This window comes from Papaver somniferum, chromosome 5 (assembly GCF_003573695.1).
Source record: "Papaver somniferum cultivar HN1 chromosome 5, ASM357369v1, whole genome shotgun sequence".
NCBI classification, from domain to species: Eukaryota; Viridiplantae; Streptophyta; class Magnoliopsida; order Ranunculales; family Papaveraceae; genus Papaver; species Papaver somniferum.
This window is the reverse complement of record NC_039362.1, coordinates 39,111,166-39,172,319: the sequence shown is the minus strand read 5'-3', so window position 1 is coordinate 39,172,319 and position 61,154 is coordinate 39,111,166. Positions and strand designations below refer to the sequence as shown.

Here is a 61,154-nt window from a genome sequence, read left to right as displayed (position 1 = left end):
ATTTTTAACTCAACCTAGAAACATGTTGTTTGATTAGGACACAAGGTGGATCCTAAGCCTTGGCTTAACCACAAATCCCTTTGCAGTCACTTAATTTCAGTTCTATTTTGTTCCCTGCTAAATTTACTGTTTTTCTTGCCTGTTTTCCTTGCAATTTGTAGCTGTTGTGCACTGAAGTCAGTGCACAATCTCACCCCTGCCCTTGGCTTACAGCCTTGGTTCCTTGCTGTTGTTATTTTATATCATCTGCCATCTAATCCTTGCTGTGCTGCCATCTTGTGTTAACTGTTTTAGTTCTTTGTATCTGCCTTCATCCATCACTGCTCACTGCCATAGTGCTTTGCACCCATTGATAGCTTAGGAAAACTTCTTTTAAGCACTCCTACTCCCTGTGGACTGATCCCTTTCTTATCCCTATATTATAAACTTGGCCTTGTATACTTGCAAGAGTTTTTGTGTGTTTTCCATTTCCACACCACAGTTTGCTAAGTGAAATATTGGGTGTGGTTGTTATACCCCCACTTTTTCAGTTACTGCTTCCTACAAGAAATATTTCTCTGTGTCTGAGCAAATCATTCTGTCAGACTTGGGAAGAATGTTCCAGCGAAACAATGAGCATCCAAATGTCAAGAGATTCAAAATTCAGGCGCTGGATTGTCACGATCCAAATGTAACTGAATAACAATTGGTGGAGTTATGCATTAACGGAATGGTACCCATCCACCGTGCTTTACCGGAGAACCTATGCTTCCAAACATTCTCTGAACTTCATGAAGCTGCAATTTCCTTCTGCGTTTTTGATAACTTCAGCCACTAGAGAGATTTGCTCAATTCTATCTTGAGTAATTTCTTCTCTATCCCTTGTGTTAACAATCAACCCTGTATTGCTTTGAACGACTAAATCTTCAGTATTAACCGGAGATGTACAATGAAGAAAAGAGATTACCTTTGAGCTACACTTAGCACTTGAATCTCCAAAATTCTTGTAGTGAGAGCAAGCATCAGGTTTCCAAGAATACTCAGCCTTCACTATAAAATTTTCATTATCCACTTGAATATGCAAATTAGAAGGGAACCCACAATCAGCTGCAACTTCAACCAAAACCCTGACATATGACATCCTAGTTTTCAATGCTGTTGGAGTATCGGTCATGATTGGAGTACCAACAATACTAGCAATCTTAGATAATCCTAATTCATTCCAAAGATAAAGAGGAACCTTCCTGAGGTTCATCCATACCGGAACTGAGGTAATATCATCGATGTTTTGCTCTAGATATGAAAACAGAACCCAATTCTAGCACCTTAATCCTGTCTTTTTCTTGAGCAAATCTGAACAAAAAAGCTTGTTCTCCATGAATAGTCATGGAGAAATCACCTTTCAAATCACTGAGATATTAAGCTTTCTTTAACAAAAGGGAATTGAAGTTTCTTTCCCACAAAAAAACCTACTACATAAGATTCACAATCAGAAAAGTGAGGTTTGATTTCACCTGAATTGAAAACAACAGTAGAAACTCCATCAATTTCCTTAGCTTCGTCAAAAGAAAGCTTGGTTAATGAAATTGCTTGAAGATTGTTGTTACCAAAACAACCAGAATAGCTTAAAACTGTATGAGATTGATTCAAATTCGAAATTGATTTTGGATCCGAGGTTGAATAGGTTTTGGGTTTCTAATACCCCCAATGTTAGGGTTCTAGACCTTTTAACACTGGAGAAAGCTGTGAAGATAGTCTTCACAGGAGAAGTAGTTGTGATTATAGTCTTCACAGAACAAATAGTTGTGAAGATAGTCTTCACAGGATTGTATTCTAACGAAAAAGAGGAAAAAAACCGGATAAACCCTTTGAATTGGGGTGAGCAGCCTCTGCTTTGTAGAACAAGCTAGGATCGAGCTATATATAGATGAATAAACTTGGTAAGCAAGCAACTCACTAAAGAAACCTTATAAACTAGGAAACTGAATGTTAAGTACGTATGGAAAACAAATAATAAGGTAATAAACTAACTCTAATAAAAGAAGTAGGAGTTGGCACTGCAACATCCCACCCTGCCTGAAACAAGGCTTGTCCTCAAGCCTCTAACTCTGGAAAACGCGCAATGAGATCATAAGCATCTTCCCAAGTTGCATCATCTTTGGAGTGGACCTTCCATTTGATCAACCACTTTGTAGCAGCTCGGTTTCCTTTCTTATACATTTGCCTGTCTAAAATTTCTTCTGGCTCCCATTTGTCATAATCGATAATGGCAGGTAATGTAGCTTCAACAGGAATTATAGGACCAATCTTCAGTTTTAACTGAGATACATGGAATACATGATGTATTCTAATAGTGATAGGAAAGTCCAATTTATATGCCACAGATCCAATCTTCTCAAGAACCTTAAAAGGTCCATAAAAATGGGGTGATAGCTTCGAAAAAGATTGATTAGCAATTGTTACCTGCCTGTAAGGCTGAAGACGGAGATAAATAAAATCATCAACTGAAAATTATCCTTCAGTTCTATTAGAATCAGCGTAATTCTTCATTCGAGCCTGTGCATCAGATAAGTAAGATTTTAACAGCTTCAATGTGTTATCTCTGGCACGTAAATTCAAATCCACATCATTCACAGGGGTGGAACCAGGTAAGTAAGATGAAATTGTTGGAGGAGGACGGCTGTAAAGGGCTTCATATGGTGTCATCTTAATGGCAGAGTGATAACTGGTGTTGTACCACCATTCGGCCTAGGCTAACCATTTAAACCAATCTTTTGGTTTCATGCCAGCAAAACATCGAAGATAACATTCTAGTGTACGATTCTTGACTTCGGCTTGTCCATCACGCTGAGGACGATAAGCTGAACTTTTACACAGTTGTGTATCTTGCATTGTAAAGTAAGAGTCCCAAAAATTACTCATGAAAATCGGATCTCTATCACTTGTGCTGGTCTTTGGCATCCCATGAAGATGCACTACTTCACGCACAAATACATCAACTATTGTACTGGCAGAATATGGATGAGATAATGCAACAAAGTATGTATATTTTGTGAGACGATCAACAACTACTAAGATGGAACTCTTACCATTAGAAAGTGGAAATCCGTCTATGAAATCCATAGAGATGTCAATCCAAACATAAGAAGGTATTGGAAGTGGACTTAAAAGGCCAGGGAGGAGCTACAGCTTCTGTGTTATTGCGTTGACAAGTCTCACAATGTAGAATATATTCCTTAATCGAATGCTTCATGCCAGACCAGTGAAAAGTTTGCTGCAATCTCTTGAAAGTTCTCAAATAACTAGGGTGACCACCCAATGGAGTAGAATGAAAATCATGAAGAAGTTTTTTACACCATTCTGAAGAAGAAAGAACCACAATTCTTCCCTTATAACGTAGCACCCCATTTATGTAAGAATAATTACGTTTACTTGTAGGATTAAGCTCCAACTGGTCGATTAATGCACATAAAGTGGGATCAGTATGACATTGTGCAATAATGTCATCAACACCAGAGAAAATTGGTGCAGTTATTGCCAATAACTGTGGGTTAACAAGTCAAGATAAGGCATCGACAGCTTTATTTGTCGAACTGTGATGTTCAATTGAGTTGTAGTAAAAGGTTCGTTGAGGCTTGTGAAAGCAAAAGATTCTAGACTTAATAAAACTTAAAAGTAAAGAAAACTTAGATCAAAATTTTATTTCAAGATATTAGGAATAACCAAGACAGTGATTCCACTATTATACATGAATAAATTATGATAAATAATCCAAAACTCTAATTATCTTTTAAGTCCCTTATTTCTTAATTCACATATAATCAAGCAAATTCTCAAATATTAATTGTATCCCCTAAGCATAAATTATCTAAAAAAAGTATAACCTATCTAATTGAATCACAACTAATGAAGAAAATTATGCAAACAATTAAAAACTCTGCAAAGGCAGTGATTGAGTGAATTATGAATTATAAATTAGAGAAAATAAATAATTACCAATTATTCATGCATAAATAGCTTCCTCATTTCCTTGGACACGTGATAATTAACTCATCATCATGTTGGAAACACGCTCAAAATTCATTTTTATTGCTCAAAGGAGGTGTACAAATGATGAAATGGAGAAAAACTATTAAAAACCGGGTTTGTAACACTTATATTTGTTACAAACCGAACTGTTACAGAGAACGATAAATGATAACTGTCACAGACACTGTAGCTCTACGACCCCCGCTTCTGTGTCGTTCTCACTGTTGGAAAACGACTGTCTTGGATGGTCTGTTCTTCGTGTTCTTCAGATATGCAGCAGCAGAAAAGAATTTTCCTGCAACTTGATTTTTCGACTCTGTGATGCTCTGTAATCTCCCAAACTCTCCGTTACCTTCCTAAAACTCCTCAGCACTATATATATCCTCTCGTGCACAAGAAATATCCTTCATAACTCCAAATAATTCTCCATTACTCGGCAGTAAAGAGAAAATAATATTCGGATATTTTCTTCCCTGAATTAACAATTCACGCGCTGACATGATGCATAAACACTCCAAACATGATAGTACACGCTGTAGGATTGATTCAACACGCTTCAGACACAAATAATCTTTCCAAAATAACAAGAAATCCCGTGAATATCTCTCGCCTGAACGTGTTACCCTGTTTTCTTCTCGCGGAATATCCAGCCAAACTGGATCGAACCGAAGGCCTTTACCAAGCCTGTTAGGCTAGTTCAAGTCATCCCAATGAATATCAGCCATTGAATCTCCTTCTAGCACGCTAAAAAGTCCAACCCTAATTCTGCCTGCGTGTGAATTATTTTCCCGCCATATTTGAAATTCAAAATGTAGATGATGACCTCCCCCTAACAGAGACGGGGGTGCGAATAGCAGTTGGCCAACTGAGGTGCCCCTTAGTAATGGAGGTACCCCTTAACCAAAATGAGAGTCTGCATATCACATGTCCTCTGGGGGTGCTCCGCATAATTTTTCGAGCCGAATTTTCCAACAATATTTATTTTCAAAAAATACCTACAAACACACAAAACACCATAATAAGGACGAAAACGAGTACTAACAATACGAAACATTGAAGACAAATTAGACACATAAATGCGTCTATCAAATACCCCCAAACTTATTATTTGCTAGTCGTCGAGCAAAACTAATAAAAAATAAAACCGAGTTAATCTCGGGAGGGTTTACCAGAGGTGTACCCACAAAACCATGACTTCTAATTGGTCACAAGTATCCAAAGATCTATGAGGACATACAAATTCTCAACCTATCTCCAAGTAACTAGAATGCCAGAGAAATTAAAGGTGCCAGCTCTAAAGCTGACTAAAGAAAAGGGGAGACACATCCGCAACACTGCTAGATAAAGAGATATCCGCTACACAGCTAGATAAACATTGTAAGATGCGTCCGCTGATTTACAGCTGAATAAGATTATGAGAGAGATAAAGATGAGAGGAAAATCTGCTACACAGCTGGACTAATTATGTGTGATGAGTTAAACCAGTGCTAGAAAGATCTTGTGCCAGATTGAAAGCGGACTAACAAAGCAACCAAATGTATCTTTCTTCGACTCTCTCATAGTTCTCAGTAGAAACAACGTCTTCTTCGGTATTCAACCGTTGATGATAAACTATCGAATCTCATAGAACCTTGACAATTAACTCTTCTCTTCGATTTCTTCTTGACTTAAAAATTTCTACTTCCCTATGGCCTTATTGAACAAAAACTAATTATAGAACAAAAAGAACGTAATGATTTTTTTTTCAAAAGTTACAAGACAAAAATTTTCATGGCCATGAGAGAAGGACTTTAAAACTTGGATCTTTGCAACTTGTGATGTCTTGGTATCATGAATTCCAACAACTTATATCATTTGCTCTTATAACTTCTTGTAACTAAGTCTTCAACTTTGATTTTTGAATTATTCTTTTCAATTATTGCTTCTAAACCTTAAACGTCTTCAACTTTCTTCATAGATTTTGATGTCTCTTCGCTTGTTGATGATGATAAGTTTCTACTGAGAGAGAGTCGTAATACAGTAACTAAGACTACATTGTGAGGTTGCTTTGTTTTTCTGGCATTTCCTGACCTACTTGCCTTTCCATCATGGATGGTTAGGTCCATCACGGTTACCCTCTAAAAGGAAAACGCTCTCTCCTGAATTTCAAGGATCTCAATGTCTTTTTCTCTAATGTCTCAATAGGTTGTTATCCCTAGCATTCCAATTTCTATCTTTTAGGTGAGAAACATTATGTAAACTTAGCTAGCCGGATACCATGTGACGCTAGAAGTTTCAAAAGTGCAACTAAAAAGTTCTTCCCCACCCCCAAATTTAAATCTAACATTATCCTCAATGTTTCTAAAGAAAGTGCAATACCAAAAGTAAAATAACACGAGGAGAAGTTGGAAAGATAGTACCTGGGTGAAGAGAGAGAAAATCAAAAACTAATATACAACATACAATCGCCTCGATGGTCAATCAAGGGTAAGCAGGGTCCTCCATAGGGACCTCCTCAACATCACCTATAGGAAAAGGCTCTAAAAAGGGTTTCAATCGCTGACCGTTAATCTTTGAAGAACTACTACCATCCGGTGTCTCGATCTCAACAGCTCCATGAGGAAATACAGTACGGACCACAAAAGGACCGGTCCACCGAGAGCGTAACTTCCCGGGAAATAGATGCAAACGAGTATCATACAGAAGAACTTTTTGACCCGGAGAAAATGACTTTCTTAAGATATTTCTATCATGCACAAGTTTCATTTTGTTCTTATACTTCTTAGCACTATCGTATGCATCTCTACGAATCTCTTCCAACTCATTGAGCTGGAGTTTCCCATTGTCTCCTGCCTTGTCAAGTGAAAAATTTAGCTGCTTAACAGCCCAATAAGCTCTATGTTCTAACTCAACAGGTAAATGACATGCCTTTCCATACACAAGCTGATAAGGCGACATTCCAATGAGTGTCTTAAACGCAGTACGGTAAGCCCATAAGGCATCAATAAGCCTAGACGACCAGTCTTTCCGATTAGGATTAACTGTTTTCTCTAATATACGTTTTATCTCCCTATTGGAAACCTCTACCTGACCACTAGTCTGCGGATGATACGGGGTAGCTACCTTATCTGTAATACCATATTTCTTCATCAGAAGCCTAAAAGGCCCATTACAAAAGTGCGACCCTCCATCACTAAGTATAGCTCGCGGTGTACCAAAACGTGTAAGTATATTATTTTTCAAGAACTCAATCACAACCCTATGGTCATTGGTTTTACACGCAACCGCATCAATCCACTTAGAGACATAGTCTACGCGACAAAGATGTAAAGGTTACCAAAAGAATTAGGAAACAGACCCATAAAGTCAATACCCCACACATCAAAGACCTCAACAATTAAGATCGGGTTCAAGGGCATCATATTCCTACGGGAAATGGTTCCTAATTTCTGGCAACGTTCACAAGTAACACAGTAACTATGGGAGTCTTTAAACAACGAAGGCCAATAGAATCCACACTGCAATATCTTAGCAGCAGTTTTCTTAGCACTAAAGTGACCCCCACAAGCATGATCATGACAAAAGGAAATAATACTGGACCGGTCCATCTCAGGTATACATCTCCTAATAATCTGGTCTGGAAAATACTTAAACAAATAAGGATCATCCCAAAAGAAGTGCTTAACCTCGGCTAAAAACCTAGTACGATCTTGTTTACCCCAATGTTGGGGCATTCGACCAGTAACAAGATAGTTCACGATATTCGCATACCAAGGTAATTGGGTAACAAAGAAAAGTTGTTCATCAGGAAAACTATCCCTTATAGGAAGGGAATCATCAGGGGAATCAACAACTAGCCTAGATAAGTGGTCTGCTACTACATTTTCGTCACCCTTTTTGTCTCTAATGTCTGGAGAGAACTCTTGCAACAAAAGGAACCACCTAATCAATCTAGGTTTTGTATCCTTCTTAGACAAAAGATATTTCAAAGCAGCATGATCAGTATATATGACGATATTAGCACCTAAGAGATAGGGTCTAAACTTGTCTAAGGCAAACATAATAGCTAACAGTTCCTTCTCGGTAGTGGTATAGTTCAACTGGGCATCATTCAGAGTTTTGCTAGCATAGTAAATCACATGAAGTAATTTGTTTTCTCGCTGACCTAGCACAACACAATAGCATAATCTGAAGCATCACACATGATCTCAAAGGGTAGGTTCCATTTGGGTGCCTGGACTATGGGGGCGGTAGTGAGTAAAGTCTTAAGCTTCTCAAAAGCCTCTAAACAAGCATCATCAAAGACAAACTTAACATCTTTTGCAAGCAAATTGGAAAGAAGTCTAGAATCAAGCTAAAATCCTTAATGAATCGACGATAAAAACCTGCATGCCCTAAGAATGACCTAATATCTCTTACAGTTTTTAGGACCTGTAAAGTCTTGATAAGGTCAACTTTGGCTTTATCTACCTCTATACCCTTAGAAGATACGATATTCCCTAAAATAATTCCTGATCGAACCATGAAATGACATTTCTCCCAATTAAGCACTAGATTCTTTTCCTTACACCTAGTCAACACTAATGACAAATGATGCAAGCACTCATCGAAATACGAACCAAACACTGAAAAATCATCCGTAAAGACCTCTAAAAACTTTTCTACCATATCGGAAAATATACTCATCATGCAACGCTGAAAATTCGCAGGGGCGTTACATAACCCGAAAGGCATGCGTCTATACGCAAAGGTACCAAAGGGACAGGTAAAAGTGGTTTTCTCCTGGTCTTCTGGGGAAATAACAATCTGATTATAGCCAGAGTAGCCATCTAAAAAGCAGTAATAACTATGTCCAGCTAATCTCTCTAGCATCTGGTCGATGAAGGGAAGGGGAAAGTGGTCCTTCCTAGTGACCTTGTTCAATTTCCTATAATCAATACAAACACGCCAACCCGTGGTCACTCGGGTTGGGATTAACTCATTGTTATCATTCTGGACTACAGTAATACCGGATTTCTTGGGAACAACCTGAACGGGGCTGACCCACTTAATGTCTGAAATGGGGTAGATAATACCTGCATCTAACAGCTTAAGAACCTCGGTTCGAACTACTTCTTTCATATTAGGGTTTAGTCTTCGTTGCATCTTCCTAGAAGGTTTGGTATCTTCCTCTAAATAGATCTGATGCATACAAACAGTAGGACTTATACCCTTAATGTCTGTTATAGTCCACCCTAAAGCTTCCTTGTTGTTTTGAAGGACAGTCACTAGCCTACTTTCCTGATCACTATCCAAGTCGGATGCTATAATCACAGGTAAAGTCTCAGACGGGCCTAAAATCACATACTTCATGGTATCTGACAATGGTTTTAGGTCCAACTTAGGAGGCTTTTCTAACGAAGGGTCTAGGGTAGACTTAGAAATTGGTAGTGGTTCGAACTTAGGTTTCCATCCATTACTAGTGTCTAACAAAGGGGTTGAATCTAACAAAGAATTCACATCATTAATCACATTATCATCATCAAAATCAATCCCAAAGTGAGCTAGGCATTTCTCTAATGGATCTTCTATCAACATGTTTGTTAATGATTCCTCGACTAATGTTCCTATCATGTTCACTTCTTCTATGATCGAATTATCCAGTTCAGAGGTCAGCTTACTAATATGAAAGACATTCAGTTCAATAATCATATTACCAAAAGACAAATTCATAATACCAGTTCGACAATTAATGATCGCATTCGATGTTGCTAAAAATGGGCGACCTAAAATCAATGGTATCTGGTTCTCTGGCTCAGGGACAGGTTGGGTATCTAGGATAACAAAATCCACTGGATAAATAAACTTGTCGACCTCAATAAGAACATCCTCGATCACACCACGAGGAATTTTAATGGACCTATCAGCTAACTGAAGTGTCATCTGGGTAGGTTTCATCTCACCAAGTCCTAGCTTAAGGTACACATGGTATGGGAGTAGGTTCACACTGGCTCCTAAGTCAAGCAACGCTTTCTCAACACGATATTTACCTATTGTGCAAGAAATGATAGGGGAACATGGGTCTTTATACTTAGGAGTAGTGGTATTCTGAATAATGGAACTCACGTGACTAGCTAGGAAGGCTTTCTTTTGGACAATAAGCTTACGCTTTCGTGTATACAAGTCCTTAAGAAACTTGGCATAAGCGGGAATCTGCTTAATCGCATCTAATAATGGGAGGTTGATAGTAACCTTCTTAAAAACCTCCAATATATCATTAAAGTTGGACTCCCTCTTAGTTGGAACTAGCAGCTGTGAGAATGGGGCTCTGGGAACAAAGCCGGACTCATTAGGACCCTCCTTGGTCTCTTTAGAGACTCTATCAGTCTCCTCATTTTCTGGCTGAGAAGGGTGAAATACAACATGTTCACCATCAGGCATGGAAACATTATTGTCGACTTTCTTTCCACTCCTAAGGGTTGTAATAGAATTCACGTGATTGTACGATTTCTCTCCCTTTGGATTAGGATCAGTATGACTGGGGAACCTTCCATCTTCTCTCTCAGTAAGGAACTTAGCTATTTGGCCGACTTGAAGTTCTAATTTAGCAAGAGACTGGGAATTATTCTTAAAATTCTGCTTGGTTTTCTCTTGAAAATTAACCTGGCTCTTTACTAACATTTCCTGACTTTGTGATAGCATATCCTGGCTCTTTTTTAGTATACTAAGAGATTTCTCTAAGCTAGTCATTCTATTCTCAGAAGGGTTCTGGAACTGGGCTTGACCTGAAGAATTCTTATTATAACCAAAACCTGGGGGAGGATGAGAATTACTAGGTTGACCTTGATTCTGGCCTTTAGACCAAGAGAAAATAGGATGGTTTCTCCAACCAGGGTTGTAGGTCTCCGATTATGGGTCAAACTTCTAACGGTTCTCGAACCTAGCATTGTTATAGACAACATGGGCTTGCTCTTCACTAACATGACCTTCCCAAAACGAGTTATTGGGTTCTAATTCATAACTAGAGACTTGAGAGGCTCTAATCCTATCATCAGGTTCAACAAGAGACCTATGTTTAGGCTGATTCAATTCCAAAGCTTCTAGACAAAGCAACAAACTTAGCATCTGACGCAAAACTCGTATCTACCATATTGGTGCTACTTCTATTAACCAAGAGTCTTTTAGGGGGTTCAACACAAGACTCCCACTGTTAGGATTTCTCAGCAAAAACTCCTAAGAAGGTAAAGGCATCCTCATCACTTTTACTAGTGAATTCACCAGCGCACATAGACTCGACCATGGCTTTGGTCGAATAGTCTAAACCATCATAAATAATCTCTACGAGTTTCATCTTATCAAATCCATGGTGAGGACACTGGGATAGGAGATTATTGAATCTCTCTAAAAACCTATAAAGAGACTCTCCCTCTTGTTGCACACTAACACTAATTTTCTGCCTAACAACTGCAGTTTTATGCTTAGGGTAGATATTCATATAGAAAGCAAAAATAAGTTCCTGCCATGTTTCAATGGATTCAGATGGTAGGTTGTTTAGCCAGGTCTTGGATTTATCTTTCAAGGAAAAGGGGAACATCTTAAGTTTCAAAACTTCATCAGTAAGGTCTTTTATTCTAACTGTCCCACAAATTTCCTCAAAGTCCCTAATATGAAAATAAAGGTTCTCATCATCTTTTCCTAATAATATAGGGATCATCTGAAGAATACTAGGTTTTATTTCGAAATTAGCCGTATTGGCTGGCAATTTAATGCACGAAGCTCGGTTGGTGGAACCAGGTAAGTAAGCTGAAATTGTTTGAGGAGGACGGCTGTAAAGGGCTTCATATGGTGTCATCTTAATGGAAGAGTGATAACTGGTGTTGTACCACCATTCGGCCCAAGCTAACCATTTAAACCAATCTTTTGGTTTCATGCCAACAAAACATCGAAGATAACATTCTAGTGTACGATTCGTGACTTCAGTTTGTCCATCACTCTGAGGACGATAAGCTGAACTTTTACACAGTTGTGTATCTTGCATTGTAAAGTAAGAGTCTCAAAAATTACTCATGAAAATCGGATCTCTATCACTTGTGCTGGTCTTTGGCATCCCATGAAGATGCACTACTTCGCGCACAAATACATCAACTATTGTACTGGCAGAATATGGATGAGATAATGCAACAAAGTGTGTATATTTTGTGAGACGATCAACAACTACTAAGATGGAACTCTTACCATTAGAAAGTGGAAATCCGTCTATGAAATCCATAGAGATGTCAATCCAAACATAAGAAGGTATTGGAAGTGGACTTAAAAGGCCAGGGAGGAGCTACAGCTTCTGTGTTATTGCGTTGACAAGTCTCACAATGTAGAATATATTCCTTAATCGAATGCTTCATGCCAGACCAGTGAAAATTTTGCTGCAATCTCTTGAAAGTTCTCAAATAACTAGGGTGACCACCCAATGGAGTAGAATGAAAATCATGAAGAAGTTTGTTACACCATTCTGAAGAAGAAAGAACCACAATTCTTCCCTTATAACGTAGCACCCCATTTACGTAAGAATAATTACGTTTACTTGTAGGATTAAGCTCCAACTGGTCGATTAATGCACATAAAGTGGTAAGAAATAAGGGAGTTAGATCAAAATTTGATTTCAAGATATTAGGAATAACCAAGACACTGATTCCACTATTATACATGAATAAATTATGATAAATAATCCAAAACTCTAATTATCTTTTAAGTCCCTTATTTATTAATTCACATATAATCAAGCAAATTCTCAAATATTAATTGTATCTCCTAAGCATAGATTATCTAAAAAAAGTATAACCTATCTAATTGAATCACAACTGATGAAGAAAATTATGCAAACAATTAAAAACTCTGCAAAGGCAGTGATTGAGTGAATTATAAATTATAAATTAGAGAAAATAAATAATTACCAATTATTCATGCATAAATAGCTTGCTCATTGCCTTGGTCACGTGAGAATTAACTCATCATCATGTTGGAAACACGCTCAAAATTCATTTTTATTGCTCAAAGGAGGTGTACAAATGAGGAAATGGAGAAAAACTATTAAAAATCGGGTTTGTAACACTTATATTTGTTACAAACCGAACTGTTACAGAGCGATAAATGATAACTGTCACAGACACTGTAGCTCTACGACTCCCGCTTCTGTGTCGTTCTCACTGTTGGAAAACGACTGCCTTGGATGGTCTGTTCTTCGTGTTCTTCAGATATGCAGCAGCAGAAAAGAATTTTCCTGCAACTTGATTTTTCGAATCTGTGATGCTCTGTAATCTCCCAAACTCTCCGTCACCTTCCTAAAACTCCTCAGCACTATATATATCCTCTCGTGCACAAGAAATATCCTTCATAACTCCAAATAATTCTCCATTACTCGGCAGTAAATAGAAAATAATATTCAGATATTTTCTTCCCTGAATTAACAATTCACGCGCTGGCATGATGCATAAACACTCCAAACATGATAGTACACGCTGTAGGATTGATTCAACACGCTTCAGACACAAATAATCTTTCCAAAATAACAAGAAATCCCGTGAATATCTCTCGCCTGAACGTGTTACCCTGTTTTCTTCTCGCGGAATATCCAGCCAAACTGGATCGAACCGAAGGCCTTTACCAAGCCTGTTAGGCTAGTTCAAGTCATCCCAATGAATATCAGCCATTGAATCTCCTTCTAGCACGCTAAAAAGTCCAACCCTAATTCTTCCCGCGTCTGAATTATTTTCCCGCCATATTTGAAATTCAAAATGTAGATGATGACCTCCCCCTAACAGAGACGGGGGGTGCGAATAGCAGTTGGCCAACTTAGGTGCCCCTTAGTAATTGAGGTACCCCTTAACCAAAAGGAGAGTCCGCATAGCACATGTCCTCCGGTGGTGCTCCGCATAATTTTTCGAGCCGAATTTTCCAACAATATTTATTTCCAAAAAATACCTACAAACACACAAAACACCATAATAAGGACGAAAATGATTACTAACAATACGAAACATTGAGGACAAATTAGACACATAAATGCGTCTATCACGAACCACTGCGATAAATGATTTCATAATCATAGCCCAATAACTTTGAAACCCACTTCTGCTGTTCAATGGAAGAAAGACGTTGCTCTAAGAAATACTTCAAACTTCTATGGTCTGTATAAATCTTGAAATGACGACCAAGCAAATAGTGTCTCCATTTATTCACAGCAGAAACAATGGCAAGCATTTCTTTGTCGTAAACATATAGGTTAAGATTCTTACCAGATAAAGGTTTACTATAGAAAGCTATAGGCCTTGCACATTGCATTAGCACAACACCAATGCCACCACCAGAAGCATCACACTCCAAATAGATTTCCTTCGAAAAATCAGGTAGTATGAGAACATGCGTAGTAGTTAAAGCCTGTTGAAGTAATTTGAAAGCAATAGTTGCCTCTTCTGTCCATTTAAATGCATCCTTTTTAAGTAGTTGAGTTAAAGGAGCACTAATTTTTCCAAAATCCTTCACAAATTTTCTATAATAGCCGGTTAAGCCCAAAAATCCTCTAAGTTCTTTAACTGCAGAAGGAATCTTCCATGAAAGAATGCATTGAATCTTTTCTGGCTCAACAGAAACTACGTCAGACGAAATCGAATGGCCAAGGTAACCAACTGACTTTTGTGTAAAAGTACATTTGGACTCTTTAACAAACAATTTGTGATTTCGCAGTATCTCAAATACCAGCTCCAAATGTTTGATATGATCATCAAAATTGTCACTGTAGATCAGAATATCATCGAAGAAAACCAGTACGAACTTGCGTAAGTAAGGACGGAATATATGATTCATTAAACTCTGGAATGTTGCTGGAGCATTGGATAATCCAAAAGGCATGACCAAAAATTCATAATGGCCATCATGTGTACGGAAAGCTGTCTTTGGAATGTGTGCTTCATGTACACGAATTTGGTGATAACCATATCGTAAATCTAACTTGGTAAAGACGTGCTTACCATGTAATTCATCCAATAATTCATCCACTACTGGAATTGGGTAACGATCTTTTATGGTGATCTTATTAAGAGCACGGTAGTCTACACACATACGCCACGAGCCGTCTTTCTTTCGGACCAAAAGAATAGGGGAAGAAAAAGGGCTAGTACTCGGCCTTACGAACCCATCTTGTTGCAGCTCACTCACAATTTTCTCAATTTCATCTTTTTGAAAATGTGGATATCTATAAGGGCGTACATTCACAGGTCCAGCCTCAGGCAATAATGAAATTTTATGATCTTGTAATCTTTCTGGAGGCAGTGTTGTTGGAGTAAAAAAAAATATCACCGAAATTTGAAAGTAGTTGTTGAATGGAAGGTAACAACACCGAATGCTTGGTGGTAGAAGGAGTTAATGTAACTAATTCCAATAAAATTCCATAGTTTTCTGTAGACAATAAACGTTTTATTGGAGAGCATCCATAATCAATACAACTGATGATTGGTTACCAACTAATGTGATGGCGGTGCCTTGAATGCTAAATTGCATAGTCAACTTGTCAAAATCCCAAGCAATTTGTCCCAACGTGCGTAGCCATTGTATTCCCGATACTGCATCACAACCACTAATTTCCAACAGATGAAAATCAATTTCAAAATTTGCATCTTGTAGCTTGACAGGGACATTGCAGCAAGATCCTTTAGTGTTTAAATAACCTCCATTGCCCACTGTGACTCGTAAAACATGATCAATAGAAGAAACTGCAAGGCCACATTGTTTGGATATGATGGGATGCAAGAAATTATGTGTAGACCCTGAATCTACAAGAATTGTGAGCGGCCTAGTCTTGGCATAACCCGTGATACGCATTGTATTAGGAAATGTAGAACCTAATAGTGAGTTAAGAGATATAGCTGGGTCGGATTCCGGAGTTGAAAGATCATCACCAGCTGGTTGTTATTCCGTTGTATCATCAATCTCAGTGATAGATACAGTAGAAGAAGTATCCATCTCTAAAAGCAAGTAACCGGGTTTATTACGACAAACATGTCCAGATTTAAATGGAGCATCACAATTGAAACAAAGACCCTTCTCGCGTTTTTCCTTCATCTCTTCCTAAGATAACTTCTTATAGCCAGGAGGCAGTTTAAGCTTCTTGATTGGAGTATTAGAAGTCGATGCTTCATCTCGAAGTTGAGGGGGACGATAAGGTTGGCGTGCAGGAAGCTTATTAACTGTTGCATAAGCCTCTTCTTGGTGGATAGCTTTTATAAAAGCTTCATTCAAAGTGTGTGGTGCAAGCAATTTAACCACACTACCAATATGAGGTTTGAGAGAACGAATGAAGCAGCTGATCAAGTAGTCCTCTGGAAAGTCAACAAAATTTAACAATTTCTTAAAAGCAGGTATGTGTTCTCGGACTGTGCCTACTTGATTAATTGTACTAATAGCCAGACGAGCATCAACAAACTTCTCAGGCGCAAAACGGGCGCGAATATGAACACAGAATTCCAACCAGGTGACAATTGTGGTTTTAGTTTGCTTCCATCTATACCACACATTAGCATCACCTTTCAAACTAGATGCCGCAATAGTGAGTTTAAGGGCATCATCAGCTTGATGTACATTGAAGTACTGATCAGCATTAAAAATCCACCCATCAGGATCCTCTCCATCAAAGGTAGGAAATTTAAGATTGATTGTATTGGGTCTGGCAGCACCAATATTAGTATGACCATTGGCACCAGGTGGAGGTGGGGGTGGAGGTGGAGTATGACCATTGCCACCACCATTATTAGTGTTCAACTGAGGTAGAAATTCAACAAAAACTGCACGGAGTGAAGCTGTTAGTTGAGTGTTGGTAGTTGTTGTAGTTCGGGTAAGCTGAGTGTTGAGAGCAGTAGTTAAAGCTGTAGTCATGCTAGTTGCGATAGTTTCTGCTAAAACTAAGTTGTTCTCGGTTGTTTCAAGTTTACGAGCAACCCGTTCTTCCTCTCTATGTTGACGTTTTGTAACAACTTTATTCTTGCTTTTCTCATCGTCTTCAAGTTGTTGCTTGGCCAAAGCAGTAATTAAATTGTCAATGTTTTTAGACATATCCGTAATACCATCGCTGACGAGTTTCAGATTCTCTGTATAGACCCATTGGAATTTTTTTTGGGTGAATTTAGGGTTTGATCTAAACCTGCTCTGATACCAGGTGTTAGGGTTCTAGACCTTTTAACACTGGAGAAAGTTGTGAAGATAGTCTTCACAGGAGAAATAGTTGTGAAGATAGTCTTCACAGGATTGTATTCTAACGAAAAAGAGGAAAATAACCGGATAAACCCTTTGAACTGCGGTGAGCAACCTCTGCTTTGTAGAACAAACTGAATAAACTTCTTATATTGATAATCTGCCCTGTTACAAGATAGGACCGAGCTATATATAGCTGAATAAACTTGGTAAGCAAGCAACTCACTAAAGAAACCTTCTAAACTAGGAAACTGAATATTAAGTACGTATGGAAAACAAATAATAAGGTAATAAAGAAGTAGGAGTTGGCACCGCAATACCCAAAGATGAAAAATCCCCAAACCCAATGTCTGCCGCTGATAAACTACCAGGATTAGAAGATTCTGCAATCAGGTTAGGGGTTGAAAGACGAATCGAAGCAGATTCACGGCTTCTAGCCATGGAAAACGCAGAAGAATGAGAGCACAAAACTCCGGCAATAACCTTCTCGAATCCCCATTGCACACAACATTCCAAGCCACATAAAACTGCGTTAACTTGAATTACAAAATTAGTAGCAACACCTAGACTAATGCTCAGCATTCCAGTCACTCTACAGTCTGAACTTCTTGCTAGCTACATTACCAAACCCTGAAAACATTGATTGATAGTGATGCTTGAAAAGGTTAATTAATTTATGGTCGTCCCCAACTTTTTTATGTTCTTGTATTTAATGTTGTCCTTGGTGCTTACTTTGATTCATGCATGAGATGTGTTTGAGATTGACAACTTACCTTACAGCAGCAGATGAAGGGGACATCGTGGTGTCGAACCTTACCTACAACCAAAACCAAAATAATAAAACACATTGTTCCCGACTTACCTAACTTTGTTTGATTGGGCAATATTACGTTTACTTTGAGTCTAAAGAGGACTTTCTCTTAAGAGAAAATCATCACAACCTGTATTCCAACAACTTCAACTCCATCAACAACCAAGGCTGGTTGTTTGGCAGTAATGACCAGCATATACATCAAAATATTTTACATTTCCTTAGTGGGTGACATGCAAACTACCGCTGATTGACGATCCGGACGTGTAATTATATTTCGTCGCGTACTACTTGGGTTCTACCATCTAGTATATATAGCGTTAAGGGATATGGTTCCAGGTTCGGTATGTTCTTATTTCCTAAAACTAAACCCCATCTGAATCTGACTCAGCGAAAATAACATTCGGACTAAAGATAAAAAACATTACTAATTTTATCAAAAAACTTGATAAAGGAGTATCTTTTATGCACACCATAGTAATTTTGTGAGGATGCTTATCGACCGAATGCAAGATAAAAGGATACTACTGATGGCTTCAAATGGCTTACTAGTTTCCTGATGGCAATATACTATTAAGCTTAGCATATGTATAATAATACTATAGAAAAGCAGAAGGTTGGTGGGAATGTATGTCAACTCTTGTATTATTTTAGTGAGTAATGATGTTTGCTGAATATGGGTTCTTAAATCATTGATTCAACCACCCAATGAATTTCTATAAACTTGGTGATGGCATTTAGGACCCAGATTTTGAAAACTTGAAACTGAGCTTTGTTGGTCAGTTTTAAGAGCTACTAACATGGATGAACACCGTGTTAGCAGATCAGCTAGTTACGCACCTGACACAGAAAAAGAGAGATGATCGACAAGAACCAGAGCATACTGATGGAAAAGAGGAGGAAGTTATTGGAACTGTTCCATTTTTCAAACTATTTCGTTTTGCTGATTTCAAAGATAAAGTGTTGATGGCCGTGGGAACAGTTGGAGCTTGCGCAAATGGAGCGACAACGCCTATCATGACTATTCTTCTTGGGAAAATGATAAACTCTTTTGGAAATACTGAAGGTACTGATCAAGTGGTAAAACAGGTTTCTAAGGTAAGCAACATACATCTGCCACATAAGTTTTCTAGTTACCAACAAACTTGATTTATGTTTTTCATCCTGAATTCTAACTTGAAGTACAGCTCTGAATAGCAAAATTTGCGTATACTCTTAAGTCATTTTTCCCATGGATATATGCATATGTGTTTAATTATCCAACTCTGTCATATTGATATGTCCAGGTAGCACTACAATTCACCTATTTGGCTGCGTTAGGCCTAGTGGCTTCATCCCTCCGTAAGTTTTTTATGTCATTATAATCTACAATTAATAGTAGGAAAGTTTGTGCAATCTTCATGTTGTCACTGTGTTACAGCTTGAGATCATTTCGAACTATGTCTTTTAATCCCGAGAAAAACTATTATTTGTATTGTCAGAGGTGGGTTGTTGGATGGTCACTGGGGAGAGACAAGCGGCACGCATACGCAGTATTTACTTGAAAACCATACTGAGGCAAGATATTGCTTTCTTTGATAATGAAACAACCACAGGAGAAGTTATAGGGAGGATGTCAGGTGACACTGTTCTCATTCAAGAAGCTATGGGCGAGAAGGTATATATAATTCATTTGATAAGCGATGCAAAACTTGAAACTTCAATTCACACATATGTTGGGTGCAATAATCAAAAACAAGGAAAAATCAAATAAGCAAAAGTTATTGACACTTAGCTCCTTTATAATGGAAGTGATCGATTTGATGAAACGAATGAGCTCCACATATCTCCGCAACAGCAACAAGGCAAAATTTTGGAAAAACAGAGTGAGTCACGTGTTCAACACGTTGCCCTTAAGACATTAGCGCCCGGATACACTCAAGAGTGATGCTATAGCCCTCACAGGACGGATATCTCCAGGATAAAACACCCCAGTACACCTACTACTAGCATATGTAGTAAATGCTCAACTTGAGCTTGGCAACTCCGAAAAAACCATAAAGGAAAATCTCGAACGCTTGAGAAAACAATATAAAATATTTTTTTTTCCTTGGGGGTCTCTCTAAATATAGAGCAACCCCTTTCCCATAGATTTTAAAAAAATAGTGAATTTGTTTATATAATTGACAAATACAACTTAAGAAGAAAAACTCCCCGATGTGGGACTAAGAGGTTTATATAGTTTCTTAAAACTACTAAAAATTGGAAACTCCACGGTGTGGGACTAAAAAGTTTCATTCACAAAATAAAACAGTAAACTATAATTTTTTATTAAAACTTTAAAAAATTATTTTTTTATTAATCGTTTTCCAACAATCCCCCACATGAATGAAAACTCAATAAAACATGAAAACACAGATAGATCTTGGTAAATCAACATCCCAACCTCACGATCCAAACAGACTGATCGTGCAAGTGTTGAAATCATACTAGTCATTTCTACGTCCTCTCCCTCACACAAAAGTGTGTTGACCCCAGAGTCATACTATGGATTGCATAAATCATAATAGTATTGAGAGCTTTCATCTTTAGTTCTTACATGGTGAGACTATAGGTATCTTTCACCAAAGTGAAAAAGCATGAACTAGTGAACCCTTAGTGACCTTTAGGTCCTAAGTTCCAGTAATACCAAAACCATCAAAACGAAAATCACATAAAAAGCGCAGGAAATACCATTTTAGGCAGAGGTGTCCATGAGGTCTTGAACATTTGCTTAGTGAGATATTACGGGAATTACTTGCTAGAGACAGTGAACTATGTCTTGAACTGCTAGCAATTGATGTAATTCGTGATAACAACCACGGGTGATATCTCCAAGATTGCTGTCAAGCTCGTGCCGTTTTGTCCAATTTAGCCCTGGAAATATCCTGTTTCTCATAATGCTCTAGAGAATCAAAGCTCATATTCTCATAGGAAGCGGCCCACTTCCTCATTCAGATAGGTGAGTTTCCATAAAGAGTGTTACTGCTACACCCCACTTCAATCTTAAATTGAAACTATAGAACTCATTAAGACTTCTTAAAAGTCATCCTTCACATGCAGTCACACTATCACGTCTACACCATATGGAAGGGACAAAAAATAAAATTCTCTGATAGTGTTTACCTTTACCCACCACAAATTAGTTGTCTCATTCGAAACCTTGATCTTGGGATCTCCAGTCAGCAAGGTTGAGTATCCTTCATGGCAAGTTTAATTTATGAGCTTAAGCCCCTTCCCCCTCGATGCATTTCTAACTATCTCTTGGGATAAACCTTTCGTCAAAGATTGCGCGATATTCTCCTTGGACTTTATCCAATCAATGGAAATAACGCCGATTGAGATTATTTATTTTCAGCTTTAGCTATTATATCTTGGCTAACACAATGTATAGATATAGCTGGCACAGGCCTATGCCAGAGAGGAATGTCTTCTAAAAAGCATCTTAGGCACTCAGCCCCCTCTCGTGCTTTATCTATCGCAATACTCTCAGATTCCATAATGAATTGAGCAATATACGTATGTTTGGAAATCTTCCAAAAACAAACCTTCCTGCTAGAGTGAAAACATATCCACTCGTAGACTTAAGACTCCTCTGAGTCAACTATCCAGTTTGCATCACAAAGTCCCTCAAGGACAACAAGATACCTTTCATAAACCAAACAAAAGGTAATAGAGTATTTTAGGTACCGTAATACTCTACTAAGTGCATCCCAATGCTCTTGCTCTGGACAACAAGTATATCTACTTAACTTACTCACACTATAGGCAATGTTTGGACACTTACAGTTCATTAAATTCATCAGACATCCTATAACTCTTGAGTATTCAAGTTAAGATACTCCACTATCCTTAATTTTCTTGATTCTACAAGAATAATCGTACGGAGTACAAGCAGGCTTACAATCACACTGATTGTATCTCTTAAGCACAAAATTCAACATAATGAGAACGACTAAGACTATAAATGCTAGATTATCTTCTAATCCTCATCCCCAAGATTACATCAAAAGGGCCTAAGTCTTTCAAGTCAACGTTCTCATTCAGTGCATGTTTTTAGTGGAATTAATCACATCTATGTTTGTATCAACTATAAGAATATCATCAACATACAAGCATAATATCACACAGGCATCCTTAACAAGTTACTTGTAAATACACTTGTAAGATTCATTAACTTAAATCCACTACACATTATCACATGATAAAATTTTCCATGTCATTGTTTACGTGCTTATTTGAAAACCATACAAAGATTCGTTCAATTTACAAACTTTGTCTTCATGACCTTTCACTACAAAGTCTTTAGGTTGGTATATGTAAATTTATTTATCTAATTCACGGTTTTATAAAAGTCGTCTTAACATCCATCTGATGTATCTCCAAGTTGTTTATAGCAGCAATATCAATTAGCATCTCAACAGAAGTAATTCTCGTCACAAGTGAATAAGAATCAAGAAAATCTACACCTTGTTTTAGATTATAGCCTTTAGATAGCAACTTAACTTAATATTTTTCCACAGTTCCACCTACCTATCGTTTTCTCTTAAAGACTCATTTACATCCCATGGTCTTACTTCCTGGAGGTAAACTAGCAAGCTCCCAAGTCTGGTTCTGACGGACTGAGTCCATTTCACTAAATGAAGCTTCTTACCAGAATGGGTTTTCAGTAGATATCAAGACTTCTTTACAAGTCTGGGGTTCAGACTAAGCTGGGCATGTTATGAAGTCTGTTTCATAAGAAGTCTCAAGTCTAATTGTTTTACTTCTCTTAGGCTCAACATCAACTTCATCTTCCTTTAAAATAATTTCTGACTATTTGAAAATAAATCTAGGGGATCAACAACACATATCTAATGAGGTACAGGTTTAGAATAAACATGTTTAAAGAACTCAGCATCCCTAGATTCCGTAATAATATTCACACCAAAGTCAGAAAAAAATCAGAACACACAACCAAAAAACTATGTGTAGAAGTATACTCAGCATACCCTATATGAAGTCACAATCAACATTTTTGGTTTCAATCTAACTCTTTTAGGAAGAGGAATGACAACCTTAGTCAAACACCCCCACACTTTGACACACTCATAAGAAGGTCATCTACCTTTCCATAAATCATATGGAGTTTCATCTGATCCTTAAAAGGGTACTCTATTCAGGATATACTAGTTAAGAGGACTGCCTCCCCCCACAAGGTCGTAGGTAATCCAGAACTAATGGAAATTATCATCTCCTTAAGGATATGGTTGTTATGTTCAAGGCTTCTAGTTGGTTTTCAACTTCAAGTTTGTACATCTTAAGGCTTCTAAGGCATCATCCTTATCCCTAAGCAAAAATACAAGATTGTACCTCGTACAATCATCTACCAAATTTATAAAATCATCTTTTACCACAGTGGTCTTCGGTTGAACTCATGTCAACTAGGCCTAACTGAATTAATTCTAAGGACTTAGAATTACTCTGAACATTTTTGCTAAAGTTTTTATAGCATATTTTGATTCTACACAGATTTCACTATTGTGCTCAAAATCCAAACTAAATTTGGGTACGCAGCCTATGCTAGCCAGATTATGCATGGACTAAAAAGTTTACGGTTCCAAGTCTACCACGCAAAACATTCAATCACACAAGAAATCACAAGAATCAACTATGTTCACTTCATCAGTTTTTCCATTAAGTTTATATAGACCCAAAGTCCTAAAAATCTTGCCTAAAAAATCACTACCTAGTTACAACAAGTTTTAAGGTTTAACTAAAATTTTAGATCTTTTACCATCTACAACAGAACAAGATACAAGATTCTTGCATATGCTCGGAACATGAAACTTTCATTCAATGTGAAAATATTACAGATATGAGCTTCTGCTCGACCTTTCCCTTTTATGCAACCTCTGTCGCAGATGAGTTAATCATAAAGAGTTTCTCGACATCCCCTATCCTCTAATAGGAGGTGAACAGGTATTTGTTTCAACAAACATTCTTGGTGGCTCCAGAGTCCACCTACTGGTCTCTCACATTGGTTATTAAAATAACTTCCGACATCATGCCACCGAACTCGTTCTAGTTTGTTTCAACTAAATTAGCATTAATTTTCTACTTATTAAGATTTTTATGTTGTCTATGATTTACTGCCGTGTGGCCAGGAATTTTACAAACATAACAATCACCCTTAATTAAACTAATGCCGGATTCAGTTTTACGAAACATACCTTTCTTATGAAGACTACGCTTAGAATTGTGTTTGATGTTCTTGTCTTTGTCATCTTTGGAAGATTTATGTTCAGCCACATGCGCCTGGTAGCCATGTCCCTTTTTCAATTTCATGTCACAATCTTGGTTTATACTCTAACTAGGGAGACGGTAGTTTCCCAACCACATCTACGTTGCTCCACCTGGTCAGCTTTTCTAACACACAGAACGTTGCATGTCGTAACATCGGCCAACCTCTGCTAAAACCAATCAGTAACATCCACGTGGAAACTACCACCCTTACGTCAATAAATCTCCAACGTGTATTCCAACTTTTGAATACCATATTCGAATCATCTCACAGTAAGTCTAGATTCTTCCTTTGATACGAAACGAAGGATTTAGTGCTGGTCTGCCATCATCTCTATAGATCTTTCCACGTATATCATCATTAACACCTGTAGCTTAGTAGGCCAGGTAACGATACCAAATTCATAGCTTCCTTCAACTGAAATAAAAATTTCAGAATTATTCATGTACATGACGTACACTAGTTTAACTTTTAGTAGCACCTTAAACTTGGTCTCCACTTTCTTTGTTGTCGGCCGCCCTTGCTTGTGTAATATCTTTTCTTCCAAATCATTGGTATAAATTCCACAAAACTTGTTAGTTGCCAGCATATTCACCGCCGGGAATCAAGATCGGTTATCATCCCAACGTGATCAGAAAACATGATTACCGTATGAAGAACACCCTCTTGATAAAACGTATCTATATTAATATCCTCAAGTTTATAAGGAACCAGGACTGTTTTAGGGTTCCGGAAGAAATCACCTCGTCTTGAGTTAAGAGTATCCCGTCGTTTTTCACATCCATGATTATTGCAAATCGATAATGTCTTAAGATTGTTGGGTGCAATAATCAAAAACAAGGAAAAATCAAATAAGCAAAAGTTATTGATACTTAGCTCCTTTATAATGGAAGTGATCGATTTGATGAAACGAATGAGCTCCCCATATCTCCGCAACAACAACAAGACAAAACTTTGGAAAAACAGAGTGAGTCACGTGTTCAACACGTTGCCCTTAAGACATTAGCGCCCGGATACACTCAAGAGTGATGCTATAGCCCTCACAGGACGGATATCTCCAGGATAAAACACCCTAGTACACCTACTACTAGCACATGTAGTAAATGCTCAACTTGAGCTTGGCAACTCCGAAAAACCATAAAGGAAAATCTCGAACGCTTGAGAAAACAATATAAAATATTTTTTTTTCCCTTGGGGGTCCCTCTAAATATAGAGCAACCCATTTCCCATAGATTTTACAAAAATAATGAATTTGTTTATATAATTGACAAATACAACTTAAGAAGAAAAACTTCCCGATGTGGGACTAAAAGGTTTATATAGTTTCTTAAAACTACTAAAAATTGGAAACTCCACGACGTGGGACTAAAAAGTTTCATTCACAAAATAAAACAATAAATTATAATTTTTTATTAAAATTTTAAAAAATTATTTTTTTATTAATCATTTTCCAACTGCATACACACACGCTCCATAAAGTGTGCAAGTCCAGTGGTTAACTCTTAACACCTTTTATTTCAAAGGTTGGCAAGTTTGTCGAGCAGTTGGCGACATTTGTTGGAGGTTTTATAGTTGCATTCGTCAAAGGCTGGCTTCTAACCCTTGTCATGTTAACCACAATCCCCCCTCTTGTAATCACCGGTGCAGCCATGTCCATTGTAATTGCCAAAATGGCATCTCGTGGACAAACAGCTTATTCCCAAGCAGGAATTGTTGTAGAACAAACGCTCGGTGCAATACGAACAGTAAGTAATAATTTGTATTTCTGGTTAACAGATAAACTGTGAAATGCTAAATTCAAATATGTAACTTACCGGTGGGCTAATACTTGATTGTTACCTCTGCTACTGAAAATACTAGCTTAACAATAACTGACATTCTCTTATATAGGTCGCAGCATTTACCGGGGAGAAGCTAGCAATAGCCAAGTACAATAAGTCACTAGAAACTGCTTACAAGGCTGGTGTTCAACAGGGCTTATTTTCTGGATTAGGTTTTGGTTCAATTACATTCATTTCATTTTGTTCTTATGCCCTTGCCATATGGTGCGGTTCCAAACTGATAATAGACAAAGGATATACCGGAGGAGATATCATTAATGTTATCGTTGCCGTGTTAACTGGCTCCATGTAAGCGCCTTTATATATCTTTCATACAGCTTGATTTATTAGTCACTCAGTTACTGTTGATCTGCTTTACTCTTAATGTTCTCTGTTATAATGCAGGGCACTGGGGCAGGCAGCTCCATTTTTGCGTGCATTTGCTGCGGGAAAAGCAGCAGCCTACAAGATGTTTGAGGCAATAAATAGAAAGCCGGAGATCGATGCGTATGATACTTCCAAGGGGAGAACATTAGATGACATTCACGGGGATATCGAGTTAAAAGATGTTTGCTTTACTTATCCTGCAAGACCAGATGAACAAATATTTAACGGATTTTGTCTACGCATACCAAGTGGCACGACCAATGCTATAGTTGGACAAAGTGGAAGTGGAAAGTCGACTGTGATTAGTATAATAGAAAGATTTTATGATCCACAAGCTGGTGAAATTCTAATTGATGGTATAAATTGTTGGAGAAATTACTAATAATGTAACTGAGAAGAAGATACTTAGCTCAAAATAATGTTGCTGATGTTGCTGCACAGAAAATGTAGAGGCACGTAAACTACGCTGTCCTAAAGGCAATATCGCCTGCCACTCCTCTGAGATGCAACAGCAGTTGGCGAGTCACCTCCAGGATACAACTACAGTTAGTACCCCTCAATGTAGCATACAATGACAGTACCCTTAGAGCTTGGCAGAACTTAAAAACAGTAGAAGAGATGTTTACAGAAAAACAGAGGAAGAGTAGAAGAGATGTTTCTCTGTGGTGTGTCTTTTCTGAGCTTACAACTACTCTCTTATATAGTGTTTGTGTAGTTACAAACAAGAAAGAAAACCCATGCGTATGACAGAAATACTGGTAATGTTGGGTTAAAGATAGTGCATGGAGCAGTGTGTTGCTGCCAAGCCAAATACGTACAGACAAGGGAGCCAGGACAAAACACGTACAGACAAAGAAGTCAGGACAAAACACGTGCAGACAAAGAAGAGATTCTTCTACTTGTGTGGAAAACAAGTACCAGATAAGATCTAATGAACCCACACCCACACCCGAACCGACGGCATGAACCCACACCCACACCCGAACCGACGGCGGCGACGTGCGTGAAAGGCAACCTTGCCCTAGTCTAGGCCTTCCCTCAAAGCACAAAAGTCTAATGACCCAAGGGCCATGCCCTTATAGCCAATTCTATGGTATTTAAGTCTAAAACTCTTTAGATTTTAGTCAATGTGAGATTATTGTTTTATCTATTCAAATGAAAAAACAATTAATGGGCAATAGGTCTAGGGATCAAAACATAGTCCATGTAAAAAATTGGTATTTTTTAAAGCGTTTTTTCTAACATAAATATCAAACAGTTACAATTGAGATGGCTCCGGCAGAAAATTGGACTTGTCAGCCAAGAACCTGTGCTATTCACTTCTAGCATTAAGGATAATATTGCCTATGGAAAGGATGGGGCAACTCTTGAAGAAATTAAAGTCGCATCTGGGCTAGCTAACGCTGCCAAGTTTATCGATAAACTACCCGCGGTTGTTTTTGGTTTCTATAACTTGCAGACTTGAAATTGCCATTCGTTTGCATACGTATTTTGAAACTAACTTCTATTATGAATGTGTTTATCAGGGTCTAGACACTATGGTCGGGGAGAATGGAACCCAATTGTCTGGTGGGAAAAAACAGAGAATTGCCATAGCTAGAGCAATCTTAAAAAATCCAAGAATTCTACTTCTGGATGAAGCTACTAGTGCACTTGATGCAGAGTCTGAAAGGATTGTACAAGAGGCACTTGATAGGGTTATGATCAATCGAACAACGGTCATAGTTGCCCACCGGTTGAGCACAATAAGGAATGCTGATATGATTGCTGTCATTCAGACAGGAAAGATTATCGAAAAAGGTTTGAGCCACTGAAAAAATAATCGGGCATTCTAGCTTCTTTAATAAAGAGATAAAGAGAGGTTTATTTATAAGTTGCTGCATTTTCTTTCACCAGGTTCACACACCGAGCTTCTGGAAGACCCAGAAGGAGCATACTCCCAGCTTATACGATTGCAAGAAGCAAATGGAGAATCAGCAAATGGTAATGAGAAGTCAGAACTTGGGGGTCAGCTTAGCAGGAATCCTAGTAGACAATCAGAATTTTCGCGTCAACTGAGCAGGAACGCTAGTAGACAGTCAGAATTTTCGCGTCAACTTAGCAGGAATCCTAGTAGACGCACATCACTCGGAAAATTGTTGAGTCGTGCATCGTCTACGAGTGGAAACAGTGGTCACCACTCTTTTTCCATTGAATTTGGATTTCCTTCGAGAAGAAATTTTGGCGAGGTTGCCTCAGGATACAACAACGATGATAACGTACCACCTACCAAGCAGTACAAAGATGTCCCAATTAGTCGTCTTGCATCCCTCAACAAGCCAGAGATTCCTGTTTTGCTACTAGGGATTGTAGTTGCAGGATTAAATGGAGTAATATTTCCCGCTTTCGCTCTAATGCTTTCCAGTGTAATCAAGACATTCTTTGAACCTCCAGCTCAGCTCAAAAAAGATTCAAGTTTTTGGGCATTGGTATGTATAGCCTTAGGTGCCGCATCCTTAATTTTATCACCGGCGAAAACATATTTGTTTGCCGTGGCAGGATGCAAGTTAATAAACCGTATACGCTCCTTGTGCTTTGAAAAGGCTGTTCATATGGATATTGATTGGTTTGATGAGCCAGAGCACTCTAGTGGTGCTATTGGTGCCAGGCTTTCTGCAGATGCAGCAAGTGTTCGCAGTCTTGTTGGAGATTCACTTGCAATGTTGGTTGAGAGCATAGCAATCGTTATTGCTGGTCTGGGCATTGCTTTCCAAGCGAACTGGATGCTGTCCTTAATTATCCTTGTGTTGATACCTTTAATTGGACTGAATGGATGGGCTCAAATGAAGTTCTTGAAAGGATTTAGTTCAGACGCGAAGGTTGGTGTTTGATCTATTTATAACTTTCATGAAAAACAAAGGCTAAGGTAAAGTTCATTTGTGGTCTAACATCCATAATTTCATGGGTATATATTGCAGAAGAAGTATGAAGAAGCAAGCCAAGTTGCTAATGACGCAGTTGGGAGTATAAGAACTGTAGCATCATTTGGTGCCGAAGAGAAGGTCATGAAATTGTACGAAAGTAAGTGTGAAGGACCAGAGAAGGCAGGTGTACGGAAAGGGATCGTTAGTGGAATAGGCTTCGGGATTACGAATTTCTTGATGTTTTCTGTCTATGCGCTTAGTTTTTATATTGGAGGAAGACTAGTTCAGGCAGGTCAAGCAACATTCGCACAGGTTTTCCGGGTATGCGTTTTTTCTAACTTTAAGTCTTACCGTAATGTCGTGAATACATTTTGTAAAGGTGGTTCCTTGTTCTTGATGTTCATGTTGTTATGTGGTTATCAGGTTTTCTTCGCCCTGATATTTACTGCAGTTGGTGTGTCTGGTTCAAGCTCCACTGTAGCAGACACTGGCAAAGCCAAGATTTCAGCTGCATCCGTATTTGCAATTCTTGACCATGAAACTAATGTAGACTTAAGCAATAACTCCGGAACCACATTAGAAGATGTCAGAGGTAAAATCGAGTTCCGACATGTTAGTTTTAAGTACCCAACAAGGCCAGATGTTCAAATATTCCGGGACTTTTGCTTGTCCATTCATTCTGGAAAGGTATTGATCTAATCTTTCACTTGTACTTAGATTTTAGGGGGTTGTTCTTTAGCTCTAATGATGATTCGTCTTATTTATCAGACGGTAGCTCTGGTTGGAGAGAGTGGAAGCGGTAAATCAACTGTAATATCATTGTTGCAACGATTTTACAATCCTGATTCAGGACATATTACATTAGACGGGGTCGAAATTTAGAAGTTTCAGGTCAGGTGGCTGAGGCAACAAATGGGTTTGGTAAGCCAAGAACCCATTTTATTCAACGAAACAATACGTGCCAATATTGCTTATGGAAAGGAAGGTAATGCGACAGAGATGGAAATTATAGCAGCAGCAGAGCAGGCAAATGCTCACAATTTTATTAGTGGCTTACAACAGGTTAGAACTTGAACACCTATTAAGCGTTAGTCACGACGTTAAAATACTAAAAGCTCTATAGATGTGAGGTTAATACTTGTCCTTTTGTATTTGTGAAGGGGTATGATACGATGGTAGGAGAACGAGGAGTACAATTGTCAGGTGGGCAAAAGCAACGAGTGGCGATAGCACGCGCCATTGTCAAAGCACCAAAGATTTTGCTATTAGACGAGGCGACAAGTGCACTTGATGCAGAATCGGAACACTTAGTCCAAGATGCTTTAGACCGGATCATGGTGAACAGGACGACGGTTGTGGTTGCACATAGGTTGACCACAATTAAGAACGCTGATGTGATAGCGGTTGTCAGAAATGGAGTTATCGCCGAGAAAGGAGATCATGATACATTAATGAAAATTAAGAATGGAGCATATGCATCTCTTGTAGCACTTCACATGAGTGCATCGTAATATTGAACTTCTTGTAGCAATGCTTTCTTCCGTAATTTTATATCTGTTTGCCTGTTCTTTCATTATTCTTCCGATTAAGTCATTGCGTAGTTTGGATATGTAAATTATGGCTTTGTACAGTTATAATTGATGATAATATGTACCGATCAATTGACGCGGATCATCCCAATGAGCTTTGTTGACATCACAACTGAAAGAAACATGTTATTGTCTGTATAATAACAGAGCTTTTTTTAGAGTGTTCTCAATTCATCGGAGCTCCACGTTAATTCTGGCCCTATCAATTTTTTTTTTATTTTTTTATTTTGTAAGATTATTAAATTTATGCCAATAATACGATAACTAAATTTTAAATATTCTTCTAACCTAAAATATCAAGATCTTAAAAATCTCGTAACATGCCAAAAATATATTAACAAAATCCATTGTTTCATCATGATAATCAGAAAATTAAATAACAAAATCCACGGTTGCATAATGATTATCACATGATAAATAAATAACGTCAAATGTCCAATGTCCATGGTCCATTTATAGTCTTAAAAAAAAGAATTTTCCTGATTACAACTCCAAATTATCAATTAAACTCCATAATAGATAAATCGAAAAAAAACAACGGATTAACCCGGTCATAGATAATAACCTTTTGATCCGACGATGAATCTCTTTTGTGCGTGTCTTTAGTAGTGGTCCTGCACAACAATTAAAAATTTTGTTAGTATTTTGAAGAAATAATTGGGAGCAAGGATTATGATCTAGAAGAAGCTTATACAAAACGAGCATGAAAAAGCCAAAATAGAATAATCATTATGATTTCACTTTTAGTTTTCTTCGTTTTGGTTTTTCCATAATTAAAAATAAAATAGGTTTAAAATAGAAAATGTTCAGATATTTTATTTGCAAAAATAGCTATACAAGCTCTAACCAAATTAATTACTTCAGGTAACTAATTTCTATAATAATCCTTCTTAGGAAAGATAAAAAGAAAACATTCTCGAAATACAAAATCTAATATAAGTAATTGTAAAACTACAAAAAAAAAAAATATTTAAGCATAAAAATTAAATAAGTAAACAAATTAGATAAAATCCGTAAAACTAAGAAAAATGATAAAGTTCCAATTGTTTTCTTAAATAAAATCCATAGGTCAAAAAACTAAACAAGTTTTATTTTTGAAACTTATTTTGGTAAAACATTAATTGTAAATATCTCGTTATAATTTCCTATCCTATTATAGAAGATATTTTTCCGGGCTCTGGGTCTCCCTATAAAGCGTACCAACCCAAATCAATCTCAATGTTTCGGCACGCCTCTCCTTCGAGAACATGTTGGATTTTTTTTAGGGTTCTATTGTCTGCACAATTTTATTAGTTTTTTGCTTCATCCGTGATAATGAGTCGGTGTGTGCAGTTTTTCGCAGACCAATCGACGCTGCATATCTTCTCGGGCAACAACTCCGGTAATGTTTGTATTATCAAAACCTATATTTATTTATTTTGTATTAAACTATCAAAAATCTTGATCTTTCTTTGTTGTGTAGGCAGGTTATTTAGTCAAGATATTTGCAAGATGCTGCTATATGTTTCAAAAATCTTTTACCGCACCTGATTACCGAAATCACACAATTAGGTATATCTTTTTCTTTTTCTTATCTCTTTCAGTTCTCTGCACCATTTCCTTTTTATCATGGCATCGACTTTTATCTACCGATCTTTTTGTATACTATCATCAAAACAACAAGAACCCTGGAAATCTAATAAGTTTTATATTCTTCATTTGAATTCTCATCTTCTTTCCCTCAACCAGCACTCCTTTTATCCCACAGCCTCCACAAAAAAGTAATTTTATCTCTCTCTAATGATTTTATTTCGTAATAGTTTTCTTTTACGATTTAGGTCTCTTTCAATAAAAGCATCCGTGTATATGTGTCCTTCTAATGTTTAAATTAATTCCCACTGTCTGTTTTCTCTTCCATTAGGCTCTTTGTAGTGGTGTGCAAGATGCAAGCATGCATGGTGCTATGTTTGCCCCTTTAATGTGTTTTAGGTCTACTATCAGCCATGATAGGTAAGTCTTTACCTAAAAAAATTAAATACATGAAACGAGTGAAATCCATTCACATACTATAATGGGAAACATGACACTGTTTGTGTTCACATGTAACAGGTGCAACCTTTAAATGACGTAGAACTTATGGCATCAAGATATTACTTTTTTTTTTGATCGGTGGCATCAAGATATTACTTCTCCATCACCAAAATGTAGGCAAGAAAAGGGGTGAAAATTTAATGCATCAAGAATGGAAAATTCGAATGAGCTTTTGCCATGGGATCTGAAAAAAGCGGGGGTCTAACAACACCACCCAATATTTCGCTTAGCAATCTGTATGGACTAACTACGAAATACTTTCTAGAGAATCAACTAGACAGTCAGACTCAATCTAGGTAAAAGTATCTCAAGGAGTTAAAATCTCTCTCTTGTTTTGATTTACTCGAGCTAAATAGAAACCAGCGAATCCTAATCAAACACAAGGAATAACTTGGACGGTACCAAAGACCAATGTCCAAGGATCAATCAATGACAATCAAACAACCAAAGGTTGGATTATACCAATTGATGATCTACACACACAACCTGTATTATTTCAATTATAAAGATAAACAATATAATGCAGAAACTGAAATAACACAGACACCAGAAATTTTGTTAACGAGGAAACCGCAAATGCAGAAAAACCCCGGGACGTAGTTCAGATGGAATACACATTGTATTAAGCCGCTACAGACACTAGCCTACTCGAAGCTAACTTCGGACTGGACTGTAGTTGAACCCCAATCAGTCTCCCACTGATCCAAGGTACAGTTGTACTCCCTATGCCTCTGATCCCAGCAGGATACTGCACACTTGATTCCCTTAGTTGATCTCACCCACAACTAAGAGTTGTTACGACCCAAAATCGCAGGCTTTAACAATAAACAAATCTGTCTCACACAGACAAGTCTATAAAAGGATCAATCTGTCTCCCACAGAAAACCCTAAAGTTTTTGTTCCGTCTTTTGATAATAATCAAAGTGAACAAGAACCAATTGATAATTCGGTCTTATATTCCCGAAGAACATCCTAGATTAATCAATCACCTCACAACAATCTTAATCGTATGGTAGCGAAACAAGATGTCGTGGAATCACAAATAATGACACGAAGGTGTTTGTGATTACTTTTTATATCTTGCCTATCGGAGAAATCAAACAATCTCTAGCCAATCAATATGATTGTACTATTACGATAGAAGATGCAAGATCAGATCACACAACTACGATAAAATTAGTATCGGTCTGGCTTCACAATCCCAATGAAGTCTTCAAGTCGTTAACCTGGTTTTTAGAAGAAGAAAACCAAATATTAAAGGATAAACGACTCTAGCACGCAAACTAGTAGCACACAAATTAGTTTTGCAGAGTCGCTAGATGTCCCCTTATATAGTCTTTCAAATCAGGGTTTTGCCTTAGTTACAAAGCAATCAATATCCACTGTTAGATGAAACCTGATTTAGATTCAAGCTAATATTTCTCAACCATCGGATCGAAAACTTAGCTTGTCATACACAAATGACTGTACGATCCTAGGTTTGTTAACCGCACCCAAACGTTTACATTGTTGGTTCAACAATAGTTTACAAAAAAGGTTAACCATAAGAGCATTTCATACCAACCATGTTCTTCTTCATCATAACTAGTTCAAATAACTCAAATGAACTAGTTAAGAGAGTTGTTCAATTGCAAGGAAATCTTATGTAACTACACAAGACACAATTGAAGCAAAAATGATTTGATTCACAAGAATCGGTTCATGAACTTTAATAGCCACGGTTTGCAAAAAGCATTCCTTAGTCTTTTAAGGTTAAGTTCAGAGATCATCTTTAGATATATAACCTTCTCAAGTTCGCAGACTAGGTTCGCGGACTTAAGACACCGGACAGAGTTTATAAACTCCAGCAGAAATTCTCGGGTTTGAGAACTTCGCAGGTTCGCGGACTGGGTTCGCGGACTTGGATCACGCAAGTAGTTTGTCAACTCCTGCAGAAATTCTCGGGTTTGAGAACTTCGGCAGTTCGCGGACTGAGTTCGCGGACTTGACACTTGCCATACTTCCGGTTCTCTTGATCAACAAAGTTCGAGAACTTCGGTTCAAGGAATACATTGGTTATGTAATCTAAACTCTCATTCCAATCATTGAAACATTCTTAGAGGATGTTATACAGTTGTTACACAATTTCTCGTCAAAGCAATTTTCAAAGTGATTGAAACATTCATGACTTTCTTCACTAGGTAAAGATAAACTTGGTCGAAGCGAAAAGCTTACCAACACATATTTCTATATGTAGATAGGCGAGGTATACTCGACTCGAAATACCAAATGTGTATAATCTAGTTTATATATATAGCATGCGATTTTTGTCTCAAAGAGTAGGAGATAGAATAGATAGACTTTTCAGTGACAGATAAGTTCAAGTCTCCACATACCTTTTTGTCGAGAAGTTCCACCGGTTCCTTGAGTAGTCCTTCTACTTGTATGATGAATCTCCATGAAGTCCTTGAGCTCAACTACACTTACTATCCTAGTCCGATACTTAGCTATAAGAGACTAGAAATCAAGACTTATAGTTTTGATCACTAACATTGACAAACATGCTTGAGATAGCAACGCATGCGAGTTTGACCGAGTAGTGCTCTAACAGGATCAAGTCGTAATGATAAGGATTTAGAGGTGAGGTTTTTCCGTAGGTTTCTGTATACTGTGTGTACTATGTTAGTTGTTGATACTTATTAATTTTTTGTTTTTGCCAGTAGAGTGGGTTCAATATGATGTCAGTTTTGCGTATTTTGATAAATTGAGTACTATCTTTTACAGAAAACTGACTTAACTATCTATTTTACCATTAGTCAATTATGTTTCGATAGACACATCAATGTTTATTGATTTTTGGGTTGGCTTTATTATTTGTAATTTAAGTTACATTAGAAATCCTGATTCTTGCAACTCCGGCTTAAAAGTTTATAATGGCTACAAGAGTGCAGTTTTATATTTCTAATTGAACTTTTCTAGCCTGGCTACAGTAGTGCAGTTTTACATTTCTTAAACCTACTGATATATTGAAATTTGTTTAAGTCTATTTGGATATGATCTTATTATTTCTTTTTATGTGTCAAATGTATAAGAAAACAAAGAGAGTCTTGAACGTTTGAAGGCATCAATAGCGAAAGCTACCTATACCCAAACTATATCTTATGTCTGTTGAAGGGTTTGGTCGTGCCAGTATAGTATGTGCAACTGGTTATATTGTGAATTGCATTTTATTTTTCTTAGGCTATGGAATTGATGGTGCTTCCAGAGCAACGATGGTCTCAGAATTGGTCTCACAAATCTCGAGCTTGGTAACCCTTCTAATGTCATCAGCTGCACCCTTGATGTATGTTGCATTGCTAAGCTGAGCCAAATGGTCTCTTACCAAGAATGCATGTTATAATGAAACTTTGATAGTAATATCGGTATGTTTCTGTGTTTAGGAAGTTTGGAATCCAAGTCCCTTTCAAGTTTTGTGTCTTTGATTGATTTCTCCATTCAAATGTGACCTTACTGATAAAGATAACGAAATATGGGGACTGCACATCTATTAGTTACCCAAGCATTGTGTTGGATTCGATAATTAGTGTTCAGACCAGATTTCTATGTGGGCATGGTACCGGAGGAATATATGTTACTGTGCATCCATAGATTCACAAAGAGGGTTGAGTCTCATATCGATGCTAATAAGTGATGTGATGGATTATATATTTTGGTAACACGCAACTCATTTGCAAATCGTGAATGAATTTCATATGCGTCCTTGAGATTACGATAAAACATTACAGCGAAACTTCTGAGCTCTGGCATATTTTTGAGAATAAAAATGTCAGAAAATATAGTAGGTGTCCAAGCCTAACTTCTATTTTTGTTACTTTCTGAAAGCATCTTTCCCAAATCTTACAACTAGCACACGCATATATCGGTACTATAAACAGATGGCATATTGTAAGCAAACATGGCTCGGGAAACATATGTATAGTTTAGTTTCGAATTTTTTTTGTTATCACCTCCAGATATTGTTGGAAATAATACGTGAGAGGACTCAGAACGTCTAGATGAGCAAGGAGGCTCAGGATACAAAATCAGTTAAGGATTTCGGTATGATCAACTTGGTTGTTGTTGCTAGATAGGGAGAAAAATCGCAAATGTGCAAGTTTAAAAAATGCAAGGTAAATGACTATAGTCATCTGTTTGAACATCCAAAAACAAGAAAACGGCGGATCAAAAGTGTCGATATCCAGTATACAATAAATATTATCTAGGACAAGGTCGAAGTCAAAGTTTTTATAGCAGATAACAACATTTCTAGAGATACTTACACAACAACTTGAAAAGTTGGCTTTACTTGTGGAGCAAGAAAATAGTGGATATGAATGTTGAATTTGCAAGAGATGATAACTTGGATGGATTTTTTTTGTTGTGTGAATCTCCAAATCGATTTAGAAAGGAGCAACAATCATGATCCATAAATTTTTGATACCTCCAGAAGCTTAAATTTTCTTGGTGTACCGATTCCAAAGGCCCAGTGAATAAATTTTGAACCATCGGGTTTGTTTTCAAAAGAGCGTATGTACCCCGGGTTCATCATATAATTTACAGGCATACGTACACTCGATCAGAATACGTGTGATTCGCAAATAAGTCATAATTTTTAGATGCACATATATATGCTTAATACATGCACAATTCATCCTTAAAGTCATGAGAATGCATAAATTTTAACTCGACGTGGCGAACGGAATATCTATTGCTTAGGGAAACGCGACTATTGATAAAATAAAAGCAAAAATGACTTTGGTCCACAAAAACCTAAGTGGGTTGTTCCTACATTTTCTTATTTTTTTCAGGTTACTTTAAAGAAATTATATGCGGTTATCTTAAACGCCATCGTAAAATTATTACCAAAAGCTTAAAGATAAAATTATGATAGTCATGATAGATTGATTATGTGGAGTGGTTTTTCAGTGGTAAATATAGGCATGTCCCTGGAAACCTAAGATTATGCAACCTATTATCGGCTAAAGAATATATTCAGAATAAATTAGGCACTTGCACTTCAATGATAAAACATGTATCATTTTGGTTATCAAATATGACGGAAATATTTCATTGCAAATGTTTAATTTGTCGAACTAGAGGATATTCCAGTGCAATATAATGTAATTTCTCACAACTGGTTCTATACGTTGTTCTTACTTTGTATTTGATTCTATTTTCTCTGTGTTTTATAATTATAATTTATTTTATGTTCAAAAATTTCCATTTGATATTATTTTTAGGTTTCTGATGAGAAAAAGAAATCCAAAAGAATTGAAGGTCATTAAGTTGACAAGAAAATCACAGCTCTGTCAATAATCACTTTATCTTAATGAAATTACCAATGATAATCATATAATATAATTGAGATTGAGTAATGTACAAGAAACTCAAGTAGTTAAGCGAGTCTTTTTAGGATACGATATATCAAGATCTCGATAACACTTATGCTAATAAAGTAAAGGCATAAAATGATCAGGAGGACAAAACTACGCAAGGATATATATGAAAAACAAAAGCATGACCTTCTGAAACTTAAATCATATCAAAAATATTTGAAAAGACTTGAGAGACATAATTTATAATCAATTTATGAAGTTGGAATAAGTATTATAAGATCGACAAATGTTGCACGACAAGTCCATCACTTTTTAATTAATCTTCTTTTATATGCACAGGTTTTTCCTTATTTTATTGGATTTTTTTTTCTGTTAGTTTTAAGGCCATGAGATTATTGATTATTTGTTTTAATACATGTTTCATATATTTCATAAGCGAGAAATATATCCGTACATCGCACGGGTGCAAAACTAGTCTCCTTTAAAGCCATCCAATGGGTTGGCTAACTTAAGAACAATGCATGAATATGCCCCCCTATCTCATTAGAATAAATAGAAAGAGAGCGGTGCATGTACATCCCATTAGATTCCTGCATACCGACTTAGGTTGAACATTGACTTCAAAGATTAAGTTAGCGGCAATAATTTTCCACCCCACCCCACTTCTTTAGTTTTGGATCATTACTTCTTTTGTCTTTATTACCAAGCAAGCAAAATGATTTGTGTCTTCACCTGAGGTGGTTGCAAGTGGTTTACTAGTGATATTATTTAGGTGGACCAGATTAAAATAAGTAAATTAAATAAGTAGCTGTGATTAAAATTCTCGCTAGAACAAATGGTTTATTGGCTGGTTGCTTCTCCGGAAGCGGAAGTCAGAAACAAATACTTTTTCTCCATAAAAAATTAATTTTTTTTGCTCAAATAATTATTCTGAGATTGTGTACCAACACTATCCTATGATATAATTTATTAGTTGGGAAGGTTTCAATTATGATTTTGTAATAGAGCTCTGCTTCGTCATCCTGACGTAAGCACTAATTTCATCTTCATGTTCTCTGTAACTCACTTCTTGAGAATTCATCCTACCAGCATTCATCAATTAATCTTTTTTCTTGTGATTATCATCAGTAATTATATCATCTACAAAGCCTATTTCTTACTCAACCCTACCTTTGATCCAAAGCTTTTATCAAATAAGAACTATTCCAACAAAAGAAATTACAAGAAACTGGAAGTATTTTCATCGTAATGATAGAGATGATTCTTTAAAAACTTAAGTGCAACCATCCTGGAATCAGCAGGTTAATGGCTCAGATGCTTACAAGCTATGTAGAAGACTTATCATTGCAAGAAAATATATAGTCAAGTGGAATAGAGAAAAGTTTGGAGATATACAAAGCAATATTTTCTTACTTCATCAACAAATTGCAGAAGTTCAAGAAGGCAGTCCAAATAGCAATTCAACAAGTCATGTCCAACAGTTGGAAACTCAAATCGAGCATTGGCATCAGGTCCAACGTGAGTTTTGGGGGGAAAAGGAAAGAGCGGATTATTACTTAGTGATGGATAGGAATACAAAACATCATCATGTAATGGTGTTAATGGTGGATTTTAGTTCAGGGATAAAACTGTAAAAGCCAAATTTAATATGCTGACTTCTTGCAGAAGATAAAGCTATTTGATAAGTGATGAATACTTCTTCGCTTTATTGATTCACCTAGAATGGAGCATGTGGCAACAATCCCAATATTCTGTGAATTAAATACACAAAATTCACCTAGAACGGAGCATGTAGCAACAATCCCGATATTCTGTGAATTAATAACATTATTAATTAATGCATGATTAGCCTTGTATTTCCTGTGTTGTTCCCGCAGAACTCTCATTATTGGTGCGGCATGACGACTGAGTGTTGCTCTCAGCAGAGTAACACGAATCTCCAAGTGTCAATAGTGAGGCATGCACGAAATACCCCGTACATGCTATATCTCTTGGTGTGTTATACTAGCCCGATTGAGCATATTTAATTTCCTAAGGGAAATCTGGACTGTCCATGTTAGTCTCAGAAACAATCACGGCCACGCAAGTTGGCCGCATGATTCAACCAGCCTAGACGATCCTCAGGAAGAGCAGGCTATCACCACAATGACCACCAGTGGGCCCGTTTATGCCCTGGTCGGTCGAACACATGCCATGCTCCCAAACAGCCACCAAACGCCAGCCTTGAAGAAGGATGGTCGAGCTAGTATGAAGTGGATTGTATGCGCTAGGCTGTCAAAAACAGTCTAAAAGAAGTCGCGACCGTCCAACTTCACAAGCTAAGTTGGACGGCTTGGATTTTCCCGCGATTGATCGGAGAAGTGTTGGTATGCACGTTGGCGGGCCCACTTTCACCTACATGATCGGCTCTCTCACGACCAAGCCATATAGCAATAAACATTTGCTCAAAACATGGCTGGAGTGATGCTTTAAAAGCCGTGGAAAGTCCAACTAGTGTCTTAAATCGATCACGACCATCCAACTTCGCAAGCATGGTTGGATGGCTTATATCACACCTAGGGCCATGAGACAGGTATGAATATGTTCACCACCGACCCAACGTGGGACCCGCATGATCGGCCTCCCCAAGGGAGAATCATAACTTGCCAAACCGTTTGGATGAAGTTGCATGCGCACGGCCGATCCAAAACCCTAATTAGGGTTTGCGGCATGTTACATGTGTCGTTAACCAATCACGAGCGTCCATCTTCACCAGCTTGGATGAAGGGTGCAGGAATAGACTAAGCAAGTCCAGAGAGTATCAACGTGATCAATGTGGGCCCGTCTATCTCTATGTCCGACCGACCAAGACAAGCCATGGCCAGATGCCTCGATTCGTGTGCCTTGAAGGTGGCATGCCGCCCCCCTTTAAGAATCCTTTGCGGCATAGAATTCCTGTCGAAATTTGATCTCGGCCACTCCTATTTACCGGTCAAATTGAGTATCCTAGATCGCACCTTTATGAGACAGTGAGGTACGGACATGTACACCGGCAAGCCGTCTACACGCATGACCGGTCGGTCCTGCCAAAAACGCCTTTCATGCTTGATTTCGACCAAGCTGAAGAGTGATGCTTCCGCACCTCTTCAAAAGCCTAAAACTTCATCAACGGTCGCAGATGAGCGTCATATATCATCTCGTCCGTCCAACTCTACCAGCTTGTTCGAACATCCTAGGTTAAGAGATAGATGACCAATGAAGCATCCCTATGATCACCGTCCGCCACTCTTCCACATGGAGTGATCGGCCAAAGCATGGTCCACCCATGCATCCTCCAAACGATCACCCGAAGATGGTTGGACGTGATGCTATTTTAAGACGCTTAACCCGTGACTTACTCCGTTAAGCTTTAAAACTGCGATGCTTCATACATATTGAATATATTAGATGCATTACATGCATAGAATACACACGATATTTTATAAATATCAATTTCCCAAATAACTTAGTTATTTAACCTAGCACCACATGCTACTTCCCGTGGGTCCCACGATCCACACATTCGAGACATCAAGCATGTCACAAGCTAGGGGATACTTACTGGGGTATCGGTATGGCGGTTTACAGCGTGTGCAGCATGCGACGTATCATTACAAGAATGTGTCAGGAAGACATGGACGGTTAGCGATGATGGGAGAAGTGGGTAGAGACTGATCGTGTGACACTAACACGAACCCACTATTCCATCACTCCACTTCCTCTACTTCCCACGAGAGACGAGGGTTGCGCTCAATGACTTGTATAAATAGGTTCTCCTCCCTATTTCGAAAAGGACAGAAACCAAGTGTTGATATAACGTATTCAAACACTCGGAGCTGATTGCTTACATTTTTTGCAAGCCAGTTCATCTTTCTGATACAAGTCATAAACAACCAACATCCTTCACACTCTCAACACCTTATTCGCTTCCCTCCCTAAGATCAACCCCATCCCATTCACTTTGTGACCGAAGCAAGTCTGGAACGACCATTTATTGGTTTAGGCCAGAATTGTATAGATTGATCTCTCGAATCAGAAAGCACTCCCGTGCAGTGCATTTTAGGGTTTAGATTCGTTTCTCATCCACACGCACCCAAATTTACCAAAAACCGCAGAAACAGTTTTCACCCATAAACAATTGGCGACCACAGTGGGAGATTAATCTCTTGGTTGCAATCTCAAGATTCTCAAAAAGATGGTTGGCCTCAGGGATAATTCTACCGCAATGGATCTCAGCCAGAATCCCTCAAATGGTAATGTTTCTCACCCTCTTTTGAACAATTATGTTTATAATAAATTTTCGTATTTCAATACCGATCATTTTGTTTATAAAGAATTTTCATATTTCAATACCCCCATCATCTTTGTCGCTTCAATCAATGGAGAAATCCCAACTCTGGCTGAACTAGCACAGAGGCAAGAAATTCTGGCAAGGAATGTGGACCGGATAAAAGGAGCGATTGACAACTTGTTCACCTGCTTGGTGCACATGACGAGAATTTTAGGAGCAGAAATGGTGGAACGCCCGGTGGACAATCCTCCTCAGGTCAATAGTTTCACTGTGAACCGGAGACCAGTGGACCAGGAAGAAGCCTCTCTAGTGGAAATTTTATGCGAACTTTTACACCTCTCAAAGAATCAACAGGTGGAGACGTTTACTGCAATCAACCAGATAGCCCTAGACGTACATATTAGCCCCTTTGCGTCCAGAAATCTCAAAAACGCCAGAAATGTCTGTGAATAATGTCACATTTACAGAAGACGACATGATGGCGGAGGAAGGTCACAACCGGTCCCTACATGTTACGGCACGCATCAAGGATTCAGAATTAAAGAAGGCCCTCATCGACACGGGAGCATCTTCGAATGTGATTACTCTCAAGACTCTCAGGACGACCAAGGTTCGCCCAGGCAAGATCGTACGACATCCTACCACGATAACAGACTTTGAAGGAAACCACACCAACACGCCGACTAAACAATCTCTGAGGCAGTTCAGACACGAGATCAGGTGTTGCGTGGATTTCAGAGACTTGAACATATGCTGCCCCAAAGATGATTTTCCTCTACCTAACAACGACATGTTAGTGGATGCCACCAGCGGATACGGCGTGTTATCCTTTGTGGATGGATATAGCGGCTACAATCAGATAAGGATGTACGAGCATGACGCGAGTGACTGTTGAGGGGATCAAGGTGGACCCATCTAAGGCCCAAGCGATCCTCACGAACGGTGAAGGATCTACAAAGCTTCATGGGCAAGGTGAACCACATTCGACGTTTTATACCTGGTTTAGCCCATCTCGTTGCTTCATTCACCCCGTTGCTGAAGAAAGAAGCAAGCTTCGTATGGACCACACTACAACAGGAAGCATTTCGGAAGATTCAACGAATATTGTCATCTCCAAATCGTCATAAAGAGTTCGCCTATTATGTCAGCCCGGAAGAGAGCGAGCCCGGGACATCTTCAGATCTACTGGAGCCGACACCTCAAAGGAACAGCCTCAAGAAGATAGCGATGTCCGCATCATCATGTCGAGAAAGAATCCGCAGCTTGGGTGAATCACTCTGACAGACTTAAGAGGAATGCTTCAACGAAACAGCGAACATCCAAATGATTATGTCAAGATCTCCCGGATTCAGGCAATGGAGGGTCACAATCCAAATGTGACTTAACAACAAGTGGTGTAATATTACATCAATAGGATGACCTTTCAATCGTGCTTTGTCAAAGAACCCGCACTTTAAGACATCCGTGAAGCTGCTAAACACTCAGTTGCGACAGCACCTGTCCTGCTAGAAAGAACGAGCCTTTCAGTAAATAAGAGCCTCATGATGTTCGCATATATCTCACCAACAGGAAATACAACCTTCGGCCTTACGCAAGCAGTTTCGCTGAAGAAGCAAGAGGAAAACCACCGAGATACAACATCCTGCGCGTCCAAAATCGCCAACTCCAACTCCAGTACCACATGCACGGCTGCCACAGTGATGAAACAACGTCCAAGATATTCCATGTCTGGCTCGACAGCAGCAACATCAATAAGGGACGCTTTCAGAATTTCGTCTCCCGTAGAAGAAGTAGTTGCGTTACCCAAAGGAGATTGCACCTGGGACTTTAGAGGTAAATACAGATTCTCCATGTCAAGAGCTTCATCATATTTGTGGAACCTATTAGTTAAGTCATTCGCATGAAAGAACTTCCCTACTCCTCAAAGACATGATCCAAAGATGATAATGGCAAATGAGTATGACTGGGGACTGCTTAACACTTCCCATATCAAATATGGTAAATTTAGAGAGATGCAAGCACGCTATCATTCCAAGATGTCCAAATACGAGGATATACTCAAGAGAGCAGACGTATTGTTGAAGGCCAGTGATATTCCTGGAAGTCTATGAAACGAAACGCAGACGGCCTCATGAACCCAGCGTGACAACATCTATCAAGGCGAAGGCTCAGTAGATACTCATGGGAAGGGGACTGTCTCTCTCTTTTCTGTTCCATGAGGCAGCATGAAGGAAGTTATCGGTTCCATCATTAGCTTCTTCCTCTAATGACGAGACAAGCTCTACCACTATATGATGACCGCTGAGTTCGAGCCCGGAGCTGTCACGCCTCTTCCTGCCAGTCTTTTATGATCACAGATGCAACTGAGAACCGTTGTTCGTTTGTTGATACCAGTGCCCGAGCTTCACCATAGCAATAACCACTACGGACAGAGATAGAACCATATGAGTCCTGCTTGGGGACTGAGGCTCAGTACGAGATTCCTTCGCCATCAGTCAAGGACTTCTTCAATAGAATAGATGGTCAATCTAGAAGCATGTAAAGGGAAAACCAAACTGAAGAAGAAGCTGCTTCAACGCTCTCTCCAGGAGCCGCCTCCACGTTTGCTTCAGAAGCTGCTTCAACTCTCCCTCCAGGTGCCGCCTCCATGTTCGCTTCAGAAGCTTATTCAACTCTCTCTCCAGGAGCCGCCTCCACGTTCGCTTCAGAAGCTGCTTCAACTCTCTCTCCAGGATCCGCCTCCACGTTCGCTTCAGAAGCCTGCTTCAACTCTCTCTCCAGGAGCCGCCTCCATGTTCGCTTCAGAAGCCTGCTTCTCTCCAGGAGTCGCCTCCACGTTTGCTTCAGAAGCCTTCTTCAACTCTCTCTCCAGGAGCCGACTCCACGTTCGCTTCAGAATCCTGCTTCTTTCCAGGAGCCGCCTCTATGTTCGCTTTAGAAGCCTGCTTCAACGCTCTCTCCGGGACCTGCTCGCTCCAGAAGCTGCTTCAACGCTCTCCGGGACCTGCTCGCTCCAGAAGCTGCTTCAACGCTCTTTGCAGGACCCACATTCACATTTGAGCACACAAGGTTCATTTTTGGGCAAAGCAAGCACGCGGTGGGTCCCACGTTTGAGCGAAGCAGGCAGCAAGGCCGATGTTTGGTCAAGGCAGCAAGGCCGGTGTTTGGTCAAGATAGCAGGGTCGGTGTTTGGTTGAAGTAGCAAGGATGACACTCGAGCAAGCACATCAACCGTATGGGCAAAGCAGGCACAGAACAGGGCCGACGTTTGAAACATGTACACGGTGGACCCGTGTTTGATCGAAGCATGCACAACTTCCCATGTTCGAAGCAAGCATGCTCACATCGGGTCCCACGTTCGACCGAAGCAGGCACGCAGTGGACCCACGTTTAACCGAAGCAGGCACAGAAAGCCCACGTTCGATCAAGCAGGTGCATGATGAGTCCCACGGTTGAGCGAAGTAGGTGGGCCCACATGCCTATCAAACAGGTGCAGCAGGGTGACGTTTGGTCGAAGCATATACATGGTGGGATCCACATTCGTCCAGGGTAACATGCACGGTTTTCTATGGGAAGAGAAGCATACAAGTTCTATTCCCTTCTTGGCTCAAATACCCGAAGGAGGAAATCGGTCCCACCAAGGTCGTGGTCACACCTGGCGTACTCACACGGACGATTTCCAACACGGTCGGCCAGAGTCCCTCCAGGTAAACTTCTTTTGTCTTTTCTTTTTATATTGTATACGTCACCATCTCATGCCTACCCTACAATAATGCAACCATTATGTGCTAGGCAGGGGACTGAATGTTGATGGTGGATTTTAGTTCAAGACTAAAATTTTAAAAGACAAATTTAATATGCTGACATCTTGCAGAAGATAAAGCTATTTGATAAGTGATGAATACTTCTTCTCTTTATTGATTCACCTAGAATGAAGCATGTTGCAACAATCCCAATATTCTGTGAATTAAATACACAAAATTCACCTAGAACGGAGCATGTAGCAACAATCCCGATATTCTGTGAATTAATAATATTATTAATTAATGCATGATTAGCCTTGTATTTCCTGTGTTGTTCCCGCAGAACTCTCATTATTGGTGCGGCATGACGACTGAGTGTTGCTCTCAGCAGAGTAACATGAATCTCCAAGTGTCAATAGTGAGGCATGTACGAAATACCCATACAGGATACATCTCTCGGTGTGTTATACTAGCCCGATTGAGCATATTTAATTTCCTAAGGGAAATCTGGACTGTCCATGTCAGTCTCAGAAACAATCACGACCACGCAAGTTGTCCGAATGATTCAACCATCCTAGACGATCCTCAGCAGGAGCAGGCTATCACCACAATGACCACCAGCGGGCCCGTTTATGCCCTGGTCGGTCGAACACATGCCATGCTCCCAAACAGCCACCAAACGCCAGCCTTGAAGAAGGATGGTCGCGCTAGTATGGAGTGGCTTGTATGTGCAAGGCTGTCAATAACAGTCTCAAAGAAGTCGCGACCGTCCAACTTCGCAAGCCAAGTTGGACGGCTTGGATTGTCCCGCGATTGATCGGAGAAGTGTTGGTATGCACAATGGCGAGCCCACTTTTCACCTACATGATCGGCTCTCTCACGAACAAGCCATATAGCAATAAAAGTTTTCTCAAAACATGGATGGCGTGATGCTTTAAAAGCCGTGGAAAATCTAACTAGTGTCTTAAATAGAGCACCACCATCCAACTTCGCAAGCATGGTTGGATGGCTTAGATCACCCCTAGGTCCACGAGACAGGTATGAATATGTTCATCACCGGCCCAACGTATGCCCTGCATGATCGGCCTCCCCAAGGGAGAAGCATAGCTTTCCAAACCGTTTGGATGAAGTTTCATGCGCACGACCGATCTAAAACCCTAATTAGGGTTTGCGGCATGTTACATGGGTCGTTAACCAATCGCGAGCGTCAATCTTCGCCAGCTTGGATGAAGGGTGCAGGAATAGACTAAGCAATTCCAGAGAGTATCAACGTGATCAATGTGGGCCCGTCTATCTCTATGTCCGACCGACCAAGACAAGCCATGGCCGGATGCCTCGATTCGTGTGCCTTGAAGGTGGCATGCTGCGCCCCTTTAAGAATCCTTTGCGGCATATGATTCCTGTCGAAATTTGATCTCGGCCACTCCTCTTTACCGGTCAAATTGAGTAGCCTAGATCGTACCTTCATGAGACAGTGAGGTACGGACATGTACACCGGAAAGCCGTCTACACGCATGCCCGGTCGGTCCTGCCAAAAACGCCTCCCATGCTTGATTTCTACCAAGCTGAAGAGTAATGCTTGCGCACCTCTTCAAAACCCTAAAACTTTATCAACTGTCGCAGATGAGTGTCATATATCATCTCGTCCGTCCAACTCTACCATCTTGGTCGGACAGCCTAGGTTAAGAGATACACGACTAATGGAGCATCCCTATGATCACCGTCCGCCACTCTTCCACATGGAGTGATCGGCCAAACCATGGTCCTGACATGCGGCCTCCAAACGATCACTCTAAGATGGTTGGACGTGATGCTATTTTAAGACGCTTAACCCGTGACTTACTCCGTTAAGCTTTAAAACAGCGATGCTTCATACATATTGAATATATTCGATGCATTACATGCATAGAATACACACGATATTTTATAAATATCGATTTCCCAAATAACTTAGTTATTTAACCTAGCACCACATGCTACTTCCTGTGGGTCCTACGATCCACACATTCGAGACATCAAGCATGGCAAAAACTGGGGGATACTTACTAGGGTATTGGTCTGGCGGTTTACAGCGTGTGCAGCGTGCAACGCGCCATCACAAGAACGTGTCAGGAAGACATGAACGGTTAGTGATGATGGGAGAAGTGGGTAGAGACTGATCGTGTGACACTAACACGACCCCACTATTCCATCACTCCACTTTCTCCACTTCCCACGAGAGCCGAGGGTTTCGCTCAATGACTTGTATAGATAGGTTCTCCTACCTATTTCGAAAAGGACAGAAACCAAGTGTTGATATAACGTATTCAAACACTCGGAGCTGATTGCTTACATTTTTTTCAAGCCAGTTCATCTTTCTGATACAAGTCATAAAACGCCAACATCCTTCACACTCTCAACACCTTCTTCGCTTCCCTCCCTAAGATCAACTCCATCTCCTTCACTTTGTGACCGAAGCAAGTCTGGAACGACCATTTCTTGGTTTAGGCCAGAATTGTATAGATTGATCTCTCGAATCAGAAAGCACTCCCGTGCAGTGCATTTGTTTAGGGTTTAGAATCGTTTCTCATCCACACACACCCAAATTTACCAAAAACCGCAGAAACAGTTTTCACCCATAAACAAATGGAAAATAAAAGAAGATCAGGAAATAATATTATGGCACTGAAGGATGCAGATGGGCATTGGTGCACATCAAGAAGTGAGCTGGAGAATTTACTAACTGAACATTATGAGGCCTTGCACACAACCAGTTCGCCAGTAAGAAATGACCAACTGTTACAATGTATTCCAACTACTATCACTGAAGCAGATAACATGGAGTTAATGCGCATGCCTGATGCAGTAGAAATATACGCAGCTTTGAAGAGTATGAAGTCGTGGAAAACACCAGGGCCTGATGGGTTTCCACCATGCTTTTTTAAGTCTCATTGGGATATTGTTTGGGAGGACGTTATTCACACGGTACATCTATTCTTCCGTACAGGTTACTTACTCAAGAGTTTAAATGCTACAAATGTCTCTTTAATTCCGAAGACGAAAAACAAACAGTTTCCTTCGGATCTGAGGCCAATTGCTCTATGCAATACGTCTTACAAAATAATTTCCAAGATTATGTCATACCGTATGAAGAAATTAATGAGTAAGATTATTTCTCCACTACAAGCAGCGTACGTCCCAGAGAGACAGATCACAGATAATATTCAGCTATCTCAAGAAATCATGCATACAATGAAGGATAAGAAAGTAGAGGACAAGTACTTAGATCTAAATCTAGACATGTCTAAAGCCTTTGATAGGCTTGAGTGGTCTTTCATCAAGGATGTCATGGTTCAAATCGGTTTTTGTTGATTGGTGTAATCTCATCATGTAATGTATTACAACCACCAAAATCTCAATCTTATTGAATGGAGCTCCTTGCGCTGCATATCAACCATCAACAGGGATACGTCAAGGTGATCCATTATCACCTTATTTATTCATCATTGCTATGGTGGATTTTTTTAGACAACTATATCATGCTGAACAACAACAACAGATTGAAGGCATCAAAATAGCATCCACAACTCCAGCCATATCACATCTTTGTTCCTCAGATGATTGTCTTTTATTCTTGAAGGCTGATCTCCACAATGTGAACAATGTGTTGAAGATAATTACAGACTTTGACGCTGCCTCAGGACAAATGGTAAACTTCAACAAGTCGTGTGTTCATTTTAGTGTTAACATGCCTCACAGATTTTGTAGATTATTAACAAGAAGGTTGAAGTTTCCAAAAATGCAAGCTGATGAAAGATACTTGGGTATACCTCTCATCATTGGTAAGAACAAAAAAGAAAGATTTTCACATATTTTGGACAGAGTTAATAACCGTCTTAATACTTGGGATGGGAAAACTATGTCTCAAAGTGGAAAAACTATCATGGTCAAAACTGTGACCAATACTATTCCCACTTACTCTGTGAGATATTTTCAAATCCCATTTGATATTCTCAACAAGATAGAAGCAGCACAACGGAAATTCTGGTGGGGTTTTGAAGATAAAAAAGGTACTTATGTTATTTCCTGGAAGCATTTGGGATTACATAAGAATTGTGGAGGACAAGGCTTTAGGAATCTAAAGATTTTAAATCAGGCAATACTTGTTCGCGCTGCTTGGAGGATTTGCACTATTACAGATAAGCAATGGGGAAAAGCTATACAAGCCAAATACTTTCCCTGTACAAGTCTTCTTCATGCCAATATAAGGAAGAATTGTTCTTGGGCATGGAGTGGAATTCAAAAGCAAATCAACTTTATAAAGCAAAAATGTCAGTGGAGATTAGGAAAAAGAACTAAGATAAAGATTTGGATGGATATATGGGTGATAGGGCTTGAACATCCTCCAAAACCAAGAGAAGAAATTGCTGACAATGAATCTTATATTTGAGTTCATAAGTTAATACTTCAGGATAACAAACAATGGAATTACGATCTGGTAAGGTACTTATTTGATTCTGCAATGGCTGCCAAGATAGTAGGTATGAGAATACCAGATTCTGCGGAAGATAAGTTAGTTTGGAAACTAACTAACAATGGAAATTTCACTCTGAAGTCTGCTTATAACAGGTTGTATGAACAAAGTTTGGGTGCAGTGCAAGTTTCCCTTACAGTGCACGACACTAATATCAGATGGAAGGATTTCTGGGAATTATTACTTGGCGAGAATAAAACACTTTTTCTGGAAGTGTTTACTTGTTATATTGCCAACAAAAGAGAGACTGTCAAGAAACTGGCAGTACATCAACAGACTATGCCCTCTGTGCAATCAGCATGATGAAACAATAATGCATGTATTATTCAACTGTCCTTTCTCAAGAGCAGTCTGGATGCTCATTCCTGGTGGGTCGACTGTGCTAGCTGGAATACACAATAATATAAGAACTATGTTTGAGAGTTGGATGCAACTGAACTTGCAAGAAGGTCTAACTAAAGAATGGCTTGGTTTGGCAATTGTGGTGACTTGGTCCATATGGAATACAAGATGTGAAATCAACTTTCAGAAGCTGGAGACAGATCCGCAATCAGTAGCAAAAAAGGCTCTCAGTTTTTCCCTCTATTTGGAAACTCTTTATAGTAGACAAACCAATCACAATACTGCAACTGCAGATTCGGTCCCTTTAGAACCTCATTGGAAACCACCTGCATCTCCCTTTGTTAAAGTTAATTGTGATGCTTCATTTGATTTAAACACAGGACTAACTGGTATTGCTTTGATCTTACGTCATTATGAAGGTACCTGGAGAGGAAGCTTCACCAAATGCTATGCAGGAATAACAAGCTCAGAGCAAGCAGAATGTTTAGCTTTTTATGAGGCAGTCACATGGAGTATGGATTTGCATATTACACACATCATAATTGAAACGGATCTGCAAGGTATTGAAGGCTATATAAACAAAGCTGCACAAGGAATTTCCTGGGAAAGTGAGGCTATTCTGCTTGATGTTGTGGAGAAACTTAGTCTCTTTAATAGATGGAATGTATCTTTGTTCCTAGAAGTTGTAATAAGCCTGCAGATGTTCTTGCAAAACATAGCAGAAAATTTAGAGTAAACAGGGCCTGGTTAGATAATCCTCCTGATTTCATTATGCCTCAGTTGTTGTCAGACAATTCAGTCGTTCCAAGTTAATAAAATCTCCATCTTTGCATCAAAAAAAAAAAGAAATTACAAGAACACATTTAAAAAATTCCAAATCAAAAGTAAACAATCCATCAATAGCTACTTAAAAAGTATCCAAGCTAACATTCATCACTACAACCAAACTCCTTTTTCAAGCACTTATTTTTCTAGTAATTCCATACAAACCTGCACCTTTGTTGTTCCAAACAAACACCAATTCCAACACCAAAAATCTAGAACTGAACCAAACATTTTTACAAACCAAGAAAACTTCCTGAACATCATCACCTGTATGCATCAACATAAACTAGAAGGAAAACCGGCCGAAAGATCGAAAGAACACCAGAATCTACACCAACATCAGCAAAAAAATCAAGAAGAGAATGAGCAAAAACAAGTATCAGAAAATCTTCTTTGTTAAAAACATGTTAATCGTTTTCAAGATTTATCCTAAACCTGAAAATCTTCCCTTTTCCGACACTTGCGAAGAGACTAATAAAAGTCATCTTCATCAGTGCTCCATCCTTCCCCTTCATGCCTCTCACTATCATCACTGTCAGATGTCGCAGGTGAAGTATCACTTGAAGATGCAGATTTCTCACTGTCAGCTTCTTCTCCAATCCCCTCCTCTTCAGTCTCGTCCTTTAGCATCTCTTCATCTTCATGTCTTGGTTCACCCTCCTGCATGGTCCTTGCAAAAGTCTTCGGATTGGAAAGTTCATACTCAAACAGGTTTCTCAACTTCCTCTCATGGTACATCTCCATCCTTCTCTTATCCTCTGCAGCATCTGAATCAAGATCACTGGTATCAACCTCTTATTGAGGCTGCACAGGAACCGACCCGAAAAACCGGACCGTGCCGGAACCGGTGGAACCGTACCTGTTTTTTTACCGAACCGAGGAAGGGGGTACATGTACCGGTTCTAAAACTGAGAACCGTCCTCTGGGGGGTACAGGTACACGGTCCTATTCAATTCCCGTACTGTATCGTCCCGTCCCGATTGTACCAAGTAATAATAACCATTAGATTTAGGGATTTAATCTGAATATCTAAGGGTGGTATATATAGAAAAATTAGGTAGGGTACTAGGGTTTCTCATTTTTTTTTCCATCTTCTTTGCAGCTCCTCTTTCTCTCTGAGAAGGAACACGAACCAGTTATAGGGAAGAGTTTTATTCTCTTCAAGAATCAAGACTTCAACTCCACGAACACCAGTTACACCACCTCTCGATCTTTTTTGCAGAAGCAGCAAGCCAGAAAAAGAAAAAAATTCTATTGTAAGTTTTTTTGCTTTTTTTCTTCTCCAATTTTACTGATTCCTTATGGTGTTTATTGTTTAATCGCTCGATTTGGACTACTGGGTTCATTGATTTTTTTTTTTAATTTGAGCTTGATTTGGTAAGATGCAATCTAGATCTGTTGGAAAATGAATGAAAAATCTTACCAGAATATTGAAATTGAATTTGTTATTGATTTTGAGAATATTGAAATTGATTGCTCTGCCTCTAATTGATCTGTAACTTTTGTGATTTTTCTTGTTTTTTTCCCTCATGATTCATGAAGGCTTGTAATCAGTTCAAGCTACTTCTTATTAGTGATAGTTCTGTGATTTCTGGGTTTCGTTCAAATCACCGGAATGAAATGATTTTTGGACATATATAATGATAAATTAGTTTAAAACATATGAACTGAAGTATAGAGAGAAAGCAGAAGAAGAGTGCAAGTGTATTTTCATTTAGAGCATCCACAATGGACGATCAAACCTATATATTTGGTCAATAAACGAGACACAGCGGGACAGACTATCGAGTAAAAACTAGACCAAAACCAAATCCCATACTATATTTGGTCTGGGACCAAGATCAAACCCAAATATAGTCGAGCAAACGTATAAAGTGATCCTGTGATGGGGCTAACGTATAAAGTGATCCTTGTGATGGGGCGGATATTACATGTGATCCTTGTGATGGGGCGGACATTATATGTGATCCTGACCAAATGAGGCGGACATTATATGTGATCCTTGTGATGGGGCGAACATTATATGTGATCCTGACCAAATTTACTCTTTCATCCTAGTGTAACACCACGGACTAAACTCAAATTTGGTCGTTTTTTTTTGTCTTTGGTTTTGATCGCACCACTGCATTTGCTCTTAGGGCTATAATTTTTATGTGCTCTGACTTGATCAAGTGTATTGTTGCAGGTAATCTTGATTTATGCTTCTTGATTAGTTTCTGAAGTTTGGAGCTACTGAAACTCTGTTATTTGACTAGAGACAGGACAACTAGTTGCTCTTTTAGTATTTGGTCTTAAAGATCTTACTGAGGTTAGCATTTTACCATGTTAGTTTTTAATTTGAGGATCTTACTTTGTTGTTGTGTTCTGTGTTCATAAAGAGTGAAAATAACATACTGAATCTGCATATAATATCTCTCCACCATAAATACATATCAGTCTTTCATAATGTTGAATTGTGAATCTAGAAGGGACGCAATTTAGTATATGCAATAACAAATGTGATTAATATATCATGAGAATGGTTTCTTCTCATGTTTACTCACTAGGTCTAGTGTAGTTTGGATTTGGTTTCGCAAAGTGATAATGGCAGGTTGCCTCTAACTAATTTCATTTTTGTAGTTTATATGCAAAGTGTAGTTTGGCTTGTAATCTGCTTATGTCTACTTATGTATTTTTCCACTTTATGAATGCAGAATGATTTTAATTTCATTTGTTTCTTGAGTTTTAATTTCTGAACCAAGCTAATGGAGTGAGGTACTGAGGTTCCTTTATGAGCATTAGTTTTTGCACAAAGAAATTAAGTATGGCATGTTATATTATGTCCAACTATGCACAGATTACCATTGATGCATATAATTAGAGTCTGCCTATGTTATGTTACTTAGTCCTTTCATGTTGTTGTTATTGTTGTTGTCGTGGCTTGTGAATTGAAATCATGTTTGTGTATATATTGTTTTTCAGTGATCAATCATGGATGCATCAAGTCCAACTAGGGTTCGGAACATTATATGGCGCACCAATGCTGCTGCCATGGAATAGATTTTGCAGCGTTACTTGGTCCTATCAACAATAATGCTACCACCAGTGCTGTTGTCATGGAATAGATTTTCAAGACTTTGTATTTTCTACCAGTGCTACGTGTTACTTTTAGTATTTTACCACCAGTGTCCAGTGCTACTTGTTACTTTTGCCACCAGTAAGACTATTGTTTAATTGTGTGTCTGAGTGACTGTGTCTGCCAGTCTTTTGCTACTTGTTACTTTTTCAGTTTTTCAAGACTTGGTATTTGGCACTTTTCTTTGCTAGTATTATTGCTACTTGTTATGTATTGTGCTTTGAGATATTTCTTAATATACTGTTGCTCAGTAAAACAGGTTCTTAACAGAAAAGAATTTGTCTGGAAAAATTAACGACCGAGACTAGTACCGGAACCGTCCCTGGTACCGTACTGGTCCCGAATGGTACCGGAACCGAGGAATAAGGTACAAGTACCGATCCAAAAACTAAGGACCGAGACTAGGGAGGTACAGGTACTCGGCCTCGGCAATAACCGAGCCGAATCGTACCGCGTGCACCCTTACCTCTTATATGCCATACTCAAAACCTCTACCAGAAGCATCAGAATCACTTTTAGTCGCACTTCCTTATCTCTTACTTTTGGAATGCTTCTCATCCCACTCCTCATCCATTCTATCTCTTCTTGCAAAATATTTTGGCTTCCATGCAACATATAAGTTTTCAATCCTCTCTTCTTCTCTCTGACGAATCTTCTCTTGCTCTTGTCTCTGACGGATCAACTCATGTGCACGTCGATCAATTTTTGTTTGAATGTCAGCCCTCAAATTCTGAAGTTCTGCAGTACTCAACGAGAGAACAAGAACTTTGGCTTGTTCATACTCTGCATAAGATGGTTGTGTAACCGGAAGTCTCTCCTCATCTGCGCCTGGAAGATTCTGATCATTTTGATCAGTCATTATCTAAACCTAATTTCTCTTCTTTAACCCCTTTCCTTTCTGAGCAAAAACTCGAAGAAAATTACTTTGGCTATGAGAATCTCTTGGCTAAACATCCCTTTAAAGACTCAATTGTGTCCATTAATTCCCATTTATGGCGCTTGGTTAAGTGTAATATCGCTTTGTTTACCATGCCCATTCAAAACCATACGTATTCTTTTAACCCTCATGATCATAATTACCTTATACAAACTTATTTTCAACACTTAAAAATCACCATAACCATTACTCATATTGGAGGGTCTAATTAAAATCTTGTATTTTATGCAGATTAGAAGAATGCAGCATCTGTTGAGAGGCACCATCGAGGTCTGCGGCATGTCTACCAGATGGGTTATCTCCAAAACTAGTTTAGCCATCAAACCCTACACCCTTTACCAAAAGGCAAATTACCAATCAAAACCATAAAACACCATATATCTTTTCCCCCCATTTCTACTGCTTCAACCCTCACCATCCATTTTGTAATGTCAATACCATTATTACTCTTGGAAGCTTATACCATCATACCTATGTCTATCTAAAAAACCACAAACCAATATATGATTCACCCACTCCTATGCCCATCATGCTTACGTACCACCCACATATGTCCCAGAAAAATTCTCAATGTATCATTGTTTTTGTTTCTGTCTTGCTTTATTACCATATAGATCACATGAACTCTAATACTCCATCTCTGTCATTACATATAAAATATGGAGAAGACAGGGACAACTCATATAATAAATCCTGTCTCCAAATACGAAGTAGCAGCATAACAACAACTACTTTACACCAAAATTCACCTGAGAATCTTTCAAACTTTTTCCAACATATTTCTCATTCCCTCTTTAAGGTTCAAAACCACAAAAAAGTAAAAACCTATTGTCACCTCTTCATCCATATAGTCTGTGATCTTTATCAGAATAGTACCAAGGATAGATTCTTATCTATACATCTCCATATTATATTTTTTATATGTGCCTCTCAACCCAATCAATATTTCTTTATATATATCCAGTATATATATCAAATGGATCTCTCGAATCAACCAAATTCCTCTCATACAATAACCCAAGACATTCAAAACCTTTCTGCTCAAATGGCTGAAAAATTAACCTTACCATCTACACTTTCTGAACCAATTTTCATTGACAAAACCGTTATTCTAGCTGAGTCTGATAGTAATTGGAAATGGTGTATGGTGGGACATTTATGTTGTGAAACCCTTGTTCCTACCTCTTCAATCCGCTATTACATCTGTAACCGATGGCCTCTTGCTCAATCCCCTACTGTTACAACATTTAGTGGAATACGCAATAGAGTTCTCATCAGGTTCTTAGATAAAGATGACTTTAACATAATTAACTCACAGAGACCTTGGTTTGTTTGTGGATATCTAATGGTGCTGAAAGTCGTTCCACCGGAGGGTTGACCAGCAAATCATCAACTTTCTTTCACTGAAGAACTTATGTGTTTCATCATGTGCAATATTCCAAAAGAATGTACTGAATTAGAATACCTTCAAAAACTTACTTTCAAGATGGGAGAACTCAATGAAGCTCGTGATCCTTATGGAAATCATCCCTTAAAGAAGAATGTCAAAGTGTGTGTTAGGATTCCAGTACAGAAAGCTTTACCAATAGGCATCCCCATGTTTACTAGTGGAAGAACTCAACCTTTCCTCATTGAATGCAGATACATCAAAGTTCCAAGATATTTCTGCAATTCATGTCGTTTTCTTCACCATAAAGATGTTAACTGTCCTGCTTGGAAGTTGAAACAGAAAGCCATCAAGGAAGCTGCTTCTTCTAGCAGCAATTATACTCTTCCTGCTGTCTCAAGGCTCATGATGCCACCTCCTCCAGTAAAGAAAAAGTTGTTTCTACTTCAACTGCAATAACTGATACTATCATGCAACAATCAGAGATTGTGCAGATACTCAAGTTGAGGCCACTACTGCTCTTATATGCAACAAAGGAAAAGCTAAGGATATTGTCCAAAAGATGGAGAGTACTGCTCAAAAGGGTCTATCAAATATGTTTCAGATGGGTCCTTTTGTCAACAGATCCACAACTTTGAAGATTTTTGATGTTGGTCGGATTCAACAGAACTCGACTCAGCAGAACAATGGATTATCGATTATCTTCAAACAGGTCACCACTCAGAATGTTACTGTTGAAGCTTTTATCACTGGCTCTAAACCGGTTATTAGTGGTTCGATTCGTACATCAAACTCTTCAAGAAGATTCAAAACTGCTACTGTTCCTAGTCCCTCACCAATTATCACTAGAGGAACTCTTATTTCAGAGGAGCATGATGCTCTATCAAATCTCAAGAGGAAGATTAATCCTAGAGCTGATCTGAGAAAACGTACAAGATCTAATTCCATTTTAAATAGTCTAGTGATCATCCCAAAAGAACAGGATACCACCGAACCTGACTATACCCAACTTTGTCCTCCAATCACCAAATTGGGGGAATTGCCTGCTATCAATCTGTCTAATTATTCTCTCAATACCCAACCTCTGATTGATTCTTATGGAAGATATAATGTACCTGCTGATACTTCTCAAAACAATAATGGTGTCTGCAATAATTCTCATCATAATGCTGCTACTTCTAATCTCATTTCTTCCCAAGATACTTCTCAAAGTGGTGATACTACCAGTGCTCATCTTGGTGGTGGGTATGATTCCACCACTCAGGTAAACTCAATTCTTTTACCCCCTTTAATTGATCCTATCAATTCTGTCACTCCTAGTAATCAATTTCCTGTCAATAATGTCAATTTGCTAGCTTGAAACATTAGAGGTTTGGGAAAAAAACTGCCAATAAGGAACTTAGTTTGTTATGTAGAAATGTCAGTCCTGATATCATTTTTCTATCAGAAACTAAAATGAAAAAAGATCTGGCCGCTAGAAAGTTAAAAAACATGGGCTTTCCTTGCACATTTAATGTTTTTAGTATTAGTAGGAGTGGTGGTCTAGTCCTGGCTTGGAAGAAAGAAATTAAACTCAACATTATATCATCCAGCATGAGGGGCATCTATGTCACATCTCCTGACATTATCCATTCTAAAACTTGCCACATCTATTTTATGTATGGTGAACCTAACAGTAGCTTGAGACATGCTTTTTGGGAACAATAATGTCAACAAACTAATTCTCTCTTAGATGAACCAGTTTTCTTTATAGGTGACTTTAATGCTCTTTTAGGAACTGAAGATACAAATGGTGGGTTAGAGGTTGATGATTCTGATTTCTCAAATCTTAGAAATTTTTCAACTGTTTTCAATTTGCATGATTCTGGTTTCTCAAGTCCTAGATTTACTTGGTCCAATATGCAACAGGGTCCTGATTTAATTCTTGAAAGATTAGATAGATGTCTTATAAACCAATCTGCTGAGTATTTATGCCCTAAACTTTGTGTTAATAATCTACCCAGAGACTCTTTTGATCACTGCCCCATGCATATTGGTTTCAACTATGACGATGTGTGTATGCCTAGACCTCTCCAGTCTTTATGGCTATGTGGATTGAAGATCCTACCTGTAGAGATATCATTGCTAACTCTTGGTATGTTAATGTGGTAGGTTCTCCTTCCTACAAACTGAAAGCTAAGCTTTTAAATACCAAAAAAGGTCTTAGGGACTGGAATAAAACTTTTTTGGTAATATTCAAACTAATATATCTACTATGAAGAAAGATTTGGCTGAGGTCCAGATTTCTAATCCAACTTATTTTAGTACTACTTCCAGACTCACGGCTAGACTGGAATATCTCTACAATCTAGAGGAACTTTATTGGAAGGATAAGTCTAGGGAGATTTGGCTCATGGAAGGTGACAGAAACTCACCCTATTTTCATAGAGTCACCCTCTTTAGGAGGAAAAGAAATGCTATTAGCTGGATAAAGGATTCTACAAATACTATTCTAACTGATAGAGATAGTATTGGAACTTCCTTTAGAAATTACTTCAAAAACCTGTATTCCTCTCATCCTCAACAATTTCAGGATGAAATCCTTGTTGATCTCCCCATTAAGTTTTCTACTGAAGATAATTCTTTTCTAAATTTACCTCTTACCGCTGAGGTTCCTAGAACTGATTTCTTGAATGCCAAATGCACCAATAAGTGCTCTTGGACTTGGAAGTGTTTGCATGCTATAAAAGAACTTATTAAGCCTTTCATTTCCTGGATTGTGGGGTATGGTCATTTCATTGACCCCTGGTGTGACAAATGGATCCCAACCTTGGGTACATCCATACCTAACCCTTTAGTCCCACCTGATCCTAATATCAAAATCTCTTATTTCATTGATTCTCATACCAGAACTTGGAATTTGTCTAAACTTAACACCCATTTTGATAATGCTTCTGTCAAGAAGATTGTCACCATTCCCCTAAGCCAGTTATGCACTCCTGACAGGAGGGCTTGGGATCTTTCAAAGAATGGCAAGTTTTCTTCAAAATCTGCCTACATGGGGCTCAGAGGTCTTAGACCTTTCCCTTGTAAAAATCTTTGGATGCATATTTGGAAAACTATGGTTCCTTACAGAATCCAAGTCTTCACATGGAAAGCTGCTAGAAATTCTCTTCCTGCTAGAACTATTTTGCATACCAGAATGCCTATGCATAATGTTGATTGTGCTAGGTGTAATGATTTTCAAGAATCCATAATGCATGCTTTGGTTCTCTGTCCTTTTGCTAGGTTTCTCTATAATTTTTGCATCAACACTCAATTCTTTCAAAACAAGTCTTTTATTGACTGGTTATTGTTTTGGTTAACTGACCCTTTGTCTAGACTCTCTGATGAAGCTCACTGTTTTTTTGTTACTACCTTATGGTCTCTCTAGACTAGTAAGAATAACTCCGTCTTCCAAAACCTGAAAGAAACCCATTTAGCTGTCTTAGAAAGAGAATGCTTTTAACTTGAAAAATTTGTCTTATTGTATCTCCTACTACTCTTGTTAACTTATGTGATACATGG

The 61,154-nt window shown here is 38.6% G+C and overlaps 1 protein-coding gene and 1 pseudogene across 1 annotated transcript; one reads left to right on the top strand and one right to left on the bottom strand.

The window, feature by feature from the left end:
* Positions 1-742: 742 nt before the first annotated feature.
* Positions 743-1,234, bottom strand: LOC113278965. Its single transcript, XM_026527683.1, has one exon. It carries the CDS (start codon positions 1,232-1,234, stop codon positions 743-745), a length of 492 nt encoding a protein of 163 aa, XP_026383468.1.
* Positions 1,235-18,638: 17,404 nt separating this feature from the next.
* Positions 18,639-31,183, top strand: LOC113281419 (annotated as a pseudogene).
* Positions 31,184-61,154: the final 29,971 nt, after the last annotated feature.

What these genes read in the sequence shown, in the direction of transcription:
- LOC113278965 (XM_026527683.1), bottom strand. Translation starts at nt 1,234, where the DNA reads ATGAACCTCAGGAAGGTTCCTCTTTATCTTTGGAATGAATTAGGATTA.